This window comes from Lepisosteus oculatus, chromosome 7 (assembly GCF_040954835.1).
Source record: "Lepisosteus oculatus isolate fLepOcu1 chromosome 7, fLepOcu1.hap2, whole genome shotgun sequence".
NCBI lineage: Eukaryota > Metazoa > Chordata > Actinopteri > Semionotiformes > Lepisosteidae > Lepisosteus > Lepisosteus oculatus.
This window is the reverse complement of record NC_090702.1, coordinates 16,366,645-16,423,951: the sequence shown is the minus strand read 5'-3', so window position 1 is coordinate 16,423,951 and position 57,307 is coordinate 16,366,645. Positions and strand designations below refer to the sequence as shown.

Sequence of the window (57,307 nt, the reverse complement as noted above, 5' to 3'; positions counted from 1 at the left end):
GATAGAAAGACTGGATTTCAATCACTTCATCTAATACAGTGGGGAGCTGGAGGTGGAACAACAGGTGCAAGGTGGGATACATCTTGGATGGGACGCCAATCCATCACAGGCCACACACAGATGCAAACACAGACACGTATGCAAGTGCTAGTTTTCCATGAAGCTAATCAACCTGTCAGTAAGACTTTAGGCTATGGAAGGAAACCTGATAATATGGCAAAAACCCACATGAACATGAGGAGATAATACAAGTTCTGCACAGATAGCACTGTGGGTCCGGAATTGAACTCAGGGCCCCAGTACTGCACGACACCAATGCTAACCACTGTGCCATTTCATATTCAACAAAAATATAAAAAGACAGAAAAATGTTTGTGATAAAGACTATTCATTTATTCTGTTAACGATAAATTTTAATGTTGAATTGGGTTAGTAACCTTAAAACACTGTGCACTGGATGTTAGAATGATGGTTTTGTTCTTTCCCCTATAAAACTTTGGTCTGAATACTGAATGATCAGGATGAGTGTGTTGGCATGAGCTCAGTTCCCAGAAGCTATTACAGCATCTATAATGAAATCTTAGAAATTCTGACAATTCATTTGAAAAATAAAAGCCTAATGATGAAGAGAGCTCATTACTGTAAACTCTCTTTTTAAATGTCTCTGTGATTAGCTATGTTGTCATCTTTTACAAAAAGATAAAACATATGTAGAAATATATGTAGAAAATAACAGCTACTGTATGTTAAGCCTAACACTTGTCTTCATTATGGATCATAGACATGTTTGTGAATCTATTGTTTTCTATAATTTGTATTTGGCTCAGGACTCCTGAAATGGAACCACTCAAAACCCACACAGCTCACTTTTATTGATGATATATTAAGTCTTGAACTACTGTAAGTGCTTGAAAGCAAGAAGGGGTTTATACAGGTTGTATATACAGTATCTATACATAGAACATTCAAACATGAGAATGGTGGGTGAGATGAGCCACCTTTCTGCTCCCAACATTAAAAATGATCAACTCTGCAGTCCATCAGTCATGTTTTGCTGAAAAATACAAAGGCATGCTTATAGTTTTACTTTTTTTGGGATGATGCGTCATTGGCTATGAATATGTTGTTTACTCTATAGCTTTAAAAACTGCAATTATTTTAGATTTGGTTTAAATGACATTACAATGGCCATTTGTAAATGTGCTAAAAGTTCTCTGAAAAATAAAAAGCGGGTAAAAAAAATCAAGAAAAAAACACAAACGCAAGCAGAGAAAAGAAATACTGAAATTTGGAAGAATAAAACCTTTCTACTTCTCTCATCTACAAAATGAAAAGTAGTACACTACTCTGTACTCTGTAACTCAGTGATACACTTCAAGTATACTAGTACTATAATGATAATAAAATACTAGATTAAGTATACCACCTTTAGTTAAGGGTACCTTTAGACACAGATTAACCCTTTAGCAGCCTGCTCAGCAGGACAGCTGACTAGTTTTTTCAGGGATACTGCAACCTGGCACGAGTACCTGCTGTATTTTTTTGTTTCTTTGTTTTATTGATCTGGTTCTTTAGCTGGAAGACAAAGGGTTGGATTTGTGTTGCAAGTTGTCATATTATTTTTGCATTTTCTTTTCACAATCTTCTTCATTGATGTTTATAGCTGTAAGCCAGGTTCTAATTTTGTAATGTAAAAGTATGATATCGAATGTGGATTCTCTTTAAAAAAAAACTAGAGGACTGGGATTTAGGGGTGGGGCAGAACAGAGATTAATGAGAGGCTTTATTTATTTCTTCCTGTAATTTCCCAGCTGGATGGCAGAGCGATCAAAGACACAACGGAAGGTGACGGGTTGGACCTCCCAGTAAGGCACAGGGTTGCTGAAAAGGCTGATGCCAGAGTACATGGCTTTCTTCGTGTTGTAACCTGGAGGGCAGAAATCTTCTGTTCCTACTGCAGCAATCTTGTTATTATGGAGATAGATAACCTACAAAACAAGACAAAACCCCAATGGGCAAAATACGATATGTAAGAAAAGATAAAAATATGGACCTAATAGTTTGGAAACAATTTTGAAATTACTTATAGTTGGGCCCTAATGAAATTAAACTTTAGCCTGCTCCTTCCAAGTCTTTATTTTTGCTAGAGGTGCTTTGCATGTGCCCCAATCCTTTACATGACAAGCTTGAAATTCCTGATTGACTTATTTTAAACCAAAATCATAAACCAACATCAATAGATTTGTATTCTTCATTCAAAGCCAGACCTTCTCTTTGTCTTGTATTTTACCTGAATATATTTGTGTTCTGGTAGGCCGGGGGGAACATGGGTGAGGAGGTTATTGTCCAGGTGCAGTTCTCTCAAGTGGGGGATGTTAGCAAGGGATCCATTCTCAACAGTTGTGATCTCATTGAAACTCAGACCAAGTCTAAAGAAAAGGAGTAAATCAAAGATAAAAGTTTAAATTAGATCAAGAGGAATGGGAACTGGTAATCTTTTATATAAAAAGTCCAAAAGTATAGGAACATCAGAGTCAGAGTAAAAATATGCACACATTTTACATATGTAGAGACATGTGCTTTTTATAATCTGCTTCATACTGTGAGGCTCTAAACATGCAATGAATCACTACTGAAGCCATTAGCATTTGTCTTGTTTTTCATGCCTCTCAGTATACATTGATAAAATGACCTTTGTGTCATTTCTAACATTATTTTTAATCAAGACAGAATAATAAAAGTAATTCAATTTTGTGTATTGGCTTTTGACTTAACCTGCTTATCTGAGACATCAATAGACCAAAATTCCACCAAAGTGGAACGAGCTAAAGAGTTGCAGGGAGATTGTGGAGTGTAGGGAGGAATATACAGTGCCAAACTCTGGAAAGGTACTATGGATACCTTATACTTCATAGTTATGCTTTATTCTTAGGTGAGCTGAAATGGGTGAGGTTAGGATTGTCCTCCTCCCTAGCTTTTGTTTAAAGCTCAATTAGGCTCTATCTGTTAGTTTATGAACTTTATTAAAATATCCACATAGTTCAGTTATGTTCTTTGATGTTCAAAAGGCATTATATCTGATGTATTTTTGTGTTATAATTGCTCATGCTGAAAGTTACATGATCCTCCATAGATAATGCACATCAACAAAGACTGATATGAAGACTGTCCAATTTTCAGTTGAAAACAAAACCAAAGCTGACAAAGCCACCTTAGAAATCTTATAAATACCAAGAAGTGACAATAAAAATGTCACTTTACACAAAAAGCCACACTTACATTTGTACTTACATTCACAAAAAGCACTAAATTCGACAACCACAGAGCAAGTGCAAACAGAACATTTTGTGCTGTGGACTTTTCAAGTCATCTTTCAATTAGTACATACTGTTAAGAAGGTCATGCATGAATATCCATGAAGGATTTTTCATTTACATATGGCTGATGATATTTAAGGTGGACAAGTGCACAGTGTTGCATGCAGAGATGGAAACACGCAATATACAAAAATAAAAGAGGGAAACTCTAAACTTGAAGAAGCTACCTATGAATAAAGATACAGGTGTTTAAACTGGCACATCATTTTCACCTTTTAAACAATGCAGGAATGCAAAAAAGGCACAAAAAACATTATTAGTACAGGTTAAGTTGAACTGTAGTGTAAAATAATATGAGAAAAATATATTTTTACATAAGTAAACAACATATTACTAAACAAATCAAGAAGAAAATTCATCAAAGATACAGCAAGCAGGTTCATACAGTAAAAGTTTTTTTTTAGTATTTTAAACCTTGTGCAATGTTATGATACATTGAAAAGCTAACAGGAGTTGGGATATATATTTAATAGTGCATAATTTAAAGAAAGACATTTTATTATGTACAAATAAGATCTCAACTATAATAGCGTATTCAATTTTGGTCACCATTTTTTCTTACCACAAATAAGACATCTGAAATCTGTTTAGAGAAGAGTGGCCAATGTTATTCCTGAGCTAAAAGGAATGTCTTGCTCTAAAAGGCTAAAATAGCCATATGTTTTTAATTTAAAAGAAAATCTTATTAAAATATCTGATTCAAGTATTCAAAAATCCTCAAAGGCTGTGAAAAAAATCAGTTAACACATCCATTTAAGTGAACTCTTAACATTCGTCAGCACATAACAAAGCTTAAATTTAATAAGGATGGAGGACAATCTGAAGAAAATCTTAAATATAGCTCCTTCTCCTGCTTTCTTAATAAGCGAAATGGCATGATCAATGGTGCCAATATGAAGGGAATTGGGTGTTGATGCTTGGTACAAAAGAATTACGGGGGGTAGACAGGTCAATTATCAGACCAGAATATTTAAGAATTGTGATTGCAATAAAGCTGATATGGTAAGTGGGAAAAGGAGGTGAAACAAAAGGGCCAATCAAGAAAGGTGTCAATGGACTTGAGGTTGGAGGTCACTCACAAGTTTTTGCAAGTAAAAGGAGCAGTGGAGAGGATAGACAGGCCAGGATAAAAACAAATGAAAGGCCACCGAGTAAACAATGACTAAATCCAGAATGGATAAATTCAGAAGCCAGCTTGGGCTAATTGCAGTAGTGAGATGAATCAGTGGTTATTTGGGGTACATGATGCAGAGGGGGTAGCAAAAGAATGAAGGGGACCCACAAAGCGAGCATGAGCTTCACAGCAGAAACCGTAAATGTGAAGAAACTGGCAAGAAGATAAACAAAATGTTGTTACAGACTAGATGTCCTCTACCTAACAAAATATGACAATGGTAAATTGTCACGGATGTCAGAAGGAACAAACCGTGGAATGGCAGGAGAGCGGAAAAAGACCCATATGCATAGCAGCGGACCGGGGGTTTAGCCCGGGCTCAGCAGTTCAGGAGTCGTATAGAAACCAATGCCCTCAGGCACCGGATGTGTGGTGACCTAGTGCTAGGTGGGTCTAAGGACATCCAAATGTCAATGTTGAGCGAAGGTGAATGAGTTACTCAGAAATAAATAGCCCCAGAGAGAGAGACACTGGAAGGGCAGCAAAGCACAGGAAACTAGGGACAGGACAGAGTAGGAGCACCCTCTGGCTGCAGAGGACGTGACATAAATATCTCCGACGTGGTTTGGTTTAAAGAAGACTTGTTGCTTAACAGAGAGAGATTGAGGGGGGAAAAGGTAAAAGGATGGGAGACAATCTTGGTGACAGCTGTAGGGCAGAGGTTTGTAGAATGGGATTGTGAAGAGCAAATGGTGCAGGATAATGCTGTAACATGAGTGAAAATATAAGAGTAAAGGTCAGTATCCAGGATCGCCAGTAAGACTGTTGGTTCCACTGGAGCTAACGGGCTGCAACTCCGGCAGAAAATTGTTTATGGTATTCAGGTATTCAGAAAAAAGGTGAACCCCTGAAATTGATGGATAGATCCAATATAATATATATGTAATCTTCCCATTCTTGGGGACAGTTTGGAAATACTGAACACATGATATCTCTGAAAATAATGAAACTGAAAGCAGAATTCAGAAATTGTGAGGTTGGAAAAGGAATGTGGGTCAGGAGATTTAAGTGTGGTGGAAAGAACACCACAGTCTACAGTTTTGCCTTGGAAGAGGTCAGTGGAGTATGACATCTGCACCTAAGCAGATTTGCTGTTTGAGAGAGAGGGAAACAGGAGGTGAAATAAACATCTCATAAGCAGAGATAGTAGTGATTGTAAGGAAGGAGAAACTTGTATATGGGAGCTGCAAGAGAGGTCATTGGAAATTGGGAAATTGCTGGCTGTATCAAGGACATTGGATGAGAGAATTGAGAAATTGAAGGGTGGGGTGCACGTGAGAGAAACTGTAATAGAACTGATAGGCTGAGGAAAGGGGGCTTCCACTGAGCTATTTTGGATGACAGGGGACAGGAGAGATTTTTTGTACCACTTATAATGGTGGAGCCAAATTTCGGATGCCAGAAGGACCTGGGGCTGAGGAGTTTGAGACCTTGAAAAAGACTGAGCAGGGAGAAAATTACAAGAAACAACACAGGTTGGTCTAACTGAGAGAAAGAAAACTCTAAAATTGAAGAGGTACTGTAGATGTACTAGACACACAGAGGGACTAAGTACATGGAGGCACAGGCAGCTTGAAGGTCCTTGTGGCCGACTGGGCTGTAGCATCATAAGTAACATCATCAGGAGCCACAGAGGTTTGTTGGAAGACTGGGACTTGTTCATTGTGAATCGTGGAAAGGCACAGTTCCTTATTTCAATAATTTCTTTTAAATGGAATTTCATGTCTGTGAAGAATTTGTTGAAGTCCTGCTATGTCCCAATTTCTGATAGCAGGAGAAGTTTTGAAATTGAGAGTAGAAGATTTGCAAATTTTACGGCAAGGCTGTGTTTGACTGGAGCAGCTGGGATTTGCTGGAGAATTAGCTGGAGATGGTTAAGAGGATTGATGTTTTGAATCTGATGGAACGGCTGCTACAGATCTTAATTCATATTGAGGCATAGATGCTTGACACTGAGAACCACGCATTGAAGCATGCTGAAGTTCGGAAGCAATGGACCTAGACAGTGTAGCAGTTGTGGACTAGGCTCAAAAACTTGTTTTATATCTGGTCTGAGAAAAAAGCTGTTCATCAGAGCAGAAAATTTGAAAATCCATTGTGAAAGAGCAGAGGCTGCAGTGTCAGTGAAACAGGTACATAAGATTCATAGCAGTGACCATGCAAAAGAAGTAAGCGAGGGAGAGAAGAGCTTCACTTGTAGTGTTTCTATGTAGTATTTCTAATGTTTAAGTGAGGAAATGACATGAAGATTGATTATAAATTACTGACAGCTGAGTCTGATTGAAATTGGCTGTTGTCGTCCCTCTGGAACTTTCATTTTAAAAGCCATATCAATGATTGATATATGAATTTAATAAATGATGTCAACTACAAGGATTGAGTGAATACAATTAAAAACTGACAAAGAATTAAATCAAATTTGAGAATGGGAAAATAATGGAAAATATTTAATTTAAACAAGTGTACAATTGTCCATGTAAGTAGTAAAAATACAAAAACTACAAACCTGGTTCAACAATGAACCAAGAAGCTATTTATGAATTATTATTTTTTTACATTAACACATAATTTAAACCTTCTAGGCAATGTGGGTAACCAATACAAGTAATGCTAGAATAAATAGTTAAAATAGTATAATTTCATTCAAACACGGGATGTTATGCTCAAGCTACTCAATGATAGTAGCACGACTTTTATTTAGAATATTGTCTACATTTTTTATCAGCAAGATACAACATGTAAACATATTCCAGCTTTTTAATAAGTTCAGTTAATAGAAACCAGATACACCCAGTGCATGAAGGAATGACCTTTACTGACAGGCAAATAGAGTGTTTTTAATCCTGAACAGGGATCCAAGTGTTTAAAAAACTCAAGGGCATTGACAAACTTAACAAAACAGATGGGACAAATTTCCTCCTCTTTTTTTCAAACTTATGTTCTAAATTTTTTTATAATAATCCATTTCATGTTTTTTTTCATTTTTCTTTATTTTTTAGTTATAACTGAGCAAATATTTTAAAAATATCTATTTACACAAAGTAGTAAGAATCTGTAAAGTTCACATTTTCTGTACTTCAATTAAGAAAGTCACATTCTGTAGATGTTTGCTTAAAAAATAATATTTTGTGTTTAGGTGAAGTTTAGGTTAAGGTGAATTTAGGAGTAGTCTTGTTCTTTTACAGTTCACTTCAGCACATACAATTAGAAATTGAAGACTCAAATGGTGGCATATTTGTATCAAACTCTTGTCTCATATTTATTTTACAAATGATTTCATTACTGAAATGGGTGAAATGAGTACTCAAAAGCATGCAGTTTCAAGAATATATTATTACTTAGCCAGATTTTTGAGTCCCTTTAGAGTGTCAGCATCTACTTTAGAGATTTTATTGCCATCCAGATGGAGTTCAGACAGGGAACTAGGAAGACCTAAGACGAAAGGCAAAATATTAACATACCTGTATAAAATAGGAAAATAATGTACAGGATGCTGTACGTTGATAAATAAAACATTATACACTTTTATCATATGCCGATGGTAATACAATACTTTTGCTTATTCCTAAAAATGTCAATAAATATATTTAATATCCAAAAAGACAAAACAAGATCATAAAACACCTCAAACTTTGATTTCTAATATAAACATATGGTAGTTTTTAATACTGTGCTCTAATTACTATACGTACAGCATTTGTAAATCTCAAGTAGGTCAAAGTATACCATGAAGATGTATTAATCTTTATACCTTTAGGAAGAGAGGTGATGTTGGTATCTGATATACGGATGTATGACAGCCTTTTGAGATCCAGGAAAGCATTATTTTCTATTCCTCCACTCTTCAGTGGATTAGAGCCAAGCTCTGTATACAGGAAAAACAAAACAACAACATACATCTCAGTAAACGTTCAATAAGATTTTAAAAAAATTGATTTTGTCCTTCAGTTTCAGTTTTCATGAGGACTTCAGTGTTTCTTTTTGGTTGGTTGTACAATATTCAGAATTATTTTAAAGACTTATATTGATCATATTTATTCCATAAAACAGAATTGTGCATATTTTCTTTGTATGCAGAATTCACATGCTAATCTATAGGTCTCATCTAATCTAAGTCGTTCACTATAAATAAATGTAAATTTCCTCAGAATGTACAGTAATATGAGGTAAATCAGTTAAATGTGTTTGAGGAAAGCCTTCCTCCATATCTCTACTACTTCTTATGATCTCTCTTGTAAATACCTTGTATTATCAAAATAATTGTATTCTCAAGGGCAACATTTATGTTACCATTAAGTTTACTCCTCCCCAAATATATTACACTATATAAAATGTCTTATAATCTTTGTCAATAGTGCTTTCCTTGTTTGTTAAAGTAAAACTAGGCATCAGTTTTTGATGTTGGAACTCTGATGCTCTGCTCTTTAGATGGAAAAATTCTCTCATGCTTGGGACTAAGCCAGTTCTGAAGTAACATGAAAAAACTCAAACTTCAGAAAGCATACAAACTGAAGAGTATTTTAGAAAACCACTCTCACAGTTAACACATACTAAAAAACAATCTTTAATGATGGATAATTAAGAGATTTGAGAGTTATTTTTTTTAAATGTAAGTTATTAACATTTGTTCTGGAGAAATAATGACAAACTATTCGATTTAACTCAACTAAATCATATTCATAACTGATGATAGCTATATGTAATGTATCTCACAAAAACATGTATTTTTCTCAGTTTGTCCCATAAATCCCACTTCCATCCCATCTTCAGCTTTGCAGTTTGATTAACTCCTCTCTCTGAATGGGGGTCTGAACCTCCTTGTCCTATCAGGGTGCTTTCCCTTAACCAAATAGGTTAAGTCGAAACTATTATACTTAAAATACTGAATAAACATTCACAAAGCTGATTCTTAGATGTCATTATTCCTTTTCAGTTTTAATACTTGCTCGAGTAGTTGCATTTCATATACTTATTTACCCATAACAATAACGTTGACCATTCCTTCGAATGATGATCTCTTTATTCTGGTGATTGCATTTTCATGAATACGCAGCTCCTGCAAGTTCTTGGGCATGTTGACTGGCATGTCTTTCAGCAAGTTCTTTGAGAGGTAGAGGCGCTGCAGTTTCATAAGAGGCACGAAGGCTTTGGGATGAATAATGGTGATCTTGTTGTTGACAAGAATCAGTGCCTTGGATGAACACATAGAATGCAAAAACACATTAGCTTGTAAGTAGTTATCTTAATATCTCTTATTTAACTTTATCTAAATGCAGTGATTTGACATTTTAATATAGTCACCTTTAAAAGTGACCAGTAAACAATCCATTAATAAAATTTCTTAATATCTTTCTCAAACATTCCCATAAAATGCTTCTTTAAGATGGATGTAAATATTGGCATAATTATGTCCAAGACTCAGATTTCTGTGCATCAGATATGGAAATCTATGCAAACCAGGACCAATCTCTCAACATATTGACTTGCACCTGCTTTCTTTCGACTTTCTCCACATAGCTTTGGAGATATATTGTATAATTGATTGAGAACCAGACAGCAGTGATTGGACTCTTGCAAGGTAAAAAAGAAATCTACATCTGTCTTTCCAAAGCAAGCACAAATAAACATGTCACTCCAAAGCTATGGGGCCTTCTCTGGACAAGAGAGCATTCCAGCCAGAGTATAGCACAGCCATGTTTGTCATGCATTGGGTGCTTTGGGAGCAGACATAGGAGTAGGGCCAGTGTGGGAGCTACTATATCATCAGACTCAGATAGTGTAATTAGCACTCTCCTCAGACTAAAATGGGAAAGGCACATCATAACAGAAGTTATCTTGTTGGGGCATTAGGGGGTTTTGAAGATATGGGACTTCAGGTGTAGAAGCAGGAGTATAGTCCACTGCTCTGGTAGTAGGTGGTTCTTCTCCAGTTTGATTGTGAAACTTTGTGGACGGGGCAAAACTCAGTCATTCATCTAGAAAGAATCCTTATGCCTGGCAGCTGCAGAGGGGAGCACCCATGCTCTTAGACAAGGTATGCGGGGCAAGATGGACAGGTATAAGGGAAAAAATTAAAGACTTATACACTTTAATGAAGAATCAATTATACTTCTTGTGACTTTGGGGGAACAGGAATGCTAAATGAGCTTCCTGTATATACTGTACACCACAGTCATCCAATCACCTGGCCAGACAGGAAAATTAGGTTATGTTTAACCAATGGTTGAAATGCCACAGGACTAGGATTGGTTAGAATCCACCACTCCTTTTGCGTACCATTAAGTATTTTAAGTGTTGGTCAGCTTATGTTTATAAGAGTTTGATTACTAGTAGGCACAGGAGGTATAACGATGTAAAGGAAAAGAGAACACAAAGCTCATTTATGGAGTTCTTATAGGTTCACCTGTTGGGTATTGCACTTTATGCCAAAACGCACACACACAAAAAACATAAAAAGGTCAATATAAAGTATTATATTTACAACCTTCTGGTGTGTCCACTCTTAATTTGGTCCATTCATCTCTGTGTCTTCAATGACCAGCTAAGTAACTCACTGGCTAACAGGCAGTGAAATGCAACTTCAGTACATTTCAGTGTCCTTTGCTCCTTTTCATCCCAGTTGCCATGCCAATGATACCATTTGTTACAGAGTACAGAAAGCAAGTCAAAACGCTTACAGGCAATACTTACATGCAGAGACTTTAGATTCTTGAAATCATTCTCTTTGATTTCTGTGATTTTGTTGTTCTGCAAGTCTAAGAGAGATGTATCCGAAGGAATATCTTCTGGTACATTTTTCAGACCTACAGAAAATAAAACAATAAGTTAAAACATAGGCTGATATTACCAAATGTGCCTTACATGCTCACATATGAGTAAAACAGAGAGATTAAGAGATCTTAAAAGTTTTGGATGGAGACAGGTAGATACTTTCATCCAGTGGCACACATGGAAATAAAAAAATGCCCGCAAAATGCTTTATGATGTGTAAAAATAAATTAAAAAACTAAAGTTATGGTTTTATAGAAGTGACTGGAGTAAATATTTTGGTTTTCAAATGTGTAGAATGAGATACTATAGGCTTTCCCAGTATTAAAAAATAAAAGAAAAAGCTGCTAATTTCCTTTTGGTATTTGTTTTTACTGTCCTTTAAAATATAACTTGAATTAGATCATTCCTGAAAACTGAAATGAGGCCTTGAACACTTGGGCTGATTTCATTGGCCTTCTGACTGAAAAAATGCAGTGGCAGCCCTCCCGCCCTTAGACAATAAACACAATCTAGAAGGTCTGTAGAAAAGATTTGTGCTGAGGTGCATAGAAGACAGCATTGTCTAAGATTGTCTAATTCAGAGCTGCCCCTGGGAACTATATTCTTTGATCCTGCAGCATGACTCATGTGTGGTAATGGAACTTCCTAACTTTTGCAGCTCCCTAGCTTAATACCCAGTTCCAACCTCAAACCCCACCCCTGTTTTTTAAGTGTATAAGAGCTGTATGAACTGTTTCACTTTTTCTTATAATAGCTATGCTTTTTGAAAACACAATCAGAAAAAAAATATTTTCCCTGTTGCCAGCCATAGATAGAGAATGTTGTACTGTGTTTGTTGTTTATACAAATAAACAAATTACTAAATAGCAATCTGGCAGACTTACATGAAAGAGGAGGAAAACAATAACAATAACAGGATAAATTTGTTTTATTTAATAGAAAAAATATATAATGCACGGTGACATCTTTGTTTTGCATTGCCGTATTGCTGCCTTGCTGCGCTGGGGTGCTGCGTTCAATTCTGGACCTGGGGTGCTATCTGTGTGGAATTTATTTGTCCCTGTATGTGTTTGGATTGTGAACATACTGCACACAGATAGCACCCCAGGTCCGGAATTGAACCCAGGGCTTCAATGCTTTGAGGCAATGATGCTAACCCGTGTGCTCCTGTACCACCAAAATAAAATACATTTAAAATTGATTGGACAGATATTCTCTGTGAATAGTGAAAGGTTTGTAGATAGTAAACTGATAGACATAAAACCCATAAATAACTAAATTTACCACACTTACATTTTGCTAAATCACAAAGCTCCAGAAATAGGACTTAATGGAGTTTTAAATGAAAGATCAGGGGGGAGTCAACCTAGCCTACATTACTGCTTTTCTGCTCATCTACTGTATATATAAGTGTCATGATTCTAGCATACCCACTAATGCATTATCATTTTGCGTCCTTCCCTTCACTCCACCATCAATCTGAAGGCAGCTCCCTAGCTCATTCCTTGCAAAAGAGGAGGGTTTCCAACAGACACATTCTTATCCATGAGATTGCTGTTTTCTCAGCAATTTAAGACAGTAAAGTAAACAAATTCAAATTACTCCCTTATTCCATCTTAATTAGGATTTTTGCCACCATGTTGAATAGTTGAGCAATTTCCATTTTAGACAATGAAGGCTCTTTTAACATGGATATTCAATCTTTAAATGAACTCACAGATCTGCAAAATTCGGTGTAGTTTCATTGTGATAACTATCCATACTGTATCATTGTAGAACATCAATTTTTCAGAGCACTGGAGTATATAACATATACATACATTTATATATAGAATTTACAAGTATTGTATATATTTTTAACAGAATGGTATCAAAAATTAATATTCTTCTATGACTAGCTTACCTAAGTCAGAGCACTGGATAACCCGAAGGTGGCACTGACATCTGAAGGGACAAACTGGTCCAGCAGGTGGTTGCATATCAAGAGTTGGAGTTGGGGTGATATCTCCAGAGCCATCTTCAAACATGAAATCAAGAAAACCTGACTGACGGAAGGGCAGAGCCCAGCAAACTGTGACCAATAGCAGAGAAAGACACGCTGATTTCATGTTTCTGTCAATGCAGATGTTGATTAGGCCTAGAATGATATCTGCAAAAAAAACAGTATATAACATTAATATTTACACCTGTATACAACAAAATGATAACAAACAGTATGTCTATCGGAGTTTTGGATTCAGTTCTCCGTTCTAATATACCTAATGTTTTTTGGTTGACATTTTTTGCTTTTTGTGATATTGCAAGACAGCCTTTCTGAGAGGCTATGGTCCTGAGACTGTGGTCACTACCTATTAAGAGTTAATAATACTACTACGCTCACCACACATCCGCTACTAGTGGGAAGGAGAACAGAGTAATGAAGCCAATTCATAGATGGTGATTATTAGGAGGCCATGATTGGTAAAGGCCAATGGGAAATTTGGCCAGGACGCAAGAGTTACACCCCTACTCTTTTTATGAAACGCCCTGGGATTTTTAATGACCACAGAGAGTCAGGACCTCAGTTTTACGTCTCATCCAAAGGACAGTGCTTTTTACAGTATACTATTCCTGTCACTACACTGGGGCACTAGGACCCACATTGACCGCAGGGTGAGCACCCCCTGCTGGCCTCACTAACACCTTTTCCAGCACCAACCTTAGTTTTTCCCAGGAGGTCCAGGTACTGACCAGGCTCACACCTGTTTAGCTTCAGTGGGCTGCCAGTTGTGAGTTTCAGAGTGATATGGCTGCTGGCAGGTAGATAACTCTACCTGATAGGAATATATTTGCTACAGGTTTTTACTCTGCAGTTCCAACTCGAAATGTATGTTTTTGTAAAGCACTAAAACATCACTATCTTAATAACAAATATTGTTAATCTCCACAAAAATATTAACTTTCTCCAAACTAATTCATGATGTACAGTATTTGCAATGTTGGAGTGATTCTCTCAATTTTAGTCTCCATTAATTTTCTTTAGAATTCAGAATTCTGTCTTAATATCCACTCTAGAAGTTTATTTGTTTTTCCATTTCTTTTGTACTAGTAATCCACTCGTTCATTATTCGGTCAAAAGCTGAATATTCATATAGTGGGCACTATCTGCAATAAAAGTAATTTTCATGGTTTTAAATCAAATAAATCTACTTCTGAAAGTCTTTCAGGAAGGTTGTGAATTTCAAGCAAAGATTCAACCATAAAGTCTAATGAACTTTCAAAACAACTAATTGGAAAATGTTGAAGATTGTAAAGAGCACTAAAAAAATTCAAAGAATTTTGAACACAGTGAAGTCATCATTAATAAAAAGGTGTATGTAGTACCCAGACTATAACTATATCAGACTCTTCCTCCAAACTAAGCAGCTGGGCAAGGAGGAAACTGGTTAGGGATTCAACTGTGAATCCAACAGAGACTTTGAAAAAGTTCACAGAGTTCAATGGTTGAGGTGGGCGAAAATCTCCATGAGGCAAAGCTGGCTTATATGCCAGAGTATCAAGAAAAAAGCTACTACTGAAAAAAAACAACATTGCCAATCCTGCATTGAAAGTATTTAAGTGATAATGCAAAATTATCACAAAATGTGTTTTTTCTCATCTGACAAAACAAAATTGGAACTATTTAATCGAAATACTAAATGTACATTTTAACACAAACAACATATCCAACAACCCAGTCAGCTCTATCCCTGCTATCAAGTATGGTGCTGGGAGCACCAGTTCTGCCTCACATCTGCAGGGACTGGAAAGCTTGTCATTCATGAGGTGGATGCTGCACATTGGTGGTGGTGGAGGGGAGTCCCCATTACCTGTAAAGCACTTTGAGTGGAGTGTCCAGCAATTATTATAATTATTATTAAGTGGAGCACAGTACTAGCAAATCTTAAAGGAAAACCTGCTTCAGACCTACAATTTGGTCAAAAATCCACCTTAGAGTAGGAGAATGATCCAAAGCACAAGGTCAAACTTACACTGGAGTAGCTTAAGTACGAGAAATTAAATGTCCATGAGCAAGTCCTGACATAAATCTTATTACAAATCTTTAGAAAGACTCAAAAGCTGATATCTATAAGTGATTCCTAAGCAACTTGAGGGACCTTGAGCTAATTTCCCTCACAAAAGGGGAAACATTATTCCAAACCAGAGAACAAAGTTGGTAAAGACAAGTGTACTGTAATTCCTGCAACAATTTGGTTCCACCAAATGTTGAGTTCATGGGTCTGAATAAATTGGAAATCATCATATTTTATTATTTGTTTCTTGCTGTCATTAACTGTAACCTACTGTATCTTCCCCATAGAAACCTTGAGCATGCATGCATCTTGAGCATGTTTGAATAAATGATACTGATAAAAAATGGATAGCATTAGCTCCATTGTAATAACCCTCAGAACATATTTCCCCATTTTCTGTATGAATTGCATAATCTGATTATTTACCTATATATCTTAAATCTAACATTAGATAAGATTAGTTCTTTGATCATGCTTACTTTTTTGCATGAGGAACTTTCCCATGTGTACAGTATATGCCTCAGATATCATGAATTTTCCTATGTAGTAAATAGCCTCAAACGGGAAAATTAGATTTCACTTTCCCTTTATATTAAACATCCCTCTTGAGAAGGAGAGTTTATTAAAACAAATTAAATTAATTAAAGCAGCTCAATAAGGTTATCATTTGCCACCATGTTAGATAAAGTCTCATTCTAACAGGCTATTAATGTGTTTGAGTGATTTCACAATAAAACCTTTTTAATCTCTGTTATCCATTTGCAGTTTTCAGGAAATCAACAGTTCAGAACCTATTGTATGACAGTTCAGACATATTTGCATATGAGCTGTCATATTGTAACGCCCTCGCCTGGTGGTGAGGAGGAAGCGCCCCTAGGCGCTTGTAGTACCGCTGGGCATGCTGGGAGTGGTAGCCGGGGAGAGTCTGAGGGTCAGCACGATGACCAGCGGCTGACCCTACCTGTGTAAATAATGTCCTAGTAGTTCTAGTGCCCTGTGTAGTCTTGTAAAAGTATAGTGTGTTGTTAAGTAATTACCACCCTAATGATGTGTACGTGTTCCGTCAGTCTCCTCATGTGCATGTATATCCTGTGTTTGGTTTTGTGTGGTTGTTCATGAATAAAGCTAGCGCTTGGTTTGTTAATCATGTTTCCACTGTTCTTTTGTTCTGAAAAGAACCTGTAAACGCTACAATATAATAGGTTTTTCGAGTGTTCTTAAACCCACATTCATAGATAGTACAGATCTTCATGCTTGATTTACTGCCAGCAAACTATGTCATCTTGAAGGATTAAAAATGTGCTGGTAGTAGTAGTACAGAATGTCTTTTCATACTGTATATCACTGAATCTGACAGTACTATTATTTTCCTGCTTACAAGTTACTTTTATGGGAATAAAAATATGGGGACGACCAGATAGTCCAATTCATAGGAATCTTTTATGATATGCAATGGATGTTAAACTACTGTATGAAGCTAAAATTACTAAAATCCATTCTGACAATCTGGGGTGAGTTTCCCGAAAATGATGAGTCTTAGAGATTAACGAGTAACTTTATGATGTACATACGTAACGTACGTGCTACTTTTTCTAATGTTTTCCCCAAACCCCTCTTAATGGGTCATTTTACGAGCGAATATAAAGTACTTCTTTGTTAGTCCTGCCCCTAAAGTCGCTTAGCAAAAAGCATCACAAGTTGATTGAAGAACAATTAATTGACAATACTTTCAATATATTGTGTCATCCTTGGTCCTTCAGTGGGATGAAATAATGTTGCGAAAAGTATTAGAAAGTAAACATGACACCATAATTTAATTACCGATTAATTGAAGCATCTAAATAGGCACACATTCGGACACCTATCGTTTCTAAGACGAACGCAAAAGAAATGACGGTCACATGCCAGAGAAGAAAACCACACTTTTCTAAAGAGCTTGTTCTTCTTTTAGATGAGACTGACAACAACAGAGTGTTGTTGTTGACTAAGGCATGCAGCAGCGAGAACAGCGAGAAGAAACACAAGTGGGATGAGATAGCGAAGAGAATAAGTGCCTGCACATCACAACCTACTGTAGGTCAGGCGCTGATGTGAGAACAAAATGGCACAGCAAGTAGCCAATAAATACTAGACAGTATATAAACTGTATGTTGTTTCAGACTATACAATATACAGTATTTTCCATCAGTATGATTGTATATTCTCTGCTGAGTTCAGGACATAGTGTACCTTTTCATTATCTGTATGTATAATCCATAAAACCCTACTTTCGCCATGCATTGAAATTATAGGGTGCAATCAATGTTGCTGCCACATAAGCTGCTTTATTCAGTTATGCAAGGATTATTTTACACTGTATTGACAGGAGATAACTAGGTAGACACATTTAAGTAAACAGAAATATGACAGACATCATTTTGAAAAGAAGTCATCACTGCTTTGCTGTAACACATGTTCAAATTATCAGGGAGTGTCAATAATTATTTTCTGTATCCTTTCATTTAGAATTTACCTTTTTTAGACATTTTTAAAGGCCTCTGGATGCAACAGGCAGAAAAGGATTTTCAGCACATGAAGATCAAAAACAATCAAGAATAAATTTTATAGTGTTTTTTGAGACACCATCATCAGTGATGATAGCCTCAACTGCAGTTCACCAGACACGTGCATATGAACGCTATGAAATCTTTCAAACTTGCAATGGGGAAAAAGATAAAAATGCCCACTCACAAATACATTTTTCAATTAAATTCACTGTGTTGACATTTGACTATTTGGTTTTGCTTTTTGTATTAGCTTATAAAGACAATTTTTAGTAATTTAGCTTCTTTTAATCTACTCATTCATTAAATTACCATCTGTATAACAAATAATTACCACAAAATATTATTCTAAGTAAAATACACTATTGTGTGATACATTTATTTCTCCAGATAATAATATTCTGCAAAATACTGTATACAATTCAAATTGTCTGATTAAGCACCTTGAGTCCTTTGTAAACCTGATTTCTGAAGTCTAATGATCATAAATGGAAACAATTCCAGAAGAATTTTTAAAATTTCAAATCCTGGTCTGATCTGTACTACAGTATATAGAAGATTAACAGCTCTCACCAGGGCATATCTAAAATAGAAGGCTGCCAGCAGTCTGGTCTGAAGGTCAACATAGTCTACTCACTAAGAAATCATGACTTGAGAGTTAAAAAGGAATTTTACCTGTATTTTATTCATGACTAACGTGACATGCAATGAACAGATATTTTCTTACCAGAAAACGTGCAGTTGTACAAGTATTCAATACATTAACCCTTCCACCAATTTTAAATACATAGCCCATTAATTGTTTGATAAAGGCCTCTAGATTCTACTCAAAAGTTAATACCAGTTACCAACCTTGTAATTTACAATTAGCAAGTTAGAAATTAATTTGAAAAAATCAACTCAATAGATTAAAATGTTAAACATTCCATTGTATCATTATGGAAAAGATGTCAAAGGTGAAAATATATTTATCTCAAATGATTGCAACAGAAAACTATCCAACATAATTTCAAATATTTATAATGTGATTAAATTAAAACAAGCTTTAGAGTGAAAACTTTTATATGGTTACAGCATAGCTTCATCAGTTTTTATAAACCTTGAAAATCTTTTTAAGTAAGTGTAAAAGTTACTGTTTCCTGTCATGTTACATTTTGTGTTAGTGGTAAAAAATCACCAGATTAGAAGAAAATATTTTAGGATTTATGTGCCTTCTGACGTTATGTGAAATAATTAGAATTAACTCCAAATTAAAGTAAACTTTCACCAGAAAAGAAGAGTATCTTTTTGATTACATCAACTCTGAAAACACAAGATTCACTGGAACATCACTTCCGGGACAAGCATAAGTTGGCAGAAGCATGTTGTTACTGACAGAACTAGTAACACATTTGATTTCATGGCCACAATAGAAAAGGGTGATAGAAACAATAGAAACATATGGACAGGATGTAATTCTGTGTTTTCAAGACATACTAGTTGAACCTAAAAGGGTTTCAAATAAGAGGAAGACACTGACCTGTCTTATTCATCTTAAAGATCAAAATAAATAATTAATAAAATATGTACTGTTGTACAAATCCAAATACCATATACTTAAGATATTAGATCAAAACTACTTATTCAGGTAGTCTGGCATTATTTCAAATACCACAGTATGCATCATATCTGTGTTTATATATAATATACTGTAAAAGAAAAACTTTAAAGTGTACTGTATATAAGGTTTCAATGAGTTAAAATAATTTGGGCTATAAAGCTGATTATACTATAAGTAATTATTTTTTATGTAAAAGTGTAAGATAAAGTTTAGAATTTTTAGAATTTATAGTTAAGTAAAATTCTACATAATATTACTATTGTTTTTTTTCCAAATTGCTATTACCACCAATGATTTTATTGATGATTTTTATTTGATTTTATTCTATTTATTTATTTCTATATATTTTGCCTAATAAGGACTTGATAATCCAGTATTTGCAAACCAAACATTCTCCCTAGTGTAATTTTTATTTAAAGTTTGTATAGGTGAGAAAAAAGGGTGGATGTTGCTGTACAGTATGTGCCTTTGGTGTTTCACTGAATGGATATCAGATTAATGGCCAATGCACTTATTCAAATATCTGCAAATATACAGGCGTGTTTTGTAAATACAAAAACATCAACACAGACCTTTCTTCTTTTCAATCGTACAAAGGGGTCTGATATGTAAGAAATCACTAGAGAATTGATATTTATATTTCAGAAAGAATGATGCTAGAGGCGCAAGATAAATTCTCTATTTATCTGATACCAATTTTTAACAACTTGAAGTGAGAAGAAAGTGGTGATCTACTTGATATAGTGACTCAATTAAGAACAACATTAGGATTTAATCACTTTAAAATGTCTTTAAAAGGGAACCGGACCCAGACAAACTGAATACGGTGCAATGTAAATTATCATTTAAAAGGACATGTAAGTGCTATATCAGTAAATAATGTAAAGGAGAGCAATGGCTTTATAGAAAGTGATAAAGAAAGAATAGCAAATGTATTGAAAAATAAGTGTTGAGGTCCCTCCTAAGTTTCTCAAGAACCAGGATAATGAGAAAGTGCAGGGCTTGCAAAGCTAATATCAGAAGTGCACAGTACTGGGAAAGTGTCTGAAGAATAACACAAAGCCTTGACATAGCAATTCCTAAGATCAGTAAACCTGTGGGTGTCCCTGTTAACTATCGTCCCATTTCTTTACACAGTGTTTAAAGTCATAGAAATATGCACGTCTTTAGAAAGTGCAACATTATTGAGAGTCTCCTTCCTAAACAGCAAGATACATTTTGCCAAGACAGGAGCTGCAGTTACCAAGTAGAAGCCTTGTGTACCCAACCTGAAACAGGTTTCCAGACAGCGACTGTGTTCTGCCTATGATATGGTGGGAGGAAGGGCCTCCTTGAAACTTTGCAGTTTAATCCATTTATAATATTTATCCCATGACAATACTGGCTATAATAATTCCTTACACTTATATATGTCACGATCGTAAGTCCCTCCTCTTAAGGGCTCTCCGGCTCTTTATTGTTTCTGTTCATTCTTTGCACCTGCCTCCTGTTCCAGCCCCTTCCTATAAAAGCCAGATGCTCCTAACAATCTGGGCTTAGCTTTGGAAGATGGACGCCCGGAAGCTTCCCTACCAGCGAGTCCAGGAGTGGCTAATGGCATAGGCTTCAAAATGGCGTCCTGACCATCTTGGTCCGGGGTTTGGAGAGCCTGGCCCCGTTACCCTTTTATTTCCCCGACCCTTCACCAGATCCCGCTCTAACTTTTAACTTTTGTCTCGTCTGTTATGGAAGGATTACCTGGCTATGGACTTTTGCTCACCCTGGACTTCCCTACGGACTCCCTTTGGATTTGTTTGCCTTGGCTACCAGTGGGGAAGAGAAGTGATGAAGCCAATTCATAGATGGGGATTATTAGGAGCCCATTATTGGTATAGGCCAGGGGGAAATTTGGCCAGGACACCGTGGTTAACACTCCTGTTCTTTTTTGAGAAACGCCCTGGGATTTTTAATGACCATGGAGAGTCAGGACTTCAGTTTTACGTCTCATCTGGGAAGGATGGTGTTTTTCCAGTATTTCAGAAAAAATACCCTTTCAGTATTTTTACAGTACCCAAACTGACTGCAGAATGAGTGCTTCCTACTCCAACTAACACTTCTTCCAGCAGCAATCTTAGCTTTTCCATGAGGTCTCCCATCCAGTTACTAGCCAGGCTCACAGCTGCTTAGCTTCAGTGGGTTGCCAGTTGTGAGTTGCAGGGTGATATAGCAGCTGGCTATGATTCATAATCACTGTTTTTAAGTTCAAGTCACTATGCAAAGAACTTTCAGTTCTGGTTTTCCATAAGGCTCAATTTTGGCTCTGCATTATTTAACTTCTGAACAAGCCATGCCACACTCAATATCTAGAAAATGTATACTGTATATCTAAATATATACAGTATATATATATTCAATACAATACATAAACCACCACTGTATCAATCATATTCTAATCAAATACATCTCAATAATGGCTTAATAATGAGTGCTTTCAAAGGTGGAACCTCAGTTCAGATCCCATAAGAACAGTGGTTCTTCCATTTGGACAATAAGGTTGACAATTATAAGTTTAATGTGACATTCTGCACTGAGCATGTTGAGCACAAAGCTGCCACAGAATCTCTCGGCATGACATTGAACCACAGTTGAACCTTCCAACGAACCTTCAGCAACACTTTAGACAAGAGCAAGTTGTGTGTGAGCTTTATGAGATTGTTATTAGCTGGATCCTGGGACCATTTGGTAGGACATTGCACATATCTAGCCCATGTCTAAAATGCATTTTAATTCCCATGCCCTAGAATGGGGAGGTAACACCCACATTAAACTTTTAGATCCATAATTAATGGGGGCAATGCACATAATTCCAGGAACTGTAATGTTAGCTCTGGTATGGCTTCTAGGTTTGTCCTATTTTCATCAATGAAACACATATACAGGTAGGGACTCCCATTTGAATCAAAACACTGTAATTGTAATTAGCAATTGGAAAATTAATACAATAGATATTTAAGATTTAAAATATAGTGAAATAAATCTAACTGAAATGAGGTAATTAGTAGAGTAACATGGAGATCTATTTTTAAGCCACTGCATTTTCTGATTTACATACATTATGTAGATTCTAACAGGGTGGGATGATGGAACATTGGTTAGCATTGTTGTCTCACAACACTGGGGCCCTGGGCTCAATTAAGCACCTGAGGTGCTATCTATGTGATGTTTTTATGTTCTTGCTGTGTTTGCTTGGATTTCCTCTGGGTGCTCTGGCTTTCTCTCAAAGTCCACAGCCATACTGGTAGGTTAATTGGCCCTATTGTGAGTAGGAACAAGTGTGACACCTGAAGAAGGCTCCACAGACGAAACATTGTGTTTCTTTTCTTCACTTTTCAGCATAGAATAAACCTTAACTTGTTCCTTTGCAGCAGCCTACGAATACTGACACAGCTACCTACTCAAACTATGTGTTGTACTGTAAGTATATCCATTTCTGTGTGTGTCTTGTTCCAGACTGGTGTAACATCCAGGGTTTATCCAGCTGACAAATTTGCAAACAAAGTGGACAGAACAGCACATAAAAAAGTTGAAAAAAACTTTAGTAGCAGAATTTTTAAAATAGATTTCCATATAATCCATGACAGGACAGACATCTAGCAAGTAGTGTTTATTTTAGCAAGTGGAGATCATGACTTACAAGTTATAGAAATATGTATTACATAATATACAGTATATATGGGTTTTAGTCAGATTGAGTGAGCTGCTTTTAAAAAAGGATTAGGTGTTTTGTGCACCCATGCTGTCTTCATACAGACAATGTACTTTCTATAATTTAATATACAAGGCCACCAAAATGACAAAACACATGTAAAAAGTGCAGAATTCAACATAATATTAGTTATTTTAAAATTATACAGGAACTTTTTTTAGAACACTACGTCCAGTTTTGGTTGCCAAATTTGAAGAAGATCATAGTTGCCCCTGAATCTGTTCAAAGCAGTACATGCTTCTTTTCATTAGAAGATTGTGGGAATCTAGTTTTCTTACCCTATTTAATAGTGCTATCAGAACGTCTTGCAAGGAATAGCTGGGTGAGTTCCTTGGACCTCAACTAAACACATCAGGGCAGAATGTTTTGCTATGGAACTCTTCTTGTGTTATAATTCAGTCTGCAAGGGAGAGATGTCTGATTTCAAACCCTGCAAGAAGAAATAGGCACTTGTATCCAAAAGATGCCAGAGTCAATAACAACTATATTCTAGGATCTTACATCATGGGATGTTCAAAGTGCTGTGGCAATCCAAAAACTCCTTCTCTTTGATAACATACAAAGCCCACAAAAAGCTCAGTACTAACGAAAAAAGCAAGGTGGGGAGGAGACATTTACATTTTATTTCCCCTTCAGGCTGCTGGTGTAAATGTCTTGGTCTGAGGTATGTTGTGCTGTTTATGGAACTGCTCCTCTATTGATTTGTAAATGTTGTGGTGTACTTCAGCTGCATAAGAAACACCACATGGTGTGTGATGGCCTATTCTAGTTGTTCAACCTCAACATCAGAGTTGGGATTGCAAAGTGGTTCTTGGAACATGAGAAGGACCCTTCCAACTGTTTACCACCATGATCCCTGGATCTCAGCTCCATTTAGCATACATGTAAGCAGTTCATTGCTACTTGTAACTCTTTATCTGTATAGAGGTATACTGCTGCTGGATGTGTGATGCTATATCTCCACAGACATCCACATGGACATCTAGCAAAATCAATGGCATTATATATTTCTCCTGTATTTCTCACTGGAGAAACATCCAACCAGTATTGGAGATATGCTGTAATTTATGATATGGCAGTCTCCATATGGCAGTAATCCCTTGCTGAAAATGAAAAAAAAAAAGCAAAAGTGCAAGGCAGCTGAAAAAGGTGATATATACGCACAACATTTTGTTCCCACAGCCTGACAATAACCTCTACTTGTTCATTCACTACTTGTGCAGTGTAATTGAGCTCCACACTCTGTATCCATACTACACGTACGTCAGCTTGGGTGTATCCATATGTTGCGTACATTTTCTGCATTCTGCCAAGTAAAATCCCCATGGAAAAGAAATGGCAACAAGCCAAAGGTATGCTTAAGAGTTAAAATGAAAACAGATCACACAGCCACACTCTCAGCACTCAGGAAATGCAGTAAGCATAATTTAATGACAAATGTAAATGTATTGGAATGTTGGAGTGTTGCAACAGCACCCACTGGGAAAACATTCTGTAGAGAAAATAAACATCTGTTGGAATTAAAACTGCTGTGTTTGGTATGAACATATTTCTAACAATATCTGAAGTGTAATACAGAGTGAAATAAAACATTTAAACAAAAAAAGTAACTGTTTTCATGATATAGTATCTCTGTAATCTTTTTAACACATAGCCCTTGGCTTATAATTCATGGTGGAGCTATGGTTTCTATGAATGTGCAATGTGATATTCCCCCAGTCAGTCAGCGAGAAAGGCTGTTAAATGGACATTGGAAATAAGATTTCAGATGGGGTGGTCAGTTGTTGGAACAGGGGCATTGCCTCAGTACAACTGATCAGCATATCACAAAACATAAAATGTACTGTATATTACTATTAGTTTTAAAATAACCTTTTTGTGTTAAGAATGAGTGAAGACTGAACAGCAATGACTAACAGATGTTTGAATTTAAGCTTATTTAAGGTCTATTAAGAGTTCTACATTGATATTAAGGCTTTTCATTGCATTATGAAAAACAGTATGTAGTAGCCAACTCTGTATTAAATTGAACATTAAAAACTACAGGGCTATGATTTTACAAAGGTGAATTAAATAGACTTGTACTTGACTCTTAAGCTAAGGCTGTTGGAGTCAATAATACGTAGATGCAGACAAAACTCAAGTTATTTTGTTTTCTGTGCTCATTGACCTTATTATAAAATAAGCCCTTATGACAATGCACTCAGTTTGATCAATTGTTGTTATTTCAGCAAGACATCTTACATTTTTCTGCTGTTTTTTCTGGCTAAAGTACAGATTAATTAATGGTCAGAGCTATGCAGTTTGTTTCCACAAAACAGTCACCTTCCAGATGTAACTCATGTGCTGCCAGATCACATATGGAGGGAGCTTTGCTTAATTCCAATGTTGTGCTGCATGCATCTCTTATTGGAGAAAACTATTATTGTGTTCAAAAAGGAAATTATCTTCCTGGCACACTTTAATAAAAGGAAGCTGTCTTATTAAAGGATTAAATGTGGCACCAGTGCCAGGTATTTTTCATTTACTTCAAAGCAGCTGCTCCTTTTATTTTTGGTTGCTTGGGGGCATAACAATTTAGGGGAGTGAAGCTGTAAAAAAAGGGAAAGGAAACTATTCACATTGAGACAAGAAAAAGGATGCATAATTGGATGAATGAGACACACCTAATTCAGCATTTCTAACAATGACAAAAAAAGGATTATTTAAAAAAGCAAGTTTAAAGATCCCAAAAGCATACATGAAAAAAAACAACAATTAAAACTGTAAAAGGCTTTCCATCAATACAATACTAGTAGCCAATACTAAGAAAATAACTTTTATATAAAAAAATACAAACCATCCACTTATTCAAATATTGATTTATACAATATCTATATCTATTTGGCTTCCTTTTGTCTATTCACATAACTGTAAGCCAGAAATAAATAATAAAAACAGCATATTCAAGCCTCACATTTGTTAACACAAGTAAAGCACGTCTAGAAAAACATATTACAGATAACTCTGAAGTGAGATAATTCATTTTGCTGAACTTTTGACAACCTAAGCAGTTCCAGGGGAAACACCCCACCTCTTGGGTTCTACATACCAGGTGATCACTGGAATATGATACTAGCTCATGAGATTATGATTAGCATTTGTAACAAACTTCGGAACACGAAACAGCCAAGTATTCTCCTTTCTTTAACTACAACCTTTCACAAAAAAGCACAAAAAAATCTATAACACTCTTTTCAAAAACCTATAAACCATTTTCTTACTTTATAATTTACTTTTGTTGCAATGCTGTGGTTGTGCTTGAATAAAATGTTTTTAAAATCTGCACACAATTAACATTTCACAAATCTAACACAGAACATTAGAACAAAGCAGCAGCTCCATTATTTAAATCTCATCCTACCTCTTTTTTCCCTGTACAAGGAACAGAGCAAGCTCTCCTTCTCTTTCTGTGCAAGAAGTTACAGTTTTACCAGCATTCCAAAAACCCTATGCATGGTGAGTCCTGCTCCTTCCTAACATGTTTTTTGACTGCAAGAAACCATACCTGTATTCTTTTGTTTTTTGGGGGTGTTTTTTTCCCAAATCCAGTGGGGGTTTTTGAAGTGCAGCTCTCAAGGCCGAGGCGTAATTGCACTAAAAAAGTGTTCAGCCAAAGCAATGCAGGTGTGTGGAGCTGGAAGAGGAGGTGGGGGCAGAGAAAGGGAGGGTCCCGTTAGTCCTTTTTCAATGGATGACAATTGGTAGATAACTCCCTCTGTGCTTCTTTTCCAAAGCAATTGGAACCACAAGAAAAAAAGAGGCCAGTCTCAGTCAATGAACACAACACAGGCTGACACCCACACTACATCATATGGTAATGATACGTCTTCTACGTTAAAGCCAAGAACACTTTATCAACGTTTTCTTTCCCTCCTTGCTGGGGGAATTAATTCTTGTGCAGATCCCAGGCTGCTGTGCTTCAGAACAGACTCCATAAGCATTTTTTTTTCTCCCAGTGAGCATTTACAAAAGACTGCTCCCCCCTTAACTTTATTTTGTGTTTATTTTGGTTTAAACTATTGAATAAGAGCAGCTACATCTTTCTTCAGTAGAGAAGACAGGTTTTGGTATGGAAAGCTTTTCACAGATTGTAATTATATAACCTTAGATACTGATGCATTTCATTTGAATGTCTTCTCCTGGCTAACTTCCTACAATAATTGTTTTTTTTTTATTCTATAAAGTTTAGATTAAGAGGAGCAATTAACATTAATATAGTAAAAGGATCCAGATTTCATTTAAAAGTCTTACTATTTCAACAGGACTAAAACATTTTTACAAGTTCTACTTAATTTATAGATTCAATCTAGTTCTTATACTTCATATAAGAAGTTGATAATAAACTAATTCAGATAATGGAAAAGAAATTACTTTAATTATAATAATACAGTAATTCTATTATACCCATTTGTGATTTGCGTTACTTGCGACTGAAACATCACAGCACATTCCCAAATGTCACTTCATTATCTGAACTTAAAAATATATCAGCCTTTCAATTTTTTTTAATTTCTAGAAAACATAAAATATAATATAATATCAGGCACCAAAAACTATCAAAGGCAATCTATAATAAAATCCAGTAATGGTAATTGCATCTGTGGGACTTACAGAATGGAAAAATTGGAACAGGACTAACTAGAACTTTGCTTCTTAAATGCACTTAAAATAATCTTACAAAACAAGGAAAAGTAGGTTAACTGAGAATATAAGTGAGTACTCTAAAGTACTGTTGTTGTCTAATAGCCTTATTACATATCAGAAGCATGAAATAATTACATGTACTGTAGGTACTTCTAGCTTCAGGCTCTCAAATTGTTGGAATAAAAAAGTCTAGATTTTAGCAGCATATCCACATTCTGGACCTAAATCCTAAAACCTAATCTATATACAAAGGAAAGGTCTAAGTTTCAGTTGAACAATTTTGTTGTTTCAAATACATTTTTAATTTTTAATGTTTCAAATATTTTTTTAATACTGATCCACATAAAAAAAATATTAATGTTTATACCTCATCTTCCTGATTGTGAATGTGCCAATTACATGTAGAATGTTAAAAACCCTTGTTCAAAAATCTTCAGATATTTTGGATTTACTTTATTCAAAATCCACAGCAAGTGTATTTCTCATTATCAATGCTTTATTTTGGGTGGCTTGGTGGTGCAGTGACTCGTGTTGCTGCTTCACAGCACTGGGGCCCTGGGTTTAATTCCTGTGGTGCTATCTGTGCAGGATATGTATGTTCTCCCCATGTTCATGTGGGTTTCCGCCCACCATCCTAAGACATATGGGTAGGTTAAGAGGCTTCTGGGAAAATTGGTGTGAGTGTGCCCTCCAGTGAACTGGCCAGTCCAGGGTGTACCCTGCCTTGTGCCTGCTGCTTGCTGGGATAGGTTCCAGCTCCCCTGCAACACTGAATTGGAAGATTCAGTTAGGAAAGGAGTTATTTTGTATGGAGGAATGAATTGTACTTGTATATGCACTGTGGTTCGGTTAATGAGCATTGGCAGGTCTTCCATTTTCTTGTAGGGGGTGAGGGTTTCTTGTGCAGGATTTTTGTGCTTCCCCTGAGGAGGATACCTCTTAGGTTTATATTTCTAGAACAAGGGTTTCTCTCTTTATGTAACATCATGTACCAGTTTAAATTATTATTGTTGCCAGCATGTCTTTCTGTCTTCATATTGTTAAAAGATATGCATACAGGCACACACAGCTGTACTGAGTGAGGGTCCTAAGAGGACAGACAGGAGAGTGTTGTTAAAGTGGCCTCTGCTGGGATGAATTGGGTGTGCAACGGGTGAATGTAAGGAATTGAAAGCATAAATACTTAAGTTATTGAGTGTCCACCCTTGTCATTAAAGTGGTAATATGATTACCTGTGTTGTTGAATGCTGGAGCTTCTATAATCTTGTTGACTTCTGACACCAAGGACTTTATCTAGAACCTCACAGAGTGGAGGTGACTTTTCAAATCCTCTTCAGTACTACTATGCATAAGAACACATTTCAGTGCATGCCCACACACACAGTATATGGGTCTTACTAATTTCGTCAAGTCCCTGACAAAACAGAAGATCATTTTTAAAAGATATTTAATTGACATAGTATTACATAGTAAAAATTAACTTTGTTGATGATAATGCAATTTATGAAAAAAAGCCTCAAAGAACATAAATCGAACCTGATATACATTATGTATTATTATCAATTCTGTAGTTTGCTCACATCTGTTTTAAATGTGTACAGAGTGCTATGTTCTTCCAAAAGCAACTATAAACAAGTTTAACATGCATTGAGTCCTGTTTTCTTAAGGCCCACAAAAGCTGTGTCAACTTCTGTGTTTATGTCACTGTACATTGTAGAAGTTATGGACTTGATGACATTATACAGTGCATTATGTTTATTTTTCCATATTGTTACTCTGAAAGGAATCTGGATGGATTAAACTGCATTGATTTGAACAAGACATTTTACCTCTGAGGGTTACAATGCTGGTGGTCACCATAATAAAAAAGGCACGGGAAAGAAATTAAGAGGAAGTTTGGAAGAATATGAGTTTTTTCCATTGGTTAAATACAATTCTTGGTAGACCCCCCTAAAGGATAGCTAAATATATAAACAATGTTGTCTTTAATTAGGAAATTCATTACAAGAGCAGACTTGTTATAGCAGAGCACTTAGTATTTTCTCCCATTGAAAATAATTTGAAAATGAATCTTTTAAATAATACAATTTTGTCTGTTTGTGCTTTGCCCATTTTGCAAGAAAGACAATTCTTATTATCAATCTCATTTTTAATCTGCTTCATTTATTAGAAAAAAAATATTTTGACAGTTTATAAAACCATCCTAGAATGTTGTAAAAATAAATGCATCTTTTACCTCAGTCTGCTTTATTATTAAAATGATATGTCTCCTTCTATTATATAAAATTTAGTATTGTAAATCTGAGTTGCCTTGTAGGCAAAGAAAGAATAACTAAAATGAATTTTTTCGAGGCTAGTAGAGACATGTCTCTGTTAAGACATCTGACGTTACTGGATTTAAACAAAAAAATCTATAAAAAGCTTTCCAAAATACACAACTTCTGAAGAAAATTGGAAAAGAGCCATGAGCTACATTAGAGAAACCTATACTCATTCTTTCACTAAACACCATCCCAACACATCACAGTCAATGTTTAAGATGTTAAACAGCAGTCAATGTTGAAATCCATGCTCCCCAATACTTTTGTAAGTCTTTCCTACAAAAATTAAAAACCATTTCACAATAAATCTTTGAAGAAAATGAACACAGCAATAGAAGGCATTGGATAATCTTATTTGTGAGCTATGTCAACAAGAAGGACTAGCATTTAAAGTATTTGTATGAAGAATCTGTAAAGTGCTGATTAACAGCACATCCACATTCAACAGTGACCCATATTGTATCTTCACATGAAAGTCCAACATTCTTCAAAACCAAACAGTTGTAATGTTTAATAGTAAATTACTTAAAGTCATGAAATCTTTATAATGCTTATAGAACTCGTATTTTGTCTAAAGGAAGACCCACATTGTTGCTGATTTGGATTTGAGTTTTGAAACTACAGAATTTTAATTAGTGTAATAAAAGTAAAGTGTTTTGACATTGACAACCATGTGGTGCATTCTTGAACAATGAACCACCAGAGCAATAAGAGGACACAAGTGGAAGATATAAGTTAGAACATTTAGAATTGAGAACTGCGAGTGGCTTTTTTACTAAATGCTGTGAGAGTCCTGAAAGAGTAATAATGACTTAAATTTAGAGTTTAGACATGGGGATTTCAGTGGTATAGTATGTATGTTTCATTTGTGTACAAATATCTAGATTACAGTAAACCAACTTGGATTTCCTTTCAGTTCTGACTTATTCTTTTTCCAGTTAAAGTTGAATGTCACAGATTGTGAGTAACACCAGTTGGGTCTGAATTCACATTTACAATGTCACGTCAGCAACGATGGTAAATATCTTTGAGTCTAAGAACCAGACATCTCATAGACTACAGTCCATATTTTCCTTATATTACAGGTTATAGTCTTGCATAACTAATACTTATAATACTTGGAACATATTAGTACTGTAACTGGAGGTGGTAAACATTTTCCTGCAGATGATATGAGAGGGGTTTTAACACAATTGTCCTGGTTACATTTTACTCTGATCTTGTACAATCTAGCCTTCCTGAAGTTCTTAATTAATTCTTAGTTAATTTCTTATTTCTCTGCATGATGTGTTGTTTGACCCATAATAACTGTGGAGTGTCATCCAGATGGGTGCTGTGTTTCAGTGGTAGAAGCAGTTGCTCCTCTCCTATGTGTAAACCTGTGGTATCAAAGGTGCTACACAAATATGAAAAGAAACAAATTGGAAATAAAACAGAAAAATCAATTAACCATAACAAATACATGCTTCCTATTATTTTGTAGGCAAATGAAATATCCATATTACATATATATTGATTTTGTTTTACATTTTGTAGAAATTAAGTTCTTTACAGAAATTTGGGAAAAGGTCAGATACTTCTGTACTCATATACAGTACAGTATATACTTTCCTTTGTCTCTTCTGTACCCCTCATGGAAACCCATCTTCACAGTTGCTGCACCCTCCTAGCTCATTCCTCACGAAAATGAGGGCAGGGGGGTCTATTAGCGTTACTCTTACAGTTACACATTACACATTATACCAATCTATTCTTAGTATTATTAATAAAATAAATCCCAGTACAGTAAATGCTATGACGCTAATCCACAACAGGATTTTTTCTTATCCTATTGTTCATGTTATGCCACTACAAACACAACATTTACAGATGAAGATGATAAAACTTTAGAAGTCAATATCCATTTCATATCTTCAGTAGATATTGGTTTAGTAGTTCAGGTGGGTAGCTGCGTCAGCATGCGTAGGCTGCAAAGGAACAAGTAATAAATTTATTCCATGCTGAAAAAAAGAAGAGAGAAAACACAACGTTTCGGCCGTGGAGCCTTCTTCAGGTGTGAGAGAGACAAGGCAGTAGGCAAAGGTAATGTAGTGGGAGAACAAAGGCTAGGAGGGAGGAGGGGTTAGAGACGGGAGCAGGGGACAGAAAGAGAGGCCAATCAAGATGTGTGAAGTCAGAATAGGTGTCGAGAGGTGTGAAATGAAACTTCCAGTGAATGGAGAAAATTTAGTAGAATAGTAGTCTGTCGTTAAGAGAAGGGGGAAGGTGTGATCCTAGCTGCAGGATAAGTTTGGTTTCGGTAGTCTTTCTGATGTATGAGTTCGGAAAACCATCTTTGAGAAAACAGACGGAGAGATTAGAGTGGTCGTGGCCGTCAGAGGTAAAATGAGAAACAGTGGGCTTGGAGAGATCTTTAATCTTAACAGCCCTGACGTGTTCTCTGAAGCGGTCTCCAAGTCTCCTTCCTGTTTTTCCAATGTAGAGAGAAACTGGGCATTTACTGCAAGATATACAGTAAATAAGGTTGCTGGAGGTACAAGATGCCATCTGGGTGATCCGGAACTGTCCTGAGAGGCCTTGAATGAGTGTGATGCAAGGGAAAGTACCTGGTGTGGATGGTTGCTGAGGGCAGTCAAGGGAGCTGTGTTATTGTGTTATTGACAGGGCCCTGTCAATAACACAGATATTGGTTTAGTATTTCAGATATTTAAGGACTATTCAAAATGTCTTTTTTTCAGAAACATAGCTTAAGTATGTACCAGTTTAAGAGTTCTTTTATTTTGTTTTGCTAAGTGGTGATATTATTTTCAACTTTTGTTGTTCAAATAAATGTCCAGAGAAATGCAACAATAGCTTTTTAAAGCCATCCTTATGATTTTTAAGATTTTTAACTTATGTTATGGAAAATTTTATTTGTATACATTAAGTGTTGTATATTCAGGAAACAGATTTTTCAGAGCTTATTGGAAAAAAAGTTCCCTGAGCATTAAGTGAAGAGATTCCATGCTGAATTTAGATGAAAGACATCAATTTAGTAAAACCCAAATAACTGTGGAAATAGTATCAGTTTTACCAATTCTTACATTCTTTAGGGTATATTCACATGATAGTCAAAACTTTTATATGCTTTAAGCAATTCCTCTTTATTTGGTTTCATGGTTGGAAGTCTCACATACTCAGCTGTTATATGGAAAAAAATAAACATGCAGTGTCTAGATTGGCTGTATTGTGTCAAATTGCCATCCTTACTAAACACAAGCCACACAAATCACTGTGTGATACAGAGTACCATAATGACTACATTCAAAAGTACCAAATATGTAATTTGTGGTATTGTGAAAGAGGTGTATTGGAATGCTTAAAACCACTCTACATAGCCAGCTGTGTTCCCTAAAAATAAGGAAAATATTTACTTTTATATTCCATTCATCATTGCAAATACATTGATTTACTTCACATGTTAACAGGTCAGTGGGTGCTGCTCTTAACATGGGCCTTCACTATATTTCATAACTTCTAGAATCATCAGGTAGGTCACTCTGCAGAAAAAATCATTGGCTGTCATCTGACCTCCACTGTACACTTCCAGAGCAAAGAAGTGGGTAGGAAAGATTGCTGATGAAATCTCCCACCCAGGTTACCACCTATTTCCTTAACTTCCCTCAGGAAGATGCTACTGGTCTATTAAAATCAGAACTCCCCAGTATTTGAACTCCGTTTTTCCTAGGGATTTCTTTCTAGTTACAGTATACAGTATGTACACTGTCTCAATGATTTCTATTATCTTATGTGAGTATGGTACAGTATATGTAGAATGTTTTTGCAGCACCCAAGTACACCAGATTAAATTCCTTGTACATGAAATATATTTGGCAAATAAAGGTAATTCTGTTTCTGATTCATTGCATAAATGCAGTCTCAAGTGCATCAACCAATGAAAGATTTTATTTGAAACAAACTGAGTTGACCCCAGCTTTCCAGTTATCTACTGTATGAGTTGAGTCTGGGTTGATAGTGGGTTGATGATAGGATGCCATATCACCCTGCAACTCACAACTGGCAACCCAGTGAAGTTAAGCAGGTGTGAGCCTGGTCAGTACCTGGATGGGAGACCTCCTGGGAAAACTAAGGTTGCTGCTGGAAGAGTGTTAGTGGGGCCAGCAGGAGGTGCTCACCCTGTGGTCCATGTGGGTCCTAATACCCCAGTATAGTGATGTAGGATACTGTAAACAGGCGCTCTCTTTTGGATGAGATGTAAAACTGAAGTCCTGTCTCTCTGTGGTCATTAAAAATCCCAGGGCGTTTCTTGAAAAGAGTAGGGGTGTAATTTCCCCTTACCAATCATGGCCTCCTTATAATCCCCCTCTATGAATTGGCTATATTACTCGGCTGATGTGTGGTGAGCGTTCTGGCGCACTATGGCTGCTGTTGCATCATCCAGGTGGATGCTGCACATTGGTGGTGGAGGGGAGTTCCCATTACCTGTAAAGCGCTTTGAGTGGAGTGTCCAGAAAAGCGCTATATAAGTGTAAGCAATTATTATTATTATTACTTTTGCATCATTATGCAAAAGTCAGTTTAGGTCTCCAAGGGTGTGTGGCCAATAAGTTCAAGGTTGTTAATATTTTGGTGGGTTCAAGTTCATTAAGATATCAACTTGTTGCATAACAGTAACCCTTGGAACTGCCTGTGACTTTGCAGCATTGAGTATGAAACTAAAAAATGAAAGGTCAGTTTATCCAATCAAAGAACTCACTTGAAAGGATTTATTGGGTTTATTACACCATTTATTAATGGTATAAAATGGTTATTTGATTTTCCAAGTGTACATTTCAGGGGAAACCCCATTTCTGAGCAAACATCCCCCTTCTCTTTTCCCCTACTATATATTGTTTTGAGGGTTGTTGACATTAGTTGAGTTAATCAAATAATTGTTGAAGGTTCTAGAAAACAATACATTGAAGTACAAAACAGTCATATTTTTTTACATTTCTGCTTTTCAGCATTCAACAAACAAAGCATTCTGGAAGAAAAAGTAGAAAAAAGGTCAATTAAAAAGGTTTATTTGTACTTTTTTGTATGAAATTAAGTTGGTGTGACGACTTGAAATCTCACATCGCACAATGTGTGCAATAAATAGGAAGATTCTTGTGCAATGTGAGTGGGAGTACATGTTGTATTAACATTTGATACTAACTTCACTATTGCAAAATCCAAAACTATGAGGTCAGTGTAGAGTGGTGATTCCCATGGTAACAGAGTGCTGGAAGCCCTTTTATTTAAAGTATTCAGTGTACTGTACTTCAATTTCTTGTGTGTAAAGAAATACAATGAGGAAAAAAAACTCCTCTGTATTCCCTGTGGCTGTTCTCCTCTGTCACTAAAATGATTGTATCATTGAAAGCATTTACAGATGACATCTCTTGGATTCAAGATAAATGTGCCACTTTTTGTGTATCAACTATTATTTGATTCAGATATCATGTTTATACTTATATTCAAACTGAGTCTGATATTTATCTGTAGCCCTGTGAGAAACTTTTCTCATCAGTCCAACGTTTGAAATTAAAACTGCAAAAACAATTTCTCCTTGCATTGTAAAAGCTGTCTCAGTCTTGCATAATGTAAACATCTCTTTATTTTTTCATGTTAAGTAATTAGCTTCTCAAGGCTTTGCTTTATTACTTTCTAGCTCCAACTGTAGTTTTATGGCAGGTTAAGTATGAAGTGGGTCTCTCTGTTCTTTAAAGTGAGCTGGCAATTTCCACTTTTTTAAGTGGTGAGGAAGATTCAGCTCCTTAATTTAAAAATATAATACATTCCTTTATATACATAATTCATTAAAATGTATTGTTAAAGGTACATTTTCAATTATTTGTGTTACTGTACTTCAAAATGATGTCTTATATACTTTTCTGATCTGAGCAAAAAATAAGGGTTTTACAAAAAATGCAATGGCATTTAGTCTGAAAGCCTGGAGTTCTTTCATGACTGAGACTTTAAAGTTTGGTTTCTGGTGTTATTTTACTGTACAGCAATTATTTCACAGACCGGTTTACTGGAAACGTTTTTTTTAGGTGTTTCTGAAGCAAGTTTTTTTTTCAAAGACATTACTCAATCGGCAACTATTTAACTGAGTTTTCTTTTTTTAAATTAATTTTTAGAACACCCATATTTAGCCTGGATTTATAAGCATACAAATCACAGTAAATTATTCAGTTTGTAAGTTATGTACAATTTATAATGACAGCACAGATGACTTATTAATTTGTTAGATGGAAATTACTGAACACATAAAATTATCTTTCATCTGGACTTTATCTGTACTGTATGTAAAAGGAGGAATTTATACCAATGTCATATGTTTAGTAAAACATATTGTACATATATGCTTCATAGCCATTTCTCCTATAAGACATTATATAACTCTATATATTGTTTAATCTCTAGCTACTACCAGGGCTTTGCAAGGAAAAACAAAATGTTATGTATATTGGATCCATTTTAATCAATTAAGTTCTTGAAAATTAAAAGACTTTTATACAAGGTGACTGATTTTTAAAATATGTTTCAACATATTTTTAATTTCAGTGTGTGGAGCACTTCAAATATTATTTTCTACTAATCTATAAGTCATTTCCATTTGAAATACAAAATAAAGATTTCTAAAATTATTATAACAAACAAGTGTCCTTCTCAGAAGGAGGTGGGACTTCGATGGACATGATTCCAGTATGAGAATTCTGGAAGTCTGTACTGTGAGTAAATTGCAGTGATGTCATGTTGTCTGCTGTTATGTATTTGTAACTGGTGTTCCTATTTTATTGTTCTGGTTTAGTTTTTTTTTTTTACTGTTACTGTTTGCATGCCTGTTATTGGTGGAAACTGTGGCACAATTTGTATTTGCGCTGAGTCCCTTATTTGTGCCAGCTTGGAGGAGGCAAGCAGGGAGCAGGGACCTAGGACATACCGCCTCATGGTCTGAGAGAGACTGGAACAGAGCCAAATTGTTCAGAGTGCAGCAATAAACCAGAGCAGGGATATAAACCTAGGTGCTGCACATAAAGACCAAATTTCTGAGTAAAGATCAAAGGGTTGTGAGAGAACAGAACAAGCTACCCAGCCATAAAATTGAAGTCAATACCCTTCAAGAAACAGTTGTATGAGATTTTTTGATGAAATTGGTACTAACTACCAAATTGATCAAAGATGGGCCAATTGGCCTCTTTTCTTATTTTGTTGTATTTTCATTATGTGTTTTAAGGCTCCTTATCTTAAAGTGTTCTTAAGATCGTTCCTACTCATTTTAACTTCCATACAAGCATTTCGGAGTACCACATTATTATGAATATACCTAATCTATACAGGTGAATTCTAACCTGCAAGGCTTTTGCCTGCTGCACTTCCTACAGTGCTTAGACTTTAGCCGGGGGACCACCACACAGTTCATACATATTCTGCCCCCTTACCTCGGTACATCTCCTAGTGGTGGGGCAGTGACAGGGGCATCTCCCTCCCACCCTCTGTAGCTGGCCTCTTTCTAATTAGGGGTTATCTTTTCTCCTCTGCCATAGCCAAAACTTTCCTTTTCAGCCTCTTCCTCTAGATCCTTTGCTGACTTCTTCATTATTATGCCACAACTCCCCAACCTTGAGGAGGTGTAACATTGATGTACTTATAAATTCTTGGCATCCCACTTCTCCCACTTCTGGCATTCCACTTCTACTTCTCTTCTAGGGTAGATTAAGTGTCTCCAGCCACCCTCTTTGCATTATGTTGAGAGCTCAGAGTACTTCTGCCTATACCTGTTATATGCAGCTTCCATGTCCTCCTCCCCTGGGACTATCAGTTCTATGAAGAGTATGACCTTGGTCTCTTCTGCTCACACCACTATATCAAAACACAATGGCTGTCAATGTCCACCTCCATCTTCCACTCCACCATTCCTGGTGTGAGGATTTTGGATATTACCCTCCTTCTGCACTCCCCTACCTCCTGCCCTTGCCTGAAAAACACAACCTGATGTGAAGCTGATGGAGGACTATTTCCCTTGGCCATCCGCCTCTTGGTCACCAGTTCCTCTGCCAGCTTCCCAAGGGCCTGGTCATGTCATTACCTGTATCGGCCCTGAGAGAGAGTCATCTTGCAGCCTGTCAGTAAGTGCTAGAGGTTTGTATTGAAGTTGCCGCAAAGACGGCAGGCGTCCTCCATCTCATACCACCACCGACCAGGAAGCTGAGTGTGGGAATTTCTACATGTCCCACCAGCTGATTTTCCTGTTCACCCCACTCTCCCACTTAGTCCAGCTTCCCTGTTGTCCTTGTGACACTGCTTTCACCTTCCATCTTTCGTCTTCCACCTTTGTCACTTCCATGACCACCATTTTTTCCATTCCTTCTTTGTTGGCTTTAGACCATAGGCAAACTGGCTGCCACTATCCTAGTCCTGCTCTACCTGTTGGATTGAGCTATTCACCTTTAGGTGTTGCAGCCTGTACGCTGCTTTCTGCACTTCATCTTGTGCCTTCCAGCTTCTTCTAATACACACTTGGTCATTGGATTCTCTCAGTTCCATGATCAGCCTTCTTATAGCACCGGCTTCGATACTCATAAGTAAATACATTTACTCATACAAATCAAATTGATATCAACCTATGTTGAAAAAACAATTGAATTCTTGAGATGCAATCTAGAATATTGGGTTACTTATCCAGATATGGATTTATATTTCCCGCGGACACAAAGGACCAGCTGGTAGCCTCTGTTGCAGCGTCTTATCAGCATCCTCTGGCTCGGTTCCAACCCATTCTTAGTGCGGCTCCGAGTTGTGGGAAGAAAGAGGGAAGTAGAGATGTCTGCTGCTTCTTTGAGCCGGCAGTGGTTCTCCAGGGATCGCTAGTTAGCCTTGAGGTGAACTAGGAACTCTCTGTGCACAGAGGGTGACTGCATGGTCCAGGGCAAGTTATTCTTTAGGGGGAAGAAATTTGTTTTACTTCCAATGTAGCGGGTACTTCTGGATAAAAGTATCCAGTTGTGAACAAAGGTCCAACCGTATGCTCTGTTGATCAGGTGGGTGTCCACGGCAGGTTGCTAGTGTCCATGAGGTCTAGGCTGCAGGCTTGACCTAAGGCAGAATTATATCTTTAAGTACGGGCTTTCTCTGGCTCACTTGGAACACAAGTTGAAAGTCCCAGCACCCAGACAACACTGGCAGTCAAGTGATTAAGTTGGAAAAAGCACTAGAGTGGATGGAGGAGCAGAAGTCTGAGGCCTCTCCATGCCCTTTTAACTAGAGACAATACGGCTGCTGATTGGTCGAGAGTTTGGCGGGCATTCGGGACACACGTGCCCTGCAGGTTCCTGATTGGTTAGTCACTTCTAGGGATGAGTAACAATGAACTTTGTCCCTAGGACTGCAATCCAGATGTTGCTAAGAATCTCAGAGACAGATAGGTGCCAGGAATGGCCGTTGATCATCAGTTGGGCCGCATCCCCATTCTGGGATGGTTCCTTATCAATAAGAAAACACTTTAAATCAGAAACCACATGGAAAGGCCTCTGTGTGTTCTGCACCACAGAGATGAGAGAGAGGGCATCTCTGGAAAAGGCACCGCAAAACTTACATCTGTCTTATTAATAAGCATTGTCGCTACATTGGTTGTCATTCTTTTTATGGACCAAGTGGGTCCCCCTTCTTTGGGTCAGCATACTGGCCCATTAGCAAGTTACAGCTGCTCTCTTGTTTTTTCCTCTTACAAATCTCTTGCATGTTGAATTTGGTTCATGTAGAAATTCATCCTCTCCTTCTCTTTCCTCTGTCTGCGTTTGTGAATCTGTTCCGTCCTGCACAGATTTCCTAGCTTTGCCCTAACTTCCGTAATATCTTCAAAATTACAAGGAAATTAAAATACCAAGGAAAAACAGTTTCAGAATATCTGTGAACAGTTGTGTTTCCATAATTACCGATGATTTCAACTCACTAGGGGTCTGTTTTATTTCTACTGCATATAAAATGACTGAATAAAGTCCCTTGGGTAGAAAAGCTGGAGCAGTTTTAGCAGCTCCAGTCAGGATGATACTGTAAGCAGATTTTCTGAGAAGTATTTTCTTAATAAAAATGCACCTTAAATCAATGCATCGATTATAAAACATTAATACATAATTTATATATAATATGCTATATACAATACATTTTATTACATATACATTATATAAATAATCATATATGTTATATTAAATATATATGTTATATTAAATTTAATATGCATGTGTGTGAAAGTGAAAGTCTGCCAGTCCATACAGTAGGTGATTTCTAAATGCTGACTACTCTGTTTATTCATTAATCCTGTGGTGATTTTAAAGATAAAGGAACAAATGTATATACTCATACTTATTAACGATATTTAAATTTAAATACAGATTGTAATAAAGGTAAATATTAAATGAAACCTGATTATGCTAAATATTAGGATAGGACTATAAAGATATTTTCCATTCAATTGTTTTTAACTTTGATTATTTTTGCTCTTACTCTACAGGAGAGCTTTAAAATAAATAATTTAGCAAGTTTAAAGATACTGTCCAGCAACACCCAATTATACTACTGACAGTATTCAAGAGTAGATCAGGAAAAATAAGTAAATAGCATATACTGTATGTTCTACTAATTCCCATTTTAAAATTCTTGCTAATCCACATTTTCAGTATGTCAAGGTTCACTGTTGTTTTGAATTTCCAAAAGGGGTCCCTGAAGTATTGAATTACTTAGCAGGGGTAATCAAATATCCTATCACCTTGCCAACTAAATAACCTCAGCTGTTTCACTTTTGTCTTTAATTAATTATATTTGCAATATTAGGTTGTGTTTACTTAACCATAAGGGAAGATGTAAACCTATATTTTTAGAATTTCCTCTAAGGCATTCTTGAAAAACACTCAGGGGCTCAGGGCCTCTAATGCTAATTGAAAAACAACAAATCAGAACTCCAGTAACAATCAGTGCTTATGCAATACGTTATCATCTCTTATTCTTGAATAAAACATGACAGAACACTGAAGATAATGCCTATTTTAGAAAACATATGAATGTGTGTAAAACAAAAACCTAGACAATCTTAAAAAGATTTCTACAGATTCTACAAACTGTATAAATGTCTTTAATGGTTTCACCATTTACCACTTTCTGATTCTTAAAATACTGACAATGAATGAAATTGTCTCAATTCCACATCCATATCCATCCTACATACAGTAGGCAGTAATGTAAAACTAAGTATTAAGAAATCATGTAGAAAATGATACATTTCAAATGTAATATGTCTAATTTATAGTACATAGAATTAAATATATATACGGAGTTCTGTATATTTTTGTTTGTGTAATTGTAGCATTTGTCTTTTTTTTTGCATTCCATGGAGAGAAATGGTCTGTTTCATTCTCATTGTTCTCTGATTAGAAAACCATGCTAACTGTAAATATGTGATGGCTTTAGCATTTCCACATCCAGGCACTCAAGATGGCTTTGAAATATCTGAGTCTGTTCATGTGTAAAATCCATTAATTGTTGGGTCCTTGGTGTTCTGTACCCTAGCATTTCTTTTTTCCTGTGTAGACAGTTTTGAGGGTTGTGTGAAAACCATGAATCATGTGCATTTTGTCTTGTCTTGCTTATTCTTTTAATGAGTAAGACACTAATCTTTACAACTTCCTAGAAACTCTGTTTGACTGCTCAAGGATTACTGCACGACACACTTGGCAAAGTTCTGTAACACCATCTTAAAGAGCTTAAAGGTTTTCACAAATTGAGCAACACTTTTCTATTCCCCCAGTCCATGTTGTCTTATGCTTTCAGATGCTATTGTTCTATTCAAAGGTTTCTTTTATTAAAAAAGCAGCTTCTAGTTCCAAAACATATTTTTTTTTCAGTTCACAAATTACAAAAGATTATGGTATACAACAGTTTAAACCACATGAAACCACAGAAACCGTTTTATAATAAACTACTTTTTAATATGTTGATCAAACTGTATCTTGTTACTACAGTATGTGTGAGCAGTGCAGAGCGCCATAAGAATATAAAGTTACAAATACGAAGCCAGCCAACACTTCCCATTTTAACAAATTCCGCAATTCAACATCCTGTGGATTTTGATTGTTTACATAGCCTAGAACCAGACTTCTTTAAAATATAGTCCTGTGAAGCTTAGTGACAAATTGTTGTTGGTGGTTTATATTTTTTTGTATTTCTGGGTGTTATGAAAATTATAACTAACTGAATTTAAAGTAAAATGTTCGAATTGAGTGAAATAATGAATAACCTGGAATTCCTTCCATGTTGACAACGTCTCATTCAAAGAACAAGGGGTAGTGATAAAGACTTACAAGGAAATGAGTTTGCACATATCAATGGCCACCATGCATACATATCTTCCATTAACAAGCAGTTTCCGTGTTTTGAGACAAAACCAGGGCTTGATGAATAGAAGGTTAGCTATTTTTCTATGTCTTGGATTCAATGGTACTGTGTTTGTCTCTGTAGTTGCTGCTACAGCAGAACAGAACGCCTAGAAACATAGTTTACAAGACAAATACCTCCATTGTCTTTTTAGGCTGTTAGCCAAGAAGACACAGTTTGTATCTGTCTTTACAAGAAGCTTAACTTGTTTCACATTTTCTCCCAGAATTAATTACTTCTGTTAATTGAACTTTTATATAATTAAACAATACTTGCTTTTTTCAACAACTAGCTTTTCATTTGGCTGTTGGCTGAAGTTATTGAATTCAGTATACTAATCCACAGTGGGGAGGAGTTTCACATATCTAAAATGTTTAACATGTTTTAAACACTCATATACAGTAGTTCTAATATTGTTCCACCCAACACTTTCCTTTTAAACTCATTTTCCTCAGCACTACCCTTCCCAATAAATGTAATTTTACATAAGTATTTATATTTTACAGACAGGGACCCATAACATTTGTACTACTGAATGTACATGTAACAGTAGAACCATATATTTTGAAGTACATTGTTTCTAGATTTTCCATTTTAACAACTTCAAGCTATAAGGGATAATATGGGTAAACTTAGTCATATAGGAGGTGGTGAGACTGGGGTTTTAATTGAATTTACTTTTTTATGACTCTGTGATACTCTTCTAAACATACTGAATGGCTCTCTAATGTATTGCAAGTGATATGTACAGTAATTCAATATTTGATCTTAAAATGGAATACTTCATTAAAATTAATCTGTGTCTGTGTTTATTTTGTTATTTCATTATTGAGGAAAAAAAAACTTTCTAAAAAAAAATTTCTAAATGGGTATTAAGTGGGTATTGTCCAGGATCAGTTCTACTCTAGTAGAGCACAATGAGCTCTACATAAACTTTCCCTTTAATTCAATTGGTGATCCAAGCTCTCACTTTTCCACTCGATCTCCTGTGCAAGGGGCTGCACTAAGGTGGGTGCTGCACTAAGATGGTGCATGAAATGAAGTCCCTTCTAATATGTAAAAACTTGGAATAATTTAAAATATTTTTGGAATAATTTCAAATGAAAATAGTCTTATATACACATTTGGTATTCTTGTTATTATCCTGATTCTTATCAATAACTGCATTATCAATTATCAATCCATCCATATTGTAACCACTTCTTCCCATTCAGGTTCACAGGGTTGCTAGGAGGCGCAAGACAGTCTAAACCCTGGATGGGATGCCGGTCTATCTCAGTGTACACAGACGCAAACATAGACACACACATTCACACTAAAGTCAATTTTTCCAGAAGCCATTTTCAATTATATAATTAAATAAGAGACTGTAACAATAATATTTGCAACATAGTTTTCCTTAATGGTTTTGCATTGATATCTTCATAATTTGTATACTGTATGTTACTGATATACTTTACCATCAGAATTGCCTTTACATCTGCATACAGATCCTTGTTTTTTACATAACATTGTTTTTGGGTCATATGATATTTCTTGAATTGTCCACATCTTCAGAATTTAACTTCTGGCACAGTCTGGTGAAATTATTCACAAATGGAATTATAACAATTGTCCCAGTTATATTCATAGGGACCTCCTAGTTTACAACTCTACAAAAAGCGTGACATCTTGACCAATTATGAAAAATGCTGGCTGACATCAAAACACCACATATAATTGGACACCTAGAAACCTCAAAGCTGCAGTCAAAGCAGTTAATCCACATGTGGGTTAAATTTTATGACTTAAAGGACGGATGGGGAATTTGAGACAGTGGTATAAAACCATCAAGCTGTTCGTGTGTAAATACTGTAGTATTGACAAATTATTCTGAAAATAGTTTGTTGATTTTGAGGATAGTCTATTAATTTTAAAAGTGAAATTTATTAGTAATAAGATTGTCAAGTTGCAATGTAAAGCATAGTTCCCAGAAATATAATGTTTCCAAACTATAAAATCAAACACAGACCCAATTTATTTGATAACTGTGTAGCGGCGAGGCTTATTAATAAGGCAGAATTGAGTGTTTCTGAGCTTCCCAAATGAGGCCCCATTTCTCTGTTCATCTCCGAGACCATTAGTGCAGGGTGATTTAAGGTCCTAGGACAGCTCCCAAAGGGGGATGCACTTAGCTAAGCCTGGCTATCATGATCAATGGTCATCCATTGGCGCCTATCTGTCTAGGGAGTGCCAGATGGACATCTGGACTGCATTCCTAAGTTTCAGGAGTAAGTGACTCATATCTCACCTTGATCAACCAATCAGGGACTGGTAGGGCCGAGTAACCCACGTGGGACTCTGATGCCCATGGAACTTTCAGCCAATCAATGAGCTGAAGTTCCTCCAGGTAAAAACAGGCAACACAGAGAGCCTGGGAGATTCAACAAGATTCAGTAAGATTCAGTAAGATCCAGGAGGATTCTGTGGACAATTCTAAAGGGAATTCAAAGGAGAATTCCAGGGCAGGACGGCCCAGGAGCAGAAGGCTCCCAAGGGCAGGACATTCTCGCAGCGCGCCTCCTGACCATCCTGAGACTCAGCCCGGACAACCACGGAACGGCCAGTGTGTCCGAGTGCCAGAACTTTCCTTTGTTCTAAGAGTCTAGAGTGGAGGTTGCCAGAGAGTAACCGGCAGCAGGCCTCGTGAACAGGTCGGAACTGTGGACAGCTGAATCACTATTCAGAACTAGCTCTTCATCAGGAACGAACCGGTCCTCTTCCTGACTTGCTGGGACCCACAGTCATCTTTTCTCCTGTGCACAAACGGTGCTAGTTAAAGCCAACACTAACTAGCCGGTCAGTGAGCATCAGCAGCGCACCGTCGCAAGCCACACAGCACAGCCTGGCACCGAGCCAGAGAGCGCGGATTGGACAGCAACAGCCTGCAACTGTTTCTTTGTGCCCACAGGAGATCTGAATCCCCAGAAATTGGATGAGTATTCAACTTCAATGCATTACAGCTCGAGAATTCAATTGTTATCCCAACCAGGTGATATCAATTAAATTCCTAAGAGTTATGTACTTGTTTTGAGTATCTAATGTAGAAGTTGTAACCAAGTTCACTTTACGAAACGGTCTAAATGAATGATATACTGAACGTATGTCCTCTTGATATGTGTAACACTTTGTAACTGATTGAATATATACCTTTTGTATTCTGATAACCCTCTCGATAAGATCTGTTAGGTTTACATGCATATTCTATGTATTAATAAATGTATCCTTGTGTATTAATACCTGTGTGTGTACGTTGTTGAGTTATGTCGCATGGTTGGATTCTAAAGCCATCAAAAGAATCAACTTTGTGATTTACTGCTACAATTAATAATTGTCTCAGTAAATGCCCAAACCCTACAGAACTGGTGCCTTCAGAGAGCCACCATGATTACATATTTGGCGTCCCTGTTCCGGTTTTCCTACATATTTGGCGTCCCTGGGTGGGCGTGGCAAGACTGAAATGAGTCAACCAAGCGGAATAATTCATATAAAACGCCGCGGGTTTCATACACGACAATACAGTGTGCTGAAAGCTGAAAGGAAAAAAGTTCCCCTTGCTCTTTAAGCACTGCTTGATTGTTTTGTGATCTTTTGCGATCTACCGAGTTGATTGCATACTTGATCTTGTGGTTTTCTGTGGTAAAACTGTGATTTCGTACTTAAAAGTAATACTCTTAACAAGTTTAACGATGGTTGCTAAAAGGTCTGAATTCGAGTCGCTATTAAGCACTCTCTCTAGCAGCGACAGGTCTGACCACGATTTCTTCCATATCTCCGTCAGCGGAGAAACTAGGAGAATAAATCTCCATTCTCTGAGAGAGCTAGCGAAGGACATAGAGAGATTTGACCCCGCAGTGTCAGAGAATAATATCGAGAGTTATATTCAAGACCTCAGGTATACCCTGCAGTACCTGCCAAACGCCACAGAACAGGAGAAAGTGTTTCTGGTCAGGAAAACTACCAGCAGAGCTGTACATGAGTGGATGGCTAGGCAGATGAAAGAAGTCTGTAATGACTTTGAGCAGCTATGTCAAGCACTTATCGAAGAATACAGTGCGTTTATCGACCCGACTGCCGCGATAGCCGCCACCCTTAACATTAAGCACGAGAGAGCAGAGTCCCCTCGCGAATATTATGAGAGACTTAGACGAACTTATTTTGCAGGGCGAAATGATGAGGGTTGCGAAGAGAACACACATTTCAAGGGTTTATTCATTGCGAATCTCCACCCGTCAGTCAGAAAGATTATCTTAATGCATACAGATGCACAGACCATGAAAATGACTGATATTAAGAGATTCGTACAGAAAGCCTGGGAGTATGATGCCCAAAGTCGCTCTGAGCAAAAAGCTGTTAAAGCGACTGCGTTCGCCGTCAGAGCCAGCAGGGTTAACTCCCTCCTGCTCGAAGGAGCACAGGCTCCTGAGCTGGCTAAGCCCCGTTCCAAAGCAGGCATACAGGACCGCACCCAGCGTCCTAAGTGCCATGAGAACACCGGGGGAGGGAAAGGGCTAGAAAAAGCTGAACAAAAGGATTCAGTAGCCGCCCGCCTGGCCAGGCTTGAACAAGCTTTATTAGGACAGGGACAACCGCTCCCCAAGGCTGCCGGAAGCGTGAATGAGCTGATACTCTCCACTGGAGGAGGCGGAGACCTGCCCCCTCTCCCTCCCCCAGTCTATCTGATTGAGCGGAAGGGTTCCTGAATGGATGAGGTCAGTCACTCCCAAGTGAGTGCTGACTCCACCCCTGAAGTCACAGAGCAGGCAGTAAAACACAGAGGAAAAGCAGGAAGCTTTTACCTCAAGGCTGCCATGGGAGATGTCTTACACAGTGAGACACTGATTGACACTGAGGTTGAAAGGTGTTTGATGTCACACGGCAAGCTCAAACGGGTAGAAAAAGAAAAGGGCATGCGACTCAGAGTGGAACCTTTGGTGGATCACCAGAAAGGCAAGGTGTGGAAACAGGTCAAGGCTCCTAAGCCTTCTGTACAGAAGGAAAGGGGGGCCAAGAGGCAGACTGTGCTCACACAGTGTCCACCGAACACAGAAGCCTATGTGGAGATTCCTTCTGTTCCCTCTGGACAAGAAATAAAAATATTTCCTTGTTCCCCGGATATACAGGGAAGTCGTGTCCTGGCTGAGGTCACAACAGCCTCCATGCTACAGGAGCGGTGCTCCGAGCAGCCGCCTGATCCACCAGGTAAAGCACACCCCTTTTACATCCCTAAAGAGGAGCAGATCTCCCCACCTGGCGATGAAAAGGAGCTTTCCCTGTGCACCCTGGCACCCAAGAGGGGTCAGAACCACCACCCTGCAGTGGTGGAAGGGATCCAGATGGCAGGAGAGCAGGTTGGTCATGTAGCCCTAACCCTTAGCCCTGAGAGGTCCTCTATTAGTGAGGATCTGCTTGAGCAGCTGTCACAGGGCCACCGCCAGGTGCCTCTGGTGCAACATTCACAGGTTAGACAGGAGGTCCAGCTGGACGCTGAGACTACTGCATTGTGGACACACCTGATCCCAGATGCTGATTCCCTCTGCTGTGACCCAGGGAACCTGCAGTCAGATAACATTATTTCTCACAACTACCAGGTAGTGAGTGAGACTGACCTGATTGTTCCTGCCTCAACGGCAGGGTTGCCAACACACCCAGTCCCCCAGAAGGGACAGGGAATGAAAGCCAAGCCGGTTTTCTTACAGCCACCAGCTCAGTCTGTCAGTCTGAGTCTGATGAACAGTGGTTCAGCCAGACTGGAGCTGGATGGTCAAGCCACCCGCCTGCCAGTGCAGGACATTGCAAAGAGGAGTGTCAGAATCCCCGCCTGCACTGACATGGGCCTGGTGAGTGATAGTAAGTTCAAAGACAGTGAACTAGCTATCCCAGTGCTGGGGCAGCTCCCTGAACCCCTAGCGAGGGAAGGGGGGAGCGAGCAGGTGTCCTACACCTACCCCCAGCGAACGATTGTAAACATGCCAATAGAGGGATTCCTCAATCAGGAAGTGTGCAGGGTGGACCTGAACAGTGAGAATGGGGTAACAGTCCCAGATCACTCAGGTGCTCCAGATGACCACTCAGCCAAGGGTCAGCCATGCTCCACCGCTGCACCACCCCCAGCAGGGGTTACTAGAGCACAGGCATGAACAAAGCAGATGCCCTGGAAAAGGAGGAGCAGCATCAGCAGCTGCGTCAGATCTCCCCAGATTTCCAGGATGTTGGTACCCAAGATGCCACAGGGCATACCGAGAAAGACACCATGTACATGCTGCGCCAGCTTAGAAAGGCAACAGTCACTCAGAAGGAGATGACTGGGATCAGCCACCCGAAAAGACTTTTGGGAGGACTGATTGCTGCCGCCACTGTTGCATGTTTGCTTTTTCTGGTAGGTTTGTGTGCTACTGGCACTCTCACCCTGACTGCCCCAAGAAGGCAGGTGTCAGAGATGCCAGAGGGTAGTGACAGACTGTATCGACAGCAGCAAAAGTTGGAAAGCTTAGGGAAAACCCTACAGGCAACTTCCTATGCAACAGGGTTAAACCTTATTCCCCAAACAGTGGACATGATTGTTGGTGTTATACAGTGGGTTTATGCTTGTGTGCAACAGGCCAGAATGTTGACACAAGACCTGTTGAGGGAGTTTAGTGCCACTGTAGCCAGTCTAACCAAGGCACAAATCCCAACCCACTTGATTCCACTCTTCTCAGTAGAGGAGTGTGTGACATTAACCCCATCGCTCATAGCTCACCCAGAAGGCAATCCAAGATTGAATTCGGTTCCAAATCTTGAGATGGGTATGGCTACCAAAGCTATCAATTGGCTGTGTCTAAACGATTTACCAATGAAGGGTGTAAAGCTACTAACGAGCAGAGGGAGGTTAATGAACCCCATGAAGAGCAGGTGGGAAGTAAATGGCTGGTCAGCACACCACATTTAACAGACACTGTGACTTGTGACAGGCATGATACAGCTACCGCAATGCAGCTACCTAACCAATAGTTTTCCTGTAAGTTCCCGAGGAGGCCATAGTACAGCTTGGTGACTTAATACTGTACGGTCTGGAACCAGACAACATAAGACCAAACTTGAGGTCATGGATGCCTTCAGGTGCCACACTATTGAATTGGATAGAAATCCAAGAAACAGTAAGCCCTGAAGAGGTACAGGTAGTTAGTTTGCTTTAATGGAACAAACCTCCAAACCACCCTAGCAGATACCCAACACAGGTGTTGTGGATTATCAGGGGGCTGGGAACAGGAACCGTTGTTATTGTAACACTACTGACGGGTAGCTGGATCATGACTGACAGTGTACTCTGAATGATGTACTCTCACATCAAGATGTACTCTGGGTAGCACGAATGAGTCAAAGGTAGCATGTCAAAAGAAGGGAAGTGACTTCTCCCCAAATATCTACTACAGAGGTATCAGATGTTGACAGTGAACTTCCTGATGTGTAATTCCTAGACTGAGATAATGTCTCCTACCATGTTTATACATACTCCAGATGTTATTCATCCTGTTTGATCCCAATGCTGGTTCCGGTATGAATTCTCGAGGAGTAATGTGGACATTTAAGATTAATGTTCTAATGGCAAGGGACATCACTTAACTCTGTTTTGTTTTGAAGGCAACAACGCCTCAGGACCTCGTGACCTTCAAGAAGGGGGGATATGTAGCGGCGAGGCTTATTAAAAAGGCAGAATTGAGTGTTTCTGAGCTTCCCAAATGAGGCCCCATTTCTCTGTTCATCTCTGTGGTGCAGCCACAGAGAGACCATTAGTGCAGGGTGATTTAAGGTCCTAGGACAGCTCCCAAAGGGGGATGCACTTAGCTAAGCCTGGCTATCATGATCAATGGTCATCCATTGGCGCCTATCTGTCTAGGGAGTGCCAGATGGACATCTGGACTGCATTCCTAAGTTTCAGGAGTAAGTGACTCATATCTCACCTTGATCAACCAATCAGGGACTGGTAGGGCCGAGTAACCCACGTGGGACTCTGATGCCCATGGAACTTTCAGCCAATCAATGAGCTGAAGTTCCTCCAGGTAAAAACAGGCAACACAGAGAGCCTGGGAGATTCAACAAGATTCAGTAAGATTCAGTAAGATCCAGGAGGATTCTGTGGACAATTCTAAAGGGAATTCAAAGGAGAATTCCAGGGCAGGATGGCCCAGGAGCAGAAGGCTCCCAAGGGCAGGACATTCTCGCAGCGCGCCTCCTGACCATCCTGAGACTCAGCCCGGACAACCACGGAACGGCCAGTGTGTCCGAGTGCCAGAACTTTCCTTTGTTCTAAGAGTCTAGAGTGGAGGTTGCCAGAGAGTAACCAGCAGCAGGCTTCGTGAACAGGTCGGAACTGTGGACAGCTGAATCACTATTCAGAACTAGCTCTTCATCAGGAACGAACCGGTCCTCTTCCTGACTTGCTGGGACCCACAGTCATCTTTTCTCCTGTGCACAAACTGTGCTAGTTAAAGCCAACACTAACTAGCCGGTCAGTGAACATCCGCAGCGCACCGTCGCAAGCCACACAGCGCAGCCTGGCACACAGCCAGAGAGCGCGGATTGGACAGCAACAGCCTGCAACTGTTTCTTTGTGCCCGCAGGAGATCTGAATCCCCAGAAATTGGATGAGTATTCAACTTCAATGCATTACAGCTCGAGAATTCAATTGTTATCCAAACCAGTTGATATCAATTAAATTCCTAAGAGTTATGTACTTGTTTTGAGTATCTAATGTAGAAGTTGTAACCAAGTTCACTTTACAAAACGGTCTAAATGAATGATATACTGAACGTATGTCCTCTTGATATATGTAACACTTTGTAACTGATTGAATATATACCTTTTGTATTCTGATAACCCTCTCGATAAGATCTGTTATTTTTACATGCATATTCTATGTATTAATAAATGTATCCTCGTGTATTAGTACCTGTGTGTGTGCGTTGTTGAGTTATGTCGCATGGTTGGATTCTAAAGCCATCAAAAGAATCAACTTTGTGATTTACTGCTACAATAAATAATTGTCTCAGTAAATGCCTAAACCCTACAGAACTGGTGCCTTCAGAGAGCCACCATGATTACATATTTGGCGTCCCTGTTCCGGTTTTCCTACAAGTGTAAGGAATCTGACGCTTCCCTAGTCATAATAAGATTCTGATTTTGAACAGAAACCACGCATTAACAAATTAACTGAATTGTTCACCTCGCTGGCTGAGAGAAACCTCCCAAAAGAAGCTCGTTGAAAATTGAATTATGTGCTGACTAAACTGACCACCATGTACTCTGTAATTACAGTATAATACAGACATGGCCTTCAAGTCAGCCAATTCATAACTGTTGTCAGGAAACCAATGTGAACATTCTACCTCTCTTTAGTGGATGTTGTCTAATTTTTTATTTGCCCCCTGTTGCTTCTGCAAAAAATGTCCTCTCACTTTTTACCTGACATTTTTGTATCTCACTCGTTTTCTTGAAACAAAATAGGCATGAAAGAAAATTGCCATGCATGCTTGTGTCAGAAAAGGAGCCACTCCCCTCTAGGTAAAAGTACATGCTATACACCACATTCTTTACAAGCTTCAGATTTCAGATATGTAAAAGCATTAGAGGAGCAACATTTTCCTGAATGTTTTCATTAGAATGTAAATCAGATACAGGAAAAATACATTTCACTCCATGTTCAAGTTGAGCTCTATGATCACGGGTTCATGCCTGGGTTAGGTCACTAGCCAACCGTGACAAGGATTTTCCAAGAGCCGGCACACACAATTATATCACACAAGGAAGGAAGGAGTTGTATCACACATAGAAGATAGAGAAATGGGATTGTTTTTGTTAAACTGTAATTCTGTATTATCATATTGTTTTTTGAAAAAATAAAACACATTATCACGTGAAATGTAGTATGCAATCGGTCTAGGAAGGGATAAGAATCATTTAACTAAAAGCACATTTATATTTATCATAGAGATATGACCTGGAAGAAAGCTGCTATAATGTGACTATATGTTCATGTTAGCATCTATTTATTTAAAAAAAAAATGTTTACTGTAACAACATGCAAAGAAGAGCCAATCTCAGCGCTTTGGTATCTGAAGTGTTTGACCACCATCACAGCCAGAGGGAAGCTGGTTAAGCCTTTTGTGAATATTCATGGCAACAATGCAAACCTAGATCAATCAATTTTATACACTGATATACTGTAATTAAAAACAGGGGTAGGGAATAGAAGGAAGAACAGTGGATAGAAATGCTTCCTTGCAGCCTGTGACCCTGGGGATCAATTCCAGATCTGTAGTGCAATTTGCATGGAGTTTGTACAGTATGTTCTCTCTGTGTTCCCATGGGATGAGCGTTAATAGGAAATGTCGCCCAAAGCACTTCCCACATTTTGCCAGTAACAGAAAATTTGAACGAATAGTCAGTACTACTGATGAAGTGCTGCCCCATACAATTTTAACCATATTTATGAAACTTGATCCAAAACCCATACAATTAAGAGCCTCGTTAATATCCTCACTTGTGTTGGGCAAAAGCCTATTTGGATTCAGGAAATTAATGGCTAAAGGGGAAGCAATGTCTGTAGCTCTGTGTGTAATTCAACGGAGACATCAAAAGCTATCAGAGGCAACATACTCCTCAATAAAGCTTGTCTGATCATGGTGTACTCACAGATGTCTCCAGCTGTCATGATAGTGACATCATAATTGTTTTAAAAATATAGACAGTAGTGATTGTTGTACACTATAGAAATCTCTTGTCTTTTGAAAAGAATATCAGAACATCTTCTTCTGACAAAAATAAGCGAGCAACTACAGAATATAATATATTTATATTCTGTAATAATGTAATTTTTTTGCTACACTATTTCAATGCCTGCCTGTACAAAACAACTTTCACTAGAATGAAGTCGCTTCACTTTGTAGCCACTTTTTAATGATTTTGCTTACTTAGTGGTTTTATCATGAGACATTCTTTTTTGTTTTAACACCATTCCAAAAAATGCCAGCACTTCAGGTGTTACAAAAGCCAAGAAAACGAGAAAAGGATTTCCCGTAGCTGTAAAACTTACTGTAAAATGATAGAAATTATTACATTTAATATACTTCTGTTATCTTAACTTTCCCATGGTCTCCTGCTTCCTGTGTTGATTGTGTAGGCATAAACAATACAATAATTCTTCCTGATGGCTCTGATTACAACTGCCTTGTGAGTCAGACAAACAGGCAAACAGACTAATGGGCCATACAGTACAGTTAACACCCTTAAAACAGATCAGATGATAGTTCTCACCAACTGTAAGACATGTCTCTTTCAAATAAGAGCTGCATTGGGCAGTATTAGCATTCCTCTAAAATAAACTCTTCTCAATGGTAATATGTATTATTTCAAGCATTATGGTACCTGATTTGCATAAAAAACTGAGATGAAATGGAATTATCAATGGCATATAATTATACCATGCACTTCACCAGATTTCTTAGCACAGAGAGGGATATGGGCACTTCCAGGATAGCCACATGTGCAAGGTAAATGAAGAGCTTTGGAGAACCTGATTTACCTGATTGAATCAGATGTCTGAAGTGAATGATTTAGAATGCAAAATGTGGAGTTTCACAGGATCTGACAGTAATATTACCCATGGTACTGTAGTTCAATGGCAGGAAAATCTGTAAAGTGTTCATTGTTGCAGAGTCTCAAAACTTATGACACTGGATTGCTGAGTATTTTTTTAAAAGCCAACATGTTTTCCCTTTCAGTAATTTCAATGAAATGAAATTTATACTGTTTTGAGGCAAAGTAGAATTATTTTTAATAGAGCTTCAGTACATCACATAGATTGTGAAAATCATAAAAAAGAGCTGAAAAAACTCAATTTATTATCTTACCATTGTGCACCACTGAAAAAATAGCTTGAAAGGCAAGAGCTTGGAGTATGATTTATATCTATCTACTGTATTAAAAGTAAGTTATTTGGCTGAGTTAAACACATTTTGTATCTCCACTACAACCTGACCAAATTCACAGTACAATTTCTCAGTACAGTTGAGGCTAGAGACTTGGCATTAATCTCCTTTGACCTCTATCTGTCAACTACTGTATATGAATCAGGATTCATTCATATCTACATCCAGATTTACCTCAAACAGATCCAGAAAGGATATGTTAGGAGATTAAAGAAATAGAATGCACATCAGTAGATGCATAAAGGAAAACAAAAACAATTTTTTACCTGTTAGTTTTCAATACATTCGTTTTCAAATTTGTCTCTCTAGTTCATTACCCCCAAACTCAAATGCAGAATACACATAAAGCTTCCATTTCTCTTAGCAGGGATATACTTTGAATAAAGCCCCTAAGCTTGGAGAATACAGAAATAAAATGCTTCTTAACGGAGATCCCTTCAAATCTAATGAATATTCTGCTGAAGTAAATAAAAATGCTGCTTATCAACATGAAGGACTTTCAACACAATTGGGTACAAAAAATGGACTGAATTTCATTCTCCCTTAATGATTTCCTCACTCCTAAAAGGGCATGTCACACTTAGGTCATAAGGGTCATAAGGGTATAGCTGGGGCAAAATTGCAGAACAGATCTTTTACAGAACAAAAGGCGCCAGGTCAATTGTGTTCCTTCTGATGTAGTTATCTGTCAGTGTATTGGAGGACAGGTTCCATCAGGTTCCATGTGGCATCACCTCCTCCAGTCCCATTATGCCAAGCTGGACACAACAATGATTGCTTCATGGAAGAGCCAAAACATCCAATATACAGTAAAGTCCAGTTTAGACATACATTTGACAAAAAATATTATTTTTTGTCTGTGACATCTTGTAAAGCACTCTAATACAAAAATAAGAAAATATAAAAATAGGGGGGGCAACAAAAACAGCAAATATGGTGGGAGACAGCTGTAATACCTCAGGGACGGGTTCCATTAGAGATCTTCCCATTTCCATTAAGTTAATAGTGTGAAATGCATTCAATGCATCTGTGTAAAATCATAATGTACATGTACACAGTGTCATGCAAATCTATCAAGACCCTTTCAGTTTTCACATTTTGCTGCTTAAAAGCTTACATGACACTTTGAAGTAACCAAATTTGTTGTATACTGAAGACAATTAATATCTCTTTGAGTATGGTGAAGTTGATCAGTAAGAAGTGGAAGGCACCCAGACACATCCTAGATCAGGCTGTCCCTCAAAACTGAGCAGCTGGGCAAAGAGCGAACTAGTTAGTGATGCTACAGTGAAGCCAAAAGCAATTTTGAAAGAGTTACAGTGTTCAGTCCCTGAAATGGTCCTGGATTAACAACATCCTGGCCACTCCACATCAATTGAATTGAAAAAAAATGGGTTTGCAACAAAGCACCTACTGTAAGTCAATGGTTCCCAATCCTGGTCCTGGTGGCTCACACACCTGTTGGTTTTTTTCCAGCCAAACCCTCCGTTACACAAGCAAAGCCTTCACTGAGTTAATAACACAATTAATCTGAACCATTTTTTCCCAGTCCTTAAACATGTTGGAGCTTTACTAGTTGATCTTGTAAGTGAAATAAAATCCTGAACTTGTGAGTAGAAACAAGAATTACATTAAAACAACTTATATTAAATTACTGTATTTAGGGAGGAAGGAATGTAAACCAGGTACAGTATGTGTCACCAGGATCAGGATTGGGAAAAATAACCTACTGTAAGTGATATTGAAAACATATTTCAAGTTTTTTATTTGTCAGACAAGACAGATTTAGATATTTGTGGTCTAAATGCAATGTGCTATATCAGATACAAACCCAGCATAAAGTACCACCTTGTCAACACCATCCAAACTGTCAAATAATGCATTATAATGCAAATAATGGCATTATTGTTATAGTTCTAATTCTCATGAACAGGGACTAGAAAGCTTTTCAAGACTGATGGGAACATAGATTTAGCAAAGTACAGGCCAATCATAGAGGGAACCAACTTCAGACCTAATACGTGGAGAGACGTTCCCCTTTCAGCAGGACAATGATCCAATGTACAAGGCCAAAGCTACAGTGGAGTAGCTTGGAAATATGAAAGTGTCCTTGAATGTCCTTGAGTGACTTTACATGAGTTCCATTAAGAATCTATTTAAAACTTGAGAACAGCTGTGCATAACCGATCCCCAAGAAATTTGAGAGAGCTCGAGCAAATCTGCCAATACGAATGGGCAAAAACTGAGCCATAGTGGTGTGCTAAGTTGATAGCAATTTAATCAGAAATACATGTGGCTGTAATTGTTGCCAATTACATTGGAGTGCATGGGTCTAAATATATATGCAATCAACATATTTCATACTTTTCTCTTTAGTTTGTGCATATATTTACCATAATTGAGATGTCTTTAGTTGGACCATTCAACATTTGAATAAAACGTTCAGTTTAAACAAATGCATATGCATTATACATTTCATTTTGCAATTTCACAAAGTGGTATGCCATTGTAAGGGTCTTAATACTTTCATAAGGCACTCTATATATTATTTTGCAATAATGCAAATTGAACGTGGAA

General features: G+C 37.6%; 1 protein-coding gene across 2 annotated transcripts; it reads right to left on the bottom strand.

The window, feature by feature from the left end:
* Positions 1-371: 371 nt before the first annotated feature.
* Positions 372-27,062, bottom strand: dcn (decorin). 2 transcript variants are annotated; one of them, XM_015352880.2, is made up of 8 exons: positions 26,810-27,062; positions 13,226-13,471; positions 11,242-11,354; positions 9,529-9,742; positions 8,303-8,416; positions 7,890-7,983; positions 2,291-2,429; positions 372-1,988 (listed from the first exon to the last, which is right to left on the bottom strand). In XM_015352880.2, the coding sequence occupies exons 2-8, from the start codon at positions 13,428-13,430 to the stop codon at positions 1,788-1,790; spliced, it is 1,080 nt and encodes a 359-aa protein (XP_015208366.1). In that variant the 5' UTR covers positions 13,431-13,471; positions 26,810-27,062; the 3' UTR covers positions 372-1,787. The 2 variants fall into 2 exon arrangements, with proteins under 2 accessions (XP_015208366.1, XP_015208367.1); XM_015352881.2 differs by lacking the exon at positions 26,810-27,062 and adding an exon at positions 26,666-26,770.
* Positions 27,063-57,307: the final 30,245 nt, after the last annotated feature.

Excerpts from the sequence above, each read along its gene's own strand:
- dcn (XM_015352880.2), bottom strand. The coding sequence starts at position 13,430 with ATGAAATCAGCGTGTCTTTCTCTGCTATTGGTCACAGTTTGCTGGGCT. Across the intron at positions 9,743-11,241 it reads AGAATCTAAAGTCTCTGCAT|GCACTGATTCTTGTCAACAA; the intron begins GTAAGTATTGCC and ends TGTTCATCCAAG. Across the intron at positions 2,430-7,889 it reads GGACTCAAAAATCTGGCTAA|ACTTGGTCTGAGTTTCAATG; the intron begins GTAATAATATAT and ends CCTTTTCTTTAG.